At 41.3% G+C, this 60,948-nt stretch overlaps 2 protein-coding genes across 2 annotated transcripts; one reads left to right on the top strand and one right to left on the bottom strand.

The window, feature by feature from the left end:
• Positions 1-1,063: 1,063 nt before the first annotated feature.
• LOC307013505 (NACHT, LRR and PYD domains-containing protein 3-like) lies at positions 1,064-38,373 on the top strand (the record flags this gene model as incomplete). The annotated part of the gene is made up of 14 exons (XM_079640905.1): positions 1,064-1,112; positions 1,220-3,029; positions 3,282-3,455; positions 3,972-4,145; positions 4,910-5,068; positions 15,382-15,555; positions 16,173-16,203; positions 17,437-17,600; positions 18,171-18,344; positions 18,913-19,086; positions 20,575-20,748; positions 29,750-29,790; positions 30,762-30,802; positions 37,593-38,373. 13 exons carry the CDS (start codon positions 1,064-1,066, stop codon positions 30,776-30,778), a joined length of 3,315 nt encoding a protein of 1,104 aa, XP_079497031.1. The 3' UTR covers positions 30,779-30,802; positions 37,593-38,373.
• Positions 38,374-40,447: 2,074 nt separating this feature from the next.
• On the bottom strand, positions 40,448-58,249 carry ctsk (cathepsin K). The gene is made up of 8 exons (XM_079640003.1): positions 58,105-58,249; positions 56,000-56,123; positions 52,257-52,379; positions 48,858-49,013; positions 45,193-45,411; positions 43,391-43,556; positions 41,365-41,473; positions 40,448-41,155 (listed from the first exon to the last, which is right to left on the bottom strand). The coding sequence occupies exons 2-8, from the start codon at positions 56,120-56,122 to the stop codon at positions 41,056-41,058; spliced, it is 996 nt and encodes a 331-aa protein (XP_079496129.1). The 5' UTR covers position 56,123; positions 58,105-58,249; the 3' UTR covers positions 40,448-41,055.
• Between the last annotated feature and the right edge of the window lie 2,699 nt (positions 58,250-60,948).

Below are 60,948 nucleotides of genomic sequence, written 5' to 3'. Positions count from 1 at the left end.
CTTTGATAAGATGATGTTGAAGCATTTAAAGCAAACTTAGCAGGTTTTTCAAATGTAGGACTAAGGTCCTGACTTAGGATAGGTTATTAGCAGATACAAATCTTAGCTGATTCCAGATGCGTTTTGCATTATAGTTTGCCGTGTACCTAAATCATCTGTATCTTTGTTTAATACTGGGTCTTTCTTTCAGGTTGTTTTAAATGTTAATTACATAACATGTTATCAGCCATTTAGGTGTTTATCACAACACTGTTTATGTTTGCTGAATAATGTTACCTACTTTAACTTTTCAAATGAGATGCACATAGTGCTCAATCACTTTAGCTTGCTGAAGAATAATACATGCTGAAAAGAATGTTCTTAATGCAGTAGTTTGACTTGGCTGGTACTGTTATTTCTGTATACTGTATTTCACATATGGACATACTTAATTGATGTTCTGGGTTTTAGACTGAAAATAAAACAATGAAATTCATTTGGTCGTTATCTGTTTTAATATGTTAAGAGATGAAAAAGGATAGGATGCTTGCAATAAGATATTCTGACTTTGAAAAAACTGTTGTCTACTTATCAGTGTTGATCTAATACCTTTAGAATTATGGTATTTCTCAATTTAAACATTCATTTACTCAGAATCAGTATTAAAATCTCGAAAATAAGTAATAACACTTCATTAAGATAATGAAGTAAAAAAACACTTAAAGGAAGTGAAATTCACTACCGCAAAAACTTCTTTGTAGGAGAAAATATCTTGGAAGACAAAATATAAGCACATTTTGCCTTGATTTAAGATATTTCATCTTAGTAAGATTTCAGTTTCAGTTTGCAGTAGTAGAACTATCGATAGGCTTTATTGCAATTCGGGTTGGGTAAAAGTAGCAGCCGTTGCTGGGGAATGGGCAGGCGGGAAAAACAGGAAACAGACCTGAGGGGGAGCCAGGACACAAAACACAGAAGAAAGACAGGGAAATAGTACTGTGGATCCTCACAGTAGAAACACTCAACAGATCTCAAGCCCGGGGAACGTTAGGCCTGCAAAGACATTTGACAGAAGATAGTAAAGATGTTTGATGGCTATCCGTCTTGTCTTCATATCCAGGATTCTTCCTGGGGTATTTGCTTTCAATTAATTATACTGTTGTGTATTTGTGTTTGATTTATTGCTATAATTAGATTCTCAGAAGCATTTTCATTGTTCTCACGTTTCCTTCTCTTTCAGCAGATAGTGGTCTGCAGGAGGTTCTAGATGAACACAGGCTCAGTCTGAAGAGGAGATGTGAACGTGTGACTGAAGGAACTGATCAAAGTGAAACCCTCCTCAACAGCATCTTCACTGAGCTCTACATCACACAAGGCCTGAGTGAAGAGGTTAATACCCAACATGAGGTGAGGCAGCTGGAGACAGCTTCCAAGAAGGAGACCCTCCATGACACTCCAATCAAGTGCCAGGACATCTTTAAAGCCTCACCTGACCAACAGACTCTCATCAGAGCGGTCCTGACCAACGGAGTCGCTGGAGTTGGAAAAACCTTCTCAGTGCAGAAGTTCACTCTGGACTGGGCCGAGGGTTTGGGAAACCAAGATGTCAGTCTGGTGATCCCGCTCTCCTTCAGGGAGCTGAACCTGATCAAAGGTGAGCAGTACAGTCTTCTCAGGCTGCTCCATGTTTTCCATCCAACCTTACAGAAGGTCACAGCAGAGCAGCTGGCTGTCTGCAAAGTGCTGCTCATCTTTGACGGCCTGGATGAAAGCAGACTTTCTCTGGACTTCAGAAACAATGAGGTTGTGTCTGATGTCTCTCAGCAGTCCTCAGTCAACGTGCTGCTGACAAACCTCATCAGGGGGGAGCTGCTTCCCTCGGCTCTCGTCTGGATAACTTCCAGACCTGCAGCGGCCAATCAGATCCCTCCTGAGTGTGTGGACAGGGTAACAGAAGTACGAGGCTTCACTGACGCCCAGAAGGAGGAGTACTTCAGGAGGAGATGGAGTGATGAAGACCTGTCCAGCAGAATCATCTCTCACATCAAGAGCTCCAGGAGCCTCCACATCATGTGTCTGATCCCAGTCTTCTGCTGGATCACTGCTGCAGTTCTGGACCACATGTTGACTACAGACCAGAGAGGAGAGCTGCCCAAGACCCTCACTGACATGTACTCACACTTCCTGCTGGTCCAGACACAGAGGAAGAAGCAGAAGTTTGAAGAGGGACATGAGACGAGTCCACACCAGCTGACGGAGGCTGACAGGGAGCTTCTTCTGAAGCTGGGGAGGCTGGCGTTTGAACATCTGGAGAAAGGAGACATCATGTTCTACCAAGAAGACCTGCAGCGCTGTGGTCTTGACGTCACCGAGGCCTTGGTGCACTCAGGAGTTTGTAAAGAGATCTTCAAAAGAGAGAGTGTGATTTTCCAGAAAACAGTCTACTGCTTTGTTCATCTGAGCGTCCAGGAGTTTCTGGCTGCAGTCTACATGTTGCACTGTTACACCAACAGAGACACAAAGGTTGTCAAGGACTTCCTAAAGAGAGGCTATATCAAGAGGTTTAGCAGTGATGATGATTACCCATCCCTGGATGTCTTCCTAAAGGGAGCCATGGATAAATCCCTCAAAAGTGAAAATGGCCATCTGGACCTGTTTGTCCGCTTTCTCCACGGCCTCTCTCTGGACTCCAACCAGAGACTCTTAGGAGGCCTGCTGGGTCGCACAGACAACAGTCCAGAAGTAATTCAGAGAGCCATCAACAACCTGAAGGAGCAAAGAAATCCTAAAATCTCTCCAGACAGAATCATCAACATCTTCCACTGTCTGACAGAGATGAACGGCCACTCAGTAACCCAGGAGATCACAGAGTTCCTGAAGACAGAGAACAGATCAGAGGAGGAACTCTCTGTTATCCATTGCTCAGCTCTGGCCTACATGCTGCAGATGTCAGAGGAGGTTCTGGATGAGTTTGACCTGAAGAAGTACAGAACATCATTAGAGGGAAAACGCAGACTGATTCCAGCTGTGAGGAACTGCAGGAAGGCTCTGTGAGTCCAGATGTGATTAACTTTATAAATTAATGTAGATCAGAAGTTTAATTAAGTTGGGTTGCATTGTGCAGAAAAAAGGTCAAAAACATTAAAAAGTCAAACATTGAAACAAAACGATACAAATGCAGAGTTTAAGAGGAGCTTGTGACAGGGAAGCTATCCACGGCGCCACATTTTCCCAAAATGTTTAGGCCTGAGGTTAATATAATGTTTTCTCTAACAAATGTTGTAATATATCTGTTGTTGCAGACTATGTGATTTTAGAATCTCAGAGACTCAGTGTGAAGTCGTGGCCTCAGCTCTGAAGTCTGACCCCTCCCATCTGAGAGAGCTGGACCTGAGTCGCAACAGTCTGCAGGATTCAGGAGTGGAGCTGCTGAGTTCTGGACTAAAGAGTCCAAACTGTAGACTGGAGACTCTGAGGTCAGATCACTTGCTGTAGTTCATATTGATTAGTTTGTATTTATGATTTTCTGAATTTGTCAAATGGCTTAATATTTAGCAAAATAACAGAAAGCAGAAAAAATAAATGTGTGACGGGTCAGTGTTTCATCTTCCACAGACTCTCACTGTGCTCCAAGAGTCAGTGAAGATGATCTGAGCTGTGTGAGGGATATGAATGAGTTGTTAAAGATCTGAGAGGAACTGCTGCAATCATGTAATCATGTGGGAGGCTGTAGCTCAGTGGATCGTGCGCTGAACTTCTAATCAGGGGGTAGCAAGTTTGAGTCCCACTGCAGTCAGCATGTCGTTGTGTTTCTGGGCAAGACACTTCACCCCAAAGTCACTTTGGATAAAAGGGATACAATACAATACAAGTGAAATGTAATGTAATCAATCTTGTATCTACATCATCGTTGACAATAAAACCTTCTTCAGCTCTAAACATTTAAGCAGGAACGTTGTTTTCTAAACTTACATCATGTATTCTTTATTCAGACTGAACAGATGCAGGTTGTCAGAGATCAGCTGGGCTGCTCTGATCTCAGCTCTGAAGTCCAACCCCTCCCATCTGAGAGAGCTGGACCTGAGTAATAACAAGCTGAAGGATTCAGGAGTGAAGCTGCTGAGTGATCTTCTGGAGAGTCCAGACTGCAGACTGGAGACTCTCAAGTCAGTTCTCCATCTTTAACTTCTGTGCTGAGATTAATATGTGAGAGTTGTGTTGACTCTGAGCTGCAGACATCAGGCTGATATTATCCTGATCTTCACTGAGTATCTTAATGCTAAAGTATTTTTCTTCTTCTGTGGTTTAGTTCACTGAGTGTGGCAGAGCAATGTTAAGCTTTAAATGTAAATATAACAAGACGATTATACACCTGGAATTCATCTTATATTCTCAATCAAGATGTATTATTTGATCAATTAAATAAAAATCACATTAACACAATGAATACATATACGACGAATGAAACTATCAAACACTAAGAAATACATTCAGTATTTACATTTTTGAACATTTGTATGTAGTTACATGATGCTCATACTGAGTGAATATTTTAAACTAAAGATGCTTGGATTGTATGACTCCACTATTCCTAAAATAAACCTTTAGGATGTTTTCTTTCAAATTCCTTCAAAATTCATGAAGACACATTTGCCATCTTTGTAAACTCTGTGATCTTGAGTTGAATCAGTTTCTGTGGGTTTGTATTTGTCTGGCTGCACATCATGAGTTAGTGTAGATGGAGCAGAGTTTTAGCCATTTTCTCTTTCTGTATCTTGCAGTTTTTAACCTGTTTTGAGTGTCCACTTCATACACTTCTAGATTCTCTACTTCTGCTAAAATATAATTATTACACCTTTAATATTTAAAGCAGGAACATTGTTTTCTAAACTTGCATCATGTTTTCTTTATTCAGACTGAGTGAATGCAGTTTGTCAGAGATCAGCTGTGCTGCTTTGATCGCAGCTCTGAAGTCCAACCCCTCCCACTTGAGAGATCTGAACCTGAGTTACAACAAGCTGCAGGATTCAGGAGTGAAGCTGCTGAGTGGTCTTCTGGAGAGTCCAGACTGCAGACTGGAGAAACTCACGTCAGTTCTCCCTCTTTTACTTCTGTGATGAGATTAATATGTGAGAGTTGTGTTGACTCTGAGTTGCAGACATCAGGCTGATATTATCCTGATCCTCACTGAGTATCTTAATGCTAAAGTCTATTTTCTTCTTCTGTGGTTTAGTTCTTTGACTGTGGCAGAGCAATGTTAAGGAAAAATCAAACTGCGTAATTCACTCTGAACCTCTTAGAAACCTGAAATTCACCTTTCTTTTTCATGATTTATATTAATAAATGATATAAAGAACACATTTATAAAAGTAATACATATTTCTATTAAAACGATGAAACACTTAACATTAGATTCAGTTTTCGCCTTTTCCAATCCAATCCAACTTTATTTATATAGCACTTTAAAACCTCCAGAGCAAAGTGTTGTACAGAGAGATACATACAATATAAAATCACACCGCTCAACTCACAAAACATAAAAATAAGTATACAATCACATAAAAGATACGAACAAAAAACAAACAAGAATAAACGTAACAATTAAAAAATAAAATAAAAACATAAAAACAACCATATAATAAAAACAATAGACTACTGAAAGCAAATAAAAGCAACAATCTACTTGTTTATGAATGCTAAGCAGAAAAGGTGGGTTTTAATATGGGATTTAAAAACAGACAGTGTGGGAGCCTGTCTGATTAGCAAGGGCAGATCATTCCACAGTTTAGGGGCGGCAGCAGAGAAAGCACGGTCCCCTCTGCGCTTCAACATGTTTTTTGCAACATTTGTATGAAGCTCTTTGAAGCTTATACTGACCAAATAGTCTAACAATATGTTTGACTCCATTATACCTACAGTGGGGCAAAAAAGTATTTAGTCAGCTACCAATTGTGCAAGTTCTCCCACTTAAAAAGATGAGAGAGGCCTGTCATTTTCATCCAAGGTACACTTCAACTATGAGAGACAGAATGGGGGGAAAGAATCCAGGAAATCACATTGTAGGATTTTTAATGAATTAATTGGTAAATTCCTCGGTAAAATAAGTATTTGGTCACCTACAAACAAACAAGATTTCTGGCTCTCACAGACCTGTAACTTCTTCTTTAAGAACCTCCTCTGTCCTCCACTTGTTAACTGTATTAATGGCACCTGTTTGAACTCGTTATCAGTATAAAAGACACCTGTCCACAACCTCAAACAGTCACACTCCAAACTCCACTATGGCCAAGACCAAAGAGCTGTCAAAGGACAGCAGAAACAAAATTGTAGACCTGCACCAGGCTGGGAAGACTGAATCTGCAATAGGTAAGCAGCTTGGTGGGAAGAAATCAACTGTGGGAGCAATTATTAGAAAATGGAAGACATACAAGACCACTGATAATCTCCCTCGATCTGGGGCTCCACGCAAGATCTCACCCCGTGGGGTCAAAATGAGAAACAAGAACGGTGAGCAAAAATCCCAGAACCCCACGGGGGGACCTAGTCAATGAGCTGCAGAGAGCTGGGACCAAAGTAACAAAGGCTACCATCAGTAACACACTACGCCGCCAGGGACTCAAATCCTGCAGTGCCAGACGTGTCCCCCTGCTTAAGCCAGCACATGTCCAGGCCCGTCTGAAGTTTGCTAGAGAGCATTTAGATGATCCAGAAGAGGATTGGGAGAATGTCATATGGTCAGATGAAACCAAAATAGAACTTTTTGGTAAAAACTCAACTAGACGTGTTTGGAGGAGAAAGAATGCTGAGTTGCATCCAAAGAACACCTACTGTGAAACATGGGGGTGGAAACATCATGCTTTGGGGCTGTTTTTCTGCAAAGGGAGCAGGACGACTGATCCGTGTAAAGGAAGGAATGAATGGGGCCATGTATCGTGAGATTTTGAGTGACAACCTCCTTCCATCAGCAAGGGCATTGAAGATTAAACGTGGATGGGTCTTTCAGCTTGACAATGATCCCAAACACACCGCCCGGGCAACGAAGGAGTGGCTTCGTAAGAAGCATTTCAAGGTCCTGGAGTGGCCTAGCCAGTCTCCAGATCTCAACCCCATAGAAAATCTTTGGAGGGAGTTGAAAGTCCATGTTGCCCAGCAACAGCCCCAAAACATCACTGCTCTAGAGGAGATCTGCATGGAGGAATGGGCCAAAATACCAGCAACAGTGTGTGAAAACCGTGTGGAGACTTACAGAAAACGTTTGACCTCTGTCATTGCCAACAAAGGGTATATAACAAAGTATTGAGATTAACTTTTGTTATTGACCAAATACTTATTTTCCACCATCATTTGCAAATAAATTCTTTAAAAATCAGACAATGTGATTTTCTGGATTTTTTTTTTTCTCATTTTGTCTCTCATAGTTGAGGTATACACATCCGATCACTTCTTCATTTCATTCTCTCTTCCCCTTTCCAAACATAACAACCTAATCTCTTCTAATTCTGCACCTCCGTTCCCTCTCCCCCTCTACCTTTGCCTCATCGGTGCTCTCAGCCCTCCCTTCCTCTGACTCGTTCCAACTCCTGCCTCCAAACTCTGCTGCAGAAACTCTCCTCTCTACTCTCTCATCCTCTCTGGACTCTCTCTCTCCTCTCTCCTCTCTCATCCTCTCTGGACTCTCTCTCTCCTCTCTCCTCTCTCATCCTCTCTGGACTCTCTCTCTCCTCTCACATCTCGGCAGGCTCGTCAGTCCCCTCCTGCTCCCTGGCTAAATGACGCACTGCGTGCTAATAGAACCATCCTTCGGGCAGCAGAGCGGAAATGGTGGAAATCCAAACATCATAACGACCTCCTAACCTATCAGGCTCTCCTCTCCTCTTTCTCTGCTTCCATCTCTCAGGCAAAAAGCACTTTCTTTCAAGATAAGATCCAATCTTCCTATTCCAATCCCCAAAAAACTATTTTCCATCTTCTCCACCCTCTTGGACCCCCCCAAAGCCCCTCCCCCTCCTCCCTTCAGTCAAGCGACTTTGTTAACCATTTTGAAAAAAAGGTTGATGATATTCGCTCTTCTTTTTCTGACTCGCCTTTACTCACCGCTGGGTTACCAGACCCTCCCTTCACCCACACACTGACCTCCTTCTCCCCTTTCTCTCCAAGTGAGGTTCTTAACCTTGTTACCTCTGCCCGTCCTACCACCTGTCCTCTGGACCCTATCCCCTCAAACCTCCTTCAGACTATCGCTCCTGATATTCCAGTGTTTCTCACCCATTTCATCAACACTTCTCTAACTTCTGGTCACTTTCCAAACAGTCTCAAGGAGGCAAGAGTAAACCCTCTCCTAAAGAAACCCACTCTCAACCCGTCTGATGTTATTTACTACAGGCCCGTCTCTCTCCTCCCGTTCCTGTCTAAAACACTTGAACGCGCTGTCTTTAAACAACTCTCCTGTTATCTCCATCAGAACAACCTTCTGGATCCGCACCAGTCTGGTTTCAAGGCAGGTCACTCAACAGAAACTGCCCTCCTTGCTGTCTCTGACAAACTGCACACGGCTAAAGCAGCCTCCCTCTCCTCTGTCATCATCCTTCTGGACCTGTCTGCTGCATTCAACACGGTGAACCATCAGATCTTCCTTTGCACTCTCCAAGAACTTGGAGTTTCAGGCTCTGCACTTTCCCTTCTCACCTCATACCTCAACGACCGCACCTACAGGGTTACTTGGAGAGGGTCCGAGTCCGACCCTTGTCAATTAACTACAGGGTCCCTCAGGGCTCTGTTCTTGGTCCCCTCCTCTTCTCTCTGTACACAAACTCTCTCGGATCTGTCTTTAGCCCGCATGGTTTTTCATACCACTGCTACGCTGACGACACCCAATTAATTCTGTCCTTTCCCCGCTCAGAGACCCAGGTCGTCGCACGCATCTCTGCTTGTCTAGCTGACATCTCTCAGTGGATGTCTGCTCATCACCTCAAGCTCAACCTTGACAAACTACTTTTCCTTCCGGGAAAAGATTGTCCCACTCTTGACCTAACAATCAACATCGGCACCTCTGTTGTTTCCCAGACTCAGACTGCAAGGAATCTGGGTGTGATCCTAGATAACAAACTGTCCTTCACTGCAAACATCGCTGCTACAACCCGCTGCTGCAGATACACGCTTTACAACATCAGGAGGATACGTCCCCAGCTGACCCAGAAAACAACGCAGGTTCTGGTCCAGGCTCTCGTCATCTCACGCCTAGACTACTGCAACTCCCTCCTGGCTGGTCTACCTGCATGTGCCATCCGACCTCTGCAGCTCATCCAGAATGCAGCGGCTCGTCTGGTCTTCAACCTTCCTAAATTCTCACACACCACGCCGCTCCTCCGCTCCCTTCACTGGCTTCCAGTAACTGCTAGAATGCACTTCAAGACCCTGGTACTTGCGTACCATGCTGTGAATGGATCTGGCCCTTCCTAAATCCAGGACATGGTTAAACCGTACACCCCAGCAGGTGCACTCCGCTCTGCATCAGCCAATCAGCTTGCTGCACCCGCACTGCGAGGGGGACCCAAGTTACCATCAGCAGAAACACGTGGGTTTGATATCCTGGCTCCAAAATGGTGGAATGAGCTCCCCATTGAAATCAGGACAGCAGAAAGCTTACACATCTTCCGGTGCAGACTGAAAACTAATCTCTTTCGACTCCACTTCGAGCGATAGAATTACTAACAAAGCACTTATATACTAATAAAGGACTGGCTTTCTAAAGCCAGTTGAGTAGCACTTGAAATGTTTGGCTCTACAGATGGAGCGATTCATTTCGGACAGTTTGAAACGCGAGGGCCGTGATTGGTACGTGATCTGCCCTCGCTCAAGGGAAAACCTCCAGCTTGACTTGAGACCGCCCCTGTGATAGATAAATGTATTTATAATGAAGCCAGCTGCAATGGATCATTGATCCACCAGGAGGTGCAGTGGGGTTCCACACTGGAGCTCATGTGAAATAAAGTCAGATACAGTACGCTGGATGTACAGCGGAACTTTGTTAAGATCCATATGTCACGGATATCATACTACTGTGCTAAATAAGAGACATGTAATCATTTACAAAACATCAACATGTTGTTATTTAACAAAATAATTGTGTTATTCGAAAAAAACGAACGGGAGGAAATGCAGCCCGGCTCTCGATTTTTAATCCTAATTTAATCATCATCTTCACCACGATCATTTATGTTTATGTTTGCCGAATTGACATGAAATCACTGACACGTATGAATATACTGTATTCAACTTCATTAAAACGTTATTAACGTGCCTAAACTCAGTAATTCACCAAAAATATGTATATTTTAATGGAGCTTCGTCGGTCGATCAGGATCCCAAAGTGTAGCGGAGGGATCCTCATCTGGATGAAGGGTGTTATTTTCCCCATAAAGAACAAGTCGCTGCAAATTATCCCGCTTATTACATGGCCACATTCTCAACAAAGTAACGACATGACTCCCAATATTAATTGAAATGCTTTTATGGATTTAGAAAATGTTTTTATTGATTTAAAAAATAGTTGTATGTATTGATTTAAATTCACATGCATCCGCTAAGAAAAATAGTCCGTTGTTACCGTCTTTTAAACAGTGTGAATGAAACGGCAGCTCTCAGCTGTGTATTTACACAACTAATGGCCCATCAACCACAGCTCTCTCCCCCCCTCCCCCCCTGATCTTTCTTCTCCAGCAGCTAAATGAACAGTAGGTTCCTATGAGTGACCATAGACTGTATGTGACAAGCTTACAGTTAGTGACGTAACAACACCATAAAAGCTGGTGGGTTGAAAGCAATACGGGAGGTACAAATAACTACAATAATTGTGATTTATTTATTGTGGCTTTTATGTTTTTAGTTATAACATTTTATGTAATTCAGGCTTATAGTTCACCCTTCTCTAAAAGCCTTCAACAATGACAATATTCATTGTAATTTAATAAATCCTTCCAACACACATTGTAAAAAATAGCCTACTGTAAGTTAAGAAATCATTTCAATATGTACATCTTCTGATGTAACAACAATAACATTATAAATAGTAACAGAGCTGAACATGGTATTGCACATTTAGCTTTGAGTGTTACTGACCTGAGATGTTTTTATTACATGAATTAAGGTGACTGAGGCTTTTTAACATACAGGGATGCAAACTCATCAGGTATGAAAAAGGTGACAAGGATCCGAGCCCCCGGCTCCCCCACCCCACGGAATGACAGAGGATGTTAGCAGTCAGAACAACTAAAGCAGCAGTGTTAATAATAACAAACGCCATAGAGTCACATCTAATAGAAATATATAAAAAGCATTTATTTTAATTGTGTAGCAGTCAGTTTATAATTTTGGCAGCACTGTTGAGCATTTTGAAAATGTATTTTCATGCCTCTGTGCAAGGCTTAAGTCTTTCTATCTTTATAGCCACATGGTGTAAAGTAACTAAGTTCATAAACTCAACAAGTACTATACTTGGGCACAATTTTGAGATACTTGTACTTTATTTAAGTATTTCAATGTTTTGCTACTTTGTTCTTCTACTCCACTACAGTTCAGAGGTACATGGTGTACTTTGACTCCACTACATGTATTTAATACCTTTAGTTACTTCACAGATCTGGATTAATTAAGTGAAATATAATCAAATGTTAAATCAGACTTTAGTTCCACCTGGAGTAAATCAACAAGCTACCCTGCAGTATACAAAGTCATTCAAACTAGCTGCACCTTTACCAGCTTTGAGAACACTTTCATGATCAATCATTATAAAACATATCATATCTATTATTCTGAAATGGACCAATCTGCACAATGACTACTTTTACTGTCGCTACTTTCACTATATTTTGATGAGAATACTTTTCTACTTTTACTTGAGGAATATTTTGAATGCAGGACTTTTACTGTAACAGAGTATTCCTACACTCTGGGACTATTACTTTTACTCAAGTACAAGATCTGAGTACTTCTACTTTTACTCAAGTACAATATATATACTTATACCACCTCTGTTTATAGCCTATGAAAAAAACTATTAGAAATAGAAGGCTAAAGCTAACGTTAGCAGATAGTGACAATGTATGCTAGCTAGCTAGCTCAACGATTCCTTAAATAATATTGCCACAGAAAAACTTTTCAGTTCACATCACGCTCTGCCGTTCCGACAGGGAGCTCTGCTCTGAACACCTGAACGGCCCGTTCTAACAGCTGTTCACCAGCGGTCCAGTCTGTGCCACAGTGACTCCGGACGCACAGTTAATATTAACGAACGCACCGTAGGTAATGTAGCTGCTGAAGCTAGACCATCATCTCGGAGCAGCAGAGCCTTATTATACATCCATGAGCAGAGCCGAAAGGCAGGAAGACTCGTGCACACAGCTCGTACTTCATTATAATATATAAAAAAAGAACACCATGCGTGTCATTATGGCACATAACAGCTCACGGCCGCAGATTACTCCGGGTCCCAGCCCCCCCCATACCCCAAAAATATTTGTATTGCAGATCTACATGAATCACACACGACTTATTTTGGATTCAAAACGGCGAATTTCGCCGAAAGGTGACAAGTTTGCATCACTGAACATAGACAGAGAACAACTGAAACATAACATCTGAAACGATGTAACAACATAATACACTTGTGGGGATGCTTGGGATGTGAGGAGTGAGGGACACGGCTTAGAACGGGCGTGTCGCCTGGCAGGACAGGAGAGTGTGTGCACCAGTCTGCCTTGATCTATGAATTCATGTCCGTGACACTCACTGCTGCCCACAGCTGTTTTATAGAAGGAAATTCCTTCACTTCATGAAAGTGTTTTAACCACACACACCTCTACTACACACACATGACGGGTGTTATTTTCCCCATAAGGAACAAGTCGCTGCAAATTATCCCGCTTATTACACGGCCAAATTCTCAACAAATTAACGACATGACTCCCAATATTAATTGAAATGCTTTTATGGATTTAGAATTTTTTTTTATTGATTTAAAAAATAGTTGTATGTATTGATTTAAAAAATAGTTGTATGTATTGATTTAAATTGACATGCATCCGCTAAGAAAAATAGTCCGTTGTTACAGTTTTTTAAACAGTCTGAATGAAACGGCAGCTCTCAGCTGTGTATTTACACAACTAATGGCCCATCAACCACAGCTCTCTCCCCCCCTCCCCCCTTGATCTTTCTTCTCCAGCAGCTAAATTAACGGTAGGTTACTCTGAGTGACAAGCTTACAGTTAGACACAACACTGTCATTGCAAGTGACCCTCAGTTAGTTGACTTTTATGTTCAACTGCTAAATTCGTTACTGATAAAAAAGGGCTTCTACTGTACCTAATTACCTTAACACTAGAACCGCCAGAGGTTTTTGTATAGGCCTACCTAAACCCGTCAAATCCCGCTATTAGAATGCAATTTTTAACAACATAGGGTGCTACATAACACACTTTCAGGAAAAGTCAGGGACTGGGAGACTTTAATATTTTATTGAAAAAAAGTTACATTGCACACACACAACAACACATCACACAAAATGACCCGATTGGCGGTTCTAGTATTAAATAAACTCACTAATTAATGAAACCAGTTCAATACGCATTATTCTTATTCTTATCATTCTTTATGAGCGCAGAAATAGTCTTAAAATCAGATCTGTTTTTTAAATGAAATCTGACGGCAGGCAGTTAGCTCTGATCACCTATGACAAATGCGCCGCACTTAATCGCTGGCCATTCAGCCTCAGACATTGTTCGAAATGGGGGGGAGCTAGGAGGAGCTTGGCTCCCCCGAAGAGGGAGGGAGCTCCCCTGAAGGCTGACTTTGAGATAAATAGGGGGAGCCCAAAACAGTCGTGCATATTTGTGTCACACAGATTAGAAATGTTGAGTTTCTGTAAATAACAGTTCTTGAAATAAATAATAGTTATTGTTCATTACAGTTTCTGAATATTTGTTTTGTGAATATGTCTGGGTGTTGCCATCTGTATGTGGCGGCGCTGCATTCTTACTTACGTTGCTATGATTATGGCGGTGATGCCGGCGCGGTATTTGAAATGTTCATATTGATATTTGTTTAACTTTGGCTGTGTAATAAAAAAATATGGCAAAAAGGAAAACAGCCAAGTGTCACAGCTTTTGGATTCACAAGCAAAGAAGCGAAGGAGTCTAAAAATGAGAACGTGAACGGAAACAGCTCCACACCGAGGGAGAGGCTTGCCGATGCGGAGCCTGAAGAGAGGCTTCAACAACGGCCACATCCGCCGGCATAGTGACACCGTCTGTATTAGTAGAAGAGTGTTTTTATAGCAATTGATCGCATCCGCGCTGCTGCGCCAGTCAACAGAGCGTGCGTGTGACATATTTAGTAGCAGGATGTGCTCTGAAAAATAGGGCTCCCCGAAAGCAAATGGGTAATTCGAAAACTGACAGAGCTCCCTCTATACAAATCAAACTGTAGAAGGTGTGAAAGCACCTATTGTTTTAAATAATGGTCGGAATGTGACCTGTGAGCCTTCTGAATCACCGTGCACATTCTAAACTAAAATGTTCAATCAATAAAGTAACATCTTATCTTATCTTAATAATATCTTCATATTAATAATAATAATAAATCATACAGTATGTGTCCGAAAGGGAGCAGGAGGAAGCAAACACAAAAATATACTGCATATTAAAGCAAACGATTGTAAAGGTTAAAGTATGAGCATAACAAATAAAGAAGTGTAATGTAAACATTTACATTATAATTATGATTATTTAATATATAAAGACTATATATTATTGAATTACAAGATTATATATACTTTAGTTGATCTAAAATATTGATGTGTTAAAATGCTCTTCAAAACACAACTGAAAGTCCATGAAACTTGTCTTTCTGTATTTGTGAATGAAGCGCCATCTCCTGGTTAAAACCTGAAATTGAAAATCTGGCAACGCCCTCTTGGAAAATAGTGGGAGGGCTTACTATACTGGTCTTTGGCTGGTGGTAGGCTGGAAGCTTAAAGCTGGAGTCCGAAATTCAGTGCTCCATTTGTATGAAACCTGATGTACTTATATGATTCTGTTTTCTTCAAGGTTGTATCTTCCTGGTCGAATGCACTGATTGTAAGTCGCTTTGGATAAAAGCGTCAGCTCAATGTAATGATGAAAATTACAGGCCTCTCATCTTTTTAAGTGGGACAACTTGCACAATTGGTGGCTGACTAAATACTTTTTTGCCCCACTGTATGTTTTGTATTTTACAGTTTTAAACCTGTTTTGAATTTCCACTTTTTTAACTTTTATATTCTCTATTTCTCCAGTTCTGAACAGATTATTAAAACTTTTATAACAGGAACATTGTTTTCTAAAGTTACATCTTGTGTTCTTTATTCAGTCTGGAGCGTTGCAGGTTGTCAGAGATCAGCTGTGCTGCTCTGGCCTCAGCTCTGAAGTCCAACCCCTCCCACCTGAGAGATCTGAACCTGAGTCTCAACAACCTGAAGGATTCAGGAGTGAAGCTGCTGAGTGATCTTCTGGAGAGTCCAGACTGCAGACTGGAGAAACTCAAGTCAGTTCTCCATCTTTAACTTTTGTGCTGAGATTAATATGTGAGAGTTGTGTTGACTCTGAGCTGCAGACATCAGGCTGATATTATCCTGATCCTCACGGAGTATCTTAATGCTAAAGTCTATTTTCTTCTTCTCCGGTTTAATTAATTGACTGTGGTAGAGAAATGTTGAGCTATACATTTAAATATGAAAAAAAAAACTAGGCTGCATAATTCACTCTGAACCTATAACACCTGAAATGCATCCTTCTTTATCATGATTTATTTTAATAAATGATATAAAGAAATGCACTCACAAAACCTTATTATTTATCTTTGGTGCACATCCAACACATCTTTTCACATCGTGAGGTGACACAGAATCAAGGGGTACTCTTCATTATCACTCAATTATACGAACTCTCGGAGATAATAACAAGAACAGACATCAAAACATATGGTGCTAGGTAGCTAAAAACGCTAACATGGCTCACCTGTGTCGTTGTCTGATCAAAAGTGGTCTTCAATGGCATTAAAACGATGCTGAAGTTAATCCGTAGGTTAATACAATGTGTCTGTGTCCCTTTGAAATGATTTCTGATAATCCATGAGCAATAAATCTGCTTTTCGGTTTCCAGATGTCAGAGCGGTTCACACTGGTGCAAAACTGTGTGCGCGAAGCCCCCACCTTTTTGTTTTACCATATGTGTGAGTGGGGAGATTCCCCTTCAATTCTATTGGCTCTAATGGTCAGAAAGAGATGTCAATCACCAAAATCGACCAATGGGTTCCAGAGAAACGGTAAAACACCCATTTCCACCCAAATCACCTCAGAGGTGAAGTAAAAAATATTTTGGGGACGGACACTATAATTTACAGTTTTTCACTATGTTCAATCTGAATTTTCTTTAAAATAAAAAACATCTATATTGATTCTGACTTTTGTACATCCAACTCACAGCTTTATCATTACTTTGAGAAAAAAGATTATTAATTTAACCCTTTTAGAAGTGAAGTTATGGTCATTTGTTCTGGGAATGTCATTTTCGAGCCTGAGACCGGAAAAACAGGCTCAGGGCTAAACAGGTTAAAATTATTTTCAGTATTCGCCTTTTCCAACATTTTTATGAATCAACTTGATGCTTATACTGACTGAGTAGTCTAAACATATTTTTGACTCCATTATACCTATGTTTTGTATCTTACAGTTTTAAACCTGTTTGGAATTTTAACTTTTTTAACTTTTACATTCTCTATTTCTCCAGCTCTAAACAGATTATTAAAGGTCCCATGTCATGGCCATTTCTACTGACCACAATTCCATTGTTGAGGTCTACTAGAATAGATTTACATTTTCAATGTTTCAAAATCACATTGATTTCTCAAACAGCATCTCTGTATAGTATGTGTATTCACTCTCTGTCCTGCCCCGCCCTCCCTATGACCCCACTGTGCTCTGATTGGTCAGCTCGCCCACTCTGTTCTGATGAGTCCACTACTGTTACAGCTGAACATCAGTCACTGGTGTCGCTTCCTGGGAGCTGTGTGGGGTCTGACCGTGGGGCCTGAGCTCCGCGTAGCTCAGGCTGAGTGAGTGTGTGTGTGCGGAGCACCGCGAATTGGTCGATTTGGACGTAGGGATGTCAACCTGCCCCGGAAGAAAAAATGGAAAAAGGAAAATCTCCAACGAGGCGTTCTGGGGCAGCATAGACACGTTTTTTCTGTGTTAGAGTTGTATTCCCTACAGGGTGTACTTTGAGGGTTTGTGACTTTGCAGACCGTTTACATGCAGAAAAAGCTACATAACACACAAGGGGACGGGTAATAACCAAAACAACATATGATGGGACCCTTAAACCTTTTATAACAGGAACATTGTTTTCTTTATTCAGACTGAGTGAATGCAGTTTGTCAGAGATCAGCTGTGCTGCTCTGATCTCAGCTCTGAAGTCAAACCACTCCCACCTGAGAGATCTGGACCTGAGTTACAACAAGCTGCAGGATTCAGGAGTGAAGCTGCTGAGTGATCTTCTGGAGAGTCCAGACTGCAGACTGGAGAAACTCAGGTCAGTTCTCCATCTTTTACTTCTGTGCTGAGATTAATATGTGAGAGTTGTGTTGACTCTGAGCTGCAGACATCAGGCTGATATTATCCTGATCCTCACTGAGTATCTTAATGCTGAAGTCTATTTTCTTCTTCTGTGGTTTAGTTATTTGACTGTGACAGAGCAATGTTAAGGAAAAATCAAACTCTGCCTAATTCACTCTGAACCTCTTAGAAACCTGAAATGCATCTTTATTTATCATGATTTATTTTTAATAAATGACATAAATAACAAATTAATCAAAGTAATACATATTTCTAATACAACTCTGAAACACTTTACATTTGATTCAGTATTCACCTTTTCCAAACATGTGTATGAAGCAACTTGATGCTTATACTGACTGAATAGTCTAAACATATGTTTGACTCCATTATACCTATGTTTTGTATCTTATAGTTTTAAACCTGTTTGGAACTTCCACTTTTTTAACATTTACATTCTCTATTTCTCCAGCTCTGAACAGATTATTAAACCTTTTATAACAGGAACATTGTTTTTCTAAACGTACATCATGTGTTCTTTATTCAGACTGAGTGGCTGCAGTTTGTCAGAGATCAGCTGGGCTGCTTTGATCTCAGCTCTGAAGTCCAACCCCTCCCATCTGAGAGATCTGGACCTGAGTAATAACAATCTTCAGGATTCAGGAGTGAAGCTGCTGAGTGATCTTCTGAAGAGTCCAGACTGCAGACTGGAGAAACTCACGTCAGTTCTCCATCTTTTACTTCTGTGCTGAGATTAATATGTGAGAGTTGTGTTGACTCTGAGCTGCAGACATCAGGCTGATATTATCCTGATCCCCACTGAGTATCTTAATGCTAAAGTCTGTTTTCTTCTTCTGTGGTTTAGTTAATTGACTGTGACAGAGCAATGTTAAGGAAAAATCAAACTCTGCGTAATTCACTCTGAACCTCTTAGAAACCTGAAATTCATATTTCTTTATCATGATTTATTTTAATAAATGATATAAAGAACAAATTAATCAAAGTAATACATATTTCTAATACAACTCTGAAACACTTTACATTTGATTCAGTATTCACCTTTTCCAAACATTTGTATGAAGCAACTTGATGCTTATACTGACTGAATAGTCTAAACATATGTTTGACTCCATTATACCTATGTTTTGTATCTTATAGTTTTAAACCTGTTAGGAACTTCCACTTTTTTAACATTTACATTCTCTATTTCTCCAGCTCTGAACAGATTATTAAACCTTTTATAACAGGAACATTGTTTTCTAAACGTACATCATGTGTTCTTTATTCAGACTGATTGGCTGCAGGTTGTCAGAGATCAGCTGTGCTGCTCTGATCTCAGCTCTGAAATCCAACCCCTCCCATCTGAGAGATCTGGACCTGGGTCACAACAATCTTCAGGATTCAGGAGTGAAGCTGCTGAGTGATCTTCTGGAGAGTCCAGACTGCAGACTGAAGACTCTCAGGTCAGTTCTCCATCTTCTACTTCTGTGCTGAGATTAATATGTGAGAGTTGTGTTGACTCTGAGCTGCAGACATCAGGCTGATATTATCCTGATCCTCACGGAGTATCTTAATGCTAAAGTCTATTTTCTTCTTCTGTGGTTTAGTTCTTTGACTGTGGCAGAGCAATGTTGATCTTTACATTTAAATATTACAAATAAATCCTACACTGCATAATTCACTGGAACCTATAACACCTGAAATTCATCTTTCTTTATCATGACTTATTTTAATAAATGATCTAAAGCAGGGGTTCCCAAAGTGTGGGAAGGTGAGCCTCCCCTCAGAGAACATAATCACAGCCGCGCCCCCCCTCCCAATTATTATTGCTATTATTATTATTATTATTATTATTGTTGTTGTTGTTGCTATAATGCAGGGGTATTCAAATGCATTTCAAAGAGGTCCAGTCAGAGAAAATGTCATAAAATGCTCTGTTTTCGCTACCTTTCTCTTTTTTGATTGGCTGAGCGTCACCTCCTTAAAACATTGAACAATAGCTTTTTTAAACCTCTTTATCTTTATGTTTTAAACATGTTGAGGTTAAGGATGGCAGCTTCCTCATACGTTGCACTCGGAGAGAAATAGTTGAGACGGAGATGTCTTTAGCAGCAGGGAGGAGTAACGTTCCACCTATGTTGTGAGTGGTACCTGCCTTAGCTATCCGTAACGCCACTCGGTATGATGCTTCGGTTGCCTTTGTATTCACAGTGCTAAATGAGTCAATGACATTTTTCTGTGACTGCAATTTCTTGAGCTTCCGGTCAAAAAACTCCTGTGGCTTGGTCACAAAACATGGGTGTTTCGTCTCAACATGACGCCAGAGTTGACATGGTCTCATACTGTCATTAGCTAGCACCTCGTTGCAGATAACACACTGTGGCTGTGGAGTGTCATCAGGACCGGTCCATGAAAATCCTAGCTTCAAATAATCATTGTCATACTTCCTCCGTTTTCTGACAGACCTCTCCTCTCTCACTTTAGATAACTTCACTAAAAATCTATCCTTATTTTGCCGCTCGCATCCATTTAGCTGAAGTTAACTAGCTACATTTCACTGTTTCTCTTCTTTTTTTTTTGGCGGCTGCACCTCCCATGAAGCTCTCTGGCGCCCCCCAGGGGAGGCGCACCTCACACTTTGGGAACCCCTGATCTAAAGAACAAATGAATACATATTTCTATTAAAACTCTGAAACCCTTTAAATTAGATTCAGTATTCACCTTTTCCAACATGTGTATGAAGCAACTTGATGCTTATACTGACTGAAAAGTCTAAACATATGTTTGACTCCATTATACCTATGTTTTGTATCTTACCGTTTTAAACCTGTTTGGAACTTCCACCTTTTTTTACTTTTACGTTCTCTATTTCTCCAGCTCTGAACAGATTATCAAACCTTTTATAACAGGAACATTGTTTTCTAAACTAACATCATGTTTTCTTTATTCAGACTGAGTAACTGCAGGTTGTCAGAGATCAGCTGTGCTGCTCTGGCCTCAGCTCTGAAGTCCAACCCCTCCCATCTGAGAGAGCTGGACCTGAGTGACAACAAGCTGAATGATTCAGGAGTGAAGCTGCTGAGTGATCTTCTGGAGAGTCCAGACTGCAGATTGGAGACTCTCGGGTCAGTAAGGGTTCACTCAGTCTCTGCTGGTTCAGCAGGATTGTATTAAACACAGGGAGGTGGATGTGTTTCTCACACCGAGTAACCACAAGCAAACATTGATGTTACCCACTGCAGTTTCCTTCTTATTTGAATTATTTTATAAACTATATAAGGCAAGCTCAAAATGCAAATCTAAACTTTAGTAAGTAATAGACAGACATGAATTTTACGGAAGAATGGAAAAGGTAGTCAGTTTTTTCATGTTAGGTTTTTCCATTCTAATCTCATTCCTAGTTAACTCTCAAATGCAGCTGAGAGCTGTTTGTCAGGTTGGGGGAAAATAGGACCCAAATGCAGTAAAAGGACTAAAAAGGTCAGGTAACAGAAGGCGAGCTTTATTAAAAAAAAAGCCGATGACAAAAGAATAAAGGAACAACTTAACATTACCAAAACCAGGGAGCACGAGGAAGGATCAGGACAAGAAAAAACCTCAGGAACAACCAAGCGTGACAGGAATTGGACGGACAGGTAGCATGGACATCAAGAGACGGGCAGGTAACATAGACGAGGAGAGACGACGAACAGCCATAGAGCACAGGGGGAGAAAAGACTAAATACACAAAAGGGTAATCACAGGACAAGACACAGCTGGGAAGGGGATGCAGAAACACAAGGGCAACAGGTGAACACAATCAGACACATCAGTGAAACTAAAGACAGGAAGGCAAACACAGGAAGTAGGACAAGACAAGACACAAGAAAGGTTTCTAATTTCGTTAATTTCCCAAGGAGAGAGGAGGGGAAGCAGCAGGCGGTTAGAGAAATGAGAACTCCTCTCCTCTGAGCGGTCATTTTAAAGAGACGTCCATTAATGATGACAGGAGGCACAGCAGCACTCTGTCTGATGGACAGATGTGTTCATGACGACTTGTATATTTACTTTTAATTCATTCATGGTGTGGTATAATGAGACAATAACACGCTACAGATGTATGGCATATATATATACACACACACACACACACACATATATTTATATATATATTTATATAAATACATACAATTTCAGATTCAAACAAATATGAGAGCACTCTCATAATAACGTAATTATTTAATTACGTATTAAAAGTAAGCATAGGACACCAAACCAACTGAGACCTGTCTGTCCACCCAACCCACTCTCTTCAGTCTGCGTACAAATCACACGACTTTACACATTGGAAATGCGTGCAATAGATACGCAGAAGTCCGATTTTTGCATGCATATGATACGCTAATCATTCCCATTGAGATCTGATGCCGAGTTTTGCGTGCATATGATGTGCCACGTTTTATCCATCGGGTCTTGGTAGACCGGAAGCTGTGCGGTTCATAAAAACATGTTCTTACTCATTCTTACTCAATAACAAGCCACAATTATTGTTTTTATTTTAAATTGTATAATGTCTGAAAGAAATTGGGCTCGGAGCCTCAGAATAATGAAATCTGGATTTCTTTAAATATTTTTTTCCTTCTAATTTGTTATTCTTTTCTGAATAACACACTGTTACTGTTTACTCAACAATAACACAAAATCATCCTTGTTTTTATTTATTAGTTTAATTCTATCATCTCGGGCTTTTTAGCCGTTTCTCAGGAACTGAATTTCAAAATAAAGTCACCGGAAACAGACGTAGGCCTATAAGGGACATTTCGAGCACCATCGCAATACACAACACAAACCCACTGAACTGATTACCCAAGATCCTCAGCTAGAAGCTCGGTGATTGGATTGTTTAGCCGCAATGCATGTTGGGATATGGTGTTATATGAAATCCGAAAAACATTTAAAAAAAGAAAATAATACTTTATTCCGAGGGTTCTTGCTTTTCTCTTTGAAAGTCTTCACATAACGACATTGTAATACACGGTTCGGCTGCATTAATTATTACACATCTGCCGTAGTTCTTTATTTATAGAGCCCTGATGAGAAGACTTCTGGACAAACATGAGGAACTGCCGCCAACACTGAATATGTGACGTGAACCATAAATATATCAGCAATTAAACAACATCTTCCATTTATTTTCGCACAATACGTCTCCTTGCAGTATCAACCTTAAATCGGCTGACTTTTATATTTGATCCAATTGGTAGATAGGTTATATTTACACCATAACGGTAAACAGCTGATAGAAAATGACTTGTAGTTTTTAAAGATATTACTGATTTTCTTTGAATATAAGAATGTAAATACTGAGTTGAAAGAATAGTCAGGGGTTTTGGGTGATGGGAGACACATCTATGGAATCACAATTTCAATAGCTTACCATTAAATGACGGATATACCTTTCTGTCTGTGATGTTTTATAAATCAGATATTAATGTGTAGAAGTAAAACATGTGAAATAGTATAGCAATATCCTGTAAAAGGATGTACAAACATGAATAAAACTACCCATCTTCAGATGTTATACATACATAAGTGTCCTACACTAATAATACAAAGTTATTATTAGTATGTTGTGTGTACCTTGTGTGCACCCCCTAGTGGTTAAAGCACGTTATTGAATTATATGTGTCGAATAATGTTATTTTTGTTGGATAATGTTATTTGATGAAAAAAATATTAAGAGTACATACTTTCATAGGGGGAAAGTAGAAGGTCAATGATAGAAATATAGAATATACAAAATCAAGAAGATACTGTAAGTGATCTCTACAATAAAACAGTTTAGTGCTGGATGTACAAAGATATTAATATGAGGATGTGCAAAACAGACAAACTAATTAACCTTTATTAACACATTAAATAATACTTTAGATTAAGGTCTTCTTTCAAATAAGAAAAAAGCTTCGGGGGTATCTACAGATAAATATTAAGCCTGACAAAGTACTTAACGTCTAATATATTGCTTTCCTGCAATGTTAACTATGTTGAAGCACTTATTTTAACTGATATTACACATATGTATTATACTCTTATGTATGTAGATAATATAAGAAATGTGCAGAATGACAGTTTAATGGTGGAGGTATACACACATATTGATAGATGTCTTGTAATGCAATGTTCAGGAACCTGTGACCCAAGTTTTTCATTCATTGCATAACTACATCGTAGTTGTTTATATGATATGTCAATAAACCTTTGAAAATCTTGAAATCTTGAAAGGGATGTGCAAAATAGCAATTATATACAGTCTTTAATTAACTATTAGTAGAGAATAACGAGTTATTAATATACTTTATAGAGATCTGCATATAAATGTTTAGTCTTCTCAAGCACCAACTATCAAATATCTCTCCGGATTGTTGGCACTTGACAATCACCTTTCCCTGAATTTTACTCAGGTGTAACTAAAGTCTGCTTTAAGGGTTGTTTATATTTCACATCATTAATTAGAATCTGCAAAGTAACTAAAATAAATGTAGTGGAGTAAAAATACCAGGTTAACCTCTGAATTGTAGTGGAGTAGTATTACAAAGTAACAATGAGCTGTCATGTGGGTATATATTAATGCTGCCCATTATGGATACAAGCGATTTTCACCCATTTAGTAATTACATGTTTTAAATTTGTACACACCAATTTGTTTGCTATCGCCTAAACCTCCAGGGCTGTACACAGTTTAATACTGTCAACTTCTAATTTTGGGAACAACGAAAACGTCTTTTAAAACTACAATTCCCAGTAGAGACGTGCCATAGAGAACATGTTGCGAAACACAATATGTATGTGCATGTGTAGTTCTGGGGGGGCGTTCGAGTCCAGTTTTGAACAGTCTGCCGTGGTTTCGTTCCATTTCAAAGAGTTTGACGCTCGGCATAACCTTGGCGCACTGCCACTCGAACATCCAATCCCAGAGCTAGAAGATTAATCACGGGGTTTGTCAACGGGACTGTAGTCCCAAACGATAGCTGGGGATTATGGGTAGTGTAGTGTCTTCGGCCATCCTAAACTCGGGTTGCGTTCCGATAATCCAAAAATCAGCTCCTAAATTCTAACCCTATCTCCTATTCCTTGACCTCTGAGTGAAACATCACGGGGTTAAGGGATAGTGGATAGGAGAATTCAAAAGGACTTAGGAGAAGAGACTGCTGCACTTTAGAGAATCCGAATGCACTCTCACTATCTGACGTGTTTATGATGCGCCAGCGGACGTCATGAATGTGCGTCTGCTGCTGTGGGGAAACTATGGAAACTACAGTGTTCTATACAACGGACTACAACATGGATGTTTAATAAGAACGAGGGACTCATCTAGAGACTCTGCACCGTGCTCCGATGCTGTTGCTTTATGCTTTATGAACAACAGAGAAACATATTCTTCATGACCAAAGTTGGAATTGAAATAAAAAAGGAAAGTGAAATGTATGCTCGTCACCCTCTCCCTCCGGTCCACATTAATACAAATGATCCCAATACGTATGATTGTATGAAAATATCTTAAAATCAATACAAATGTATTTATTATAAACGTTAGTCCTTAACACCTATCACTGTGTATATCACTATTCAAACATCTTTTAAAAGTTGAACAAACCCCACACAGCTCAGTGAAATGTTGACTTTATTTGATCATTTCAGTAAAAACTAACGTTCATATTTCTCTTTTTGATTATAATACTGATGAACGTTCAAAACAAAGCACTTTGGCAACTTACCACATACGTTTTAAAATGCTTAATAAGCACCGTAACTTTCATGATATAACTTTTCCGTCATAATCGGTTGTTTCCGTGAACGGCCGACTGTTGTGTGACGTCAAATGCTGCGGCTGCAAGGCATTGTGGGGCAGCATTTTCTCCTCTCCTTTGGGTAAGGGAGGTCCAGTGGTTCCTAAGCTAAAGGAGGTTATAAAGGAAGTTTGAAACCTCCTTTCCTTTCATTTAGAGAATTGGAACGGCACTTATCATGGCTACCACTGAGGGACTTCCGGGTCATTTCACTTGGTTAGGAAGGTTCCTAAACTAAAGGGACTATTGGAACGCAACCTCTGATTTTTTTCCGGATATCATATCGCATTAACACCATATCCCAACGTGCATTGCGGCTAAAACATCCCAAGCTTCAAGCTAAGGATCTTGGGTAACCAGTTTACCGTCTACGTCTGTTTCCGGTGACTTCATTTACGGCTAAAAAGCCCAAGATTGTAGAATTAAACTAATAAATAAAAACAAGGATAATTGTGTATTATTGTTGAGTAAATAACTGAGCTGACTTCATCTCTGGCTACGCTTCCCTGCAGTCTCTGGATTTCCTTGCTCTCACGGAGACCTGGATCACTCCATCCAACACATCCACCCCAGCAGCTCTCTCCACAGCATATCCCTTCTCCCATACACCCAGACCCTCTGGCAGAGGAGGTGGCACTGGTCTCCTGCTCTCTCCCAAATGGAGCTTTTCCCTCTTCAAGCTACCTAATTTCACTCCTTCAACCTTTGAATTCCATGCCGTCACAGTAACCCATCCTATACAATTAACCATTGTTGTTCTCTACCGTCCACCAGGCGCCTTGGGGGACTTCTTGGAGGAGTTAGATAATCTCCTCTCACACATCCCTGAAACTGGCCCTCCCGCTGTACTTCTCGGAGATTTCAACCTCCAGACAGGGAAGATATCTGAACTAACATCTCTGTTAACCACCTTTGCTTTCTCACTGTCTCCATCCCCACCAACTCATAAAGCTGGCAATGTCCTTGATCTCATATTCTCAAGGAACTGCTCTACTTCTAACCTCTCTGTAAACCCGCTCCACACATCCGATCACTTCTTCATTTCATTCTCTCTACCCCTTTCCAAACATAACAACCTAATCTCTTCTAACTCTGCTCCTGTCCGCCGTAACCTCCGTTCCCTCTCCCCCTCTACCTTTGCCTCATCGGTGCTCTCAGCCCTCCCTTCCTCTGACTCGTTCCAACTCCTGCCTCCAAACACTGCTGCAAAAACTCTCCTCTCGACTCTCTCATCCTCTCTGGACTCTCTCTGTCCTCTCTACTCTCTCATCCTCTCTGGACTCTCTCTGTCCTCTCACATCGCGGCCGGCTCGTCAGTCCCCTCCTGCTCCCTGGCTAAATGATGCACTGCGTGCTAATAGAACCATCCTTCGGGCAGCAGAGCGGAAATGGTGGAAATCCAAACATCATAACGACCTCCTAACCTATCAGGCTCTCCTCTCCTCTTTCTCTGCTTCCATCTCTCAGGCAAAAAGCACTTTCTTTCAAGATAAGATCCAATCTTCCTATTCCAATCCCAAAAAACTATTTTCTATCTTCTCCACCCTCTTGGACCCCCCCAAAGCACCTCCCCCCTCCTCCCTTCTGTCAAGCGACTTTGTTAACCACTTTGAAAAAAAGGTTGATGATATTCGCTCTTCTTTTTCTGACTCACCTTTACTCACCGCTGGGTCACCAGACCCTCCCTTCACCCACACACTGACCTCCTTCTCCCCTCTCTCTCCAAGTGAGGTTCTTACCCTCGTTACCTCTGCCCGTCCTACCACCTGTTCTCTGGACCCTATCCCCTCAAACCTCCTTCAGACTATCGCTCCTGATATTCTACCATTTCTCACCCATTTCATCAACACTTCTCTAACTTCTGGTCACTTTCCAAACAGTCTCAAGGAGGCAAGAGTAAACCCTCTCCTTAAGAAACCCACTCTCAATCCGTCTGATGTTATTAACTACAGGCCCGTCTCTCTCCTCCCGTTCCTGTCTAAAACACTTGAACGCGCTGTCTTTAAACAACTCTCCTGTTATCTCCATCAGAACAACCTTCTGGATCCGCACCAGTCTGGTTTCAAGGCAGGTCACTCAACAGAAACTGCTCTCCTTGCTGTCTCTGACAAACTGCACACTGCTAAAGCAGCCTCCCTCTCCTCTGTCATCATCCTTCTGGACCTGTCTGCTGCATTCGACACGGTGAACCATCGGATCCTCCTTCGCACTGTCCAAGAACTTGGAGTTTCAGGCACTGCACTTTCCCTCCTCACCTCATACCTCAACGACCGCACCTACAGGGTTACTTGGAGAGGGTCCGAGTCCGACCCTTGTCAATTAACTACAGGGGTCCCTCAGGGCTCGGTTCTTGGTCCCCTCCTCTTCTCCCTGTACACAAACTCGCTCGGGTCTGTCATTAGCCCGCATGGTTTTTCATACCACTGCTACGCTGACGACACCCAACTAATTCTGTCCTTTCCCCGCTCAGAGACCCAGGTCGTCGCACGCATCTCTGCTTGCCTAGCAGACATCTCTCGGTGGATGTCTGCTCATCACCTCAAGCTCAACCTTGACAAGACTGAACTGCTCTTCCTTCCGGGAAAAGATTGTCCCACTCTTGACCTAACAATCAACATCGGCACCTCTGTTGTTTCCCCGACTCAGACTGCAAGGAATCTGGGTGTGGTCCTAGATAACAAACTGTCCTTCACTGCAAACATCGCTGCTACAACCCGCTGCTGCAGATACACGCTTTACAACATCAGGAGGATACGTCCCCAGCTGACCCAGACATCAGCGCAGATTCTGGTCCAGGCTCACGCCTAGACTACTGCAACTCCCTCCTGGCTGGTCTACCTGCATGTGCCATCCGACCTCTGCAGCTCATCCAGAATGCAGCGGCTCGTCTGGTCTTCAACCTTCCCAAATTCTTCCACACCACGCCGCTCCTCCGCTCCCTTCACTGGCTTCCAGTAACTGCTAGAATCCACTTCAAGACACTGGTACTTGTGTACCATGCTGCGAATGGATCTGGCCCTTCCTACATCCAGGACATGGTTAAACCGTACACCCCAGCACGTGCACTCCGCTCTGCATCAGCCAAACAGCTCGCTGCACCCGCACTGCGAGGGGGACCCAAGTTCCCGTCAGCAAAAACACGTGGGTTTGCTATCCTGGCTCCAAAATGGTGGAATGAGCTCCCCATTGAAATCAGGACAGCAGATAGCTTACACATCTTCCGACGCAAACTGAAAACTCATCTCTTTAGACTCCACTTCGAGCGATAGAATTACTAACAAAGCACTTATATACTAATAAAGGGCTGGCTTTCTAAATGCCAGTTGAGTAGCACTTGAAATGTTTTGGCTCTATGAAACCTGATGTACTTATATGATTCTGTTTTCTTAAAGGTTGTATCTTCCTGGTCGAATGCACTTATTGTAAGTCGCTTTGGATAAAAGCGTCAGCTAAATGCAATGTAATGTAATGTAATGTAATGTAATGTAATGTAATGAGTAAATAACAGTTTGTTATTTAGAAAAGAATAACAAATTAGAAGGAAGAAAAGATTTTTAAAAAATACAGATTTCATTATTCTGAAGCTCTGAGCCCTATTTCTTTTCCTCACAGACGGCAAAAAAAGTACAACATTATACGATTTAAAATAAAAACACTAATCGTGGCTTGTTATTGAGTAAGAACATGTTTTTATGAACCACACAGCTTCCGGTCTACCAAGACCCGATGGACAAAACGTGGCGTATCATATGCACGCAAAACTCAGCATCAGATCTCAATGGGAATGGTTAGCGTGTCATATGCACGCAAAATCGGACTTCTGGGTATCTATTGCACGCATTTCCAATGTGTAAAGTCGTGTCATTTGTACACAGACTGAAGAGAGTGGGTTGGTCCACCGCATCTACGAACACACACACACCAGAGCCTCCTCGATGCTCGATCCTCGGTCCTCGATGTGCATTTAGAGAAATGAGATGTCCTTCAACATGGCGCGCTGAAATCCATTTCCGGGTCACTACCGGAGGACCGAGGATTCAAGGAGTCGAGGAGGGGAAATTAGAGAAATGAGAAACCTTCAAGGAGGAAAACATTTCAAAATAAAATGAAAACACAAATCCAAAACCATGATGCTGTGGGCAGTCAGTCAGTCAGTCGTAGTGTTTACAGAGAAGATGTGATGTGATGTAAAGCATTAGATGAGTTGGCTCTTGTCAGTAATATGAAGCTGACTAACTCAAACAACAAACACTTATTTTAAACCTGGTCCAAAACTGTTGGATTGTGTTTATCCCTACAGGATCAAAGGCAAGCCGACCACAGCCAAAATACAAAAGAAATGTGAGTATTGAAACCATATTAAACTCTGATCTTTAAAGGAGCATGTCCTCATAGTAAAACAAAAACTTTTTAAATTCAATTTATGTTTTATTATTATTATTATTATTGTGTGCACACATACTTTTATCCTGCATAACTAATCATCTTATTCTTCATTTTCCTCATAAAATTCCCCAAAATCGGGAATTGTGAACATTGGCCCATCCATTTTTATGTACATTTTGATAAACTAAGCACTATTTTAACATAAGTGTGTCGCGTTGAATGCTTTGATCTTAAAACAGAGAGAAGGACAGCTCGTAATGTGGCTAAAATATATTTTTAGACCTACCATAATTCCCAAAACGTAAAAAATATGTGGTTAGGTTTACCTTTTTAAATATGCCTATTAAGCACTCTCAAGTGACCAAAACTTCTGAAGGCAGAGGTACTTTCTTTGTAACAAAATTGAGATTTGTCTGCCCCTTACTGTTAATTGGAATCTCTTTAGAATTGCTTATTATCATCAGATTATGGTGTAGTGGTTAGTGCATGTGCCTTGAAATCTGCAAACCTATATTAAAATCCTGATGAGGGAAAAATGTCACCATGTTTGCGTTTTACTACTAATTTGAACCAAATGACATGTGCATGCTGATGGTCCAGCCCTGAATACATCTAAAGGCCAATCATGTGGTTTTCCCCACGCCACTTATCACCCTTTAAGTATTTATCGTTTCACTCAAATGGACGTGGACACGGCCACTGATAACCTCCCTCCAGCGCAACGGCCCGTTTAACACTGCTCACAGCTTTATATTTTCATTTAATAACACACTATCTTAACCAATTGCATACATTCATTCAGAGATAGTAACAGTATCACTATCGGTACCTGCTTATCTATTGTATCAGCGGCAATGTTTGCTTCAGTGCCAATCAGTCACTCAAAATGTTATAGTTATTCCTGCTCTCTCACCTTCTCCTCTCAGGTGACTCCGATGTGTAACAGGATGTGGAGACCAACTGAGAGGTGAGAAAGAGAGGTGTTTGGGGGACCAGGATATGGCCAAGGCGGTGCCATTTCACGTTTGCCATTCCTTCCGAGTCCGGCGTCCATGGAAGTCCACCGCCCAGGGCTGTACTCTCCCTGGATGATGATCATGGCGGCGGGTGTGTGGGCTACTCGCTCATTGCTAGAGATGCCCCCGCCTCGCCAGGTCAGCGCGATTATTGGGCCACAAGGCCGAATAAGTAGCTTGGTCCACGGGCCTTTCCCCGGGGACCGGTACTCAGTGGCTTCACATGATATAGGGTCGACCCTACTTCATCACAGGACGCCACCGCTGCCTGCCATGTGATGTCCCTGGGATATCACGTCGCATGGCATTTTTCCAAAGAGGACCGTGTTGATCTACTGGGAGCCGGGCTCTATGGATCGATCTCTTTGCTCAAGAGATAAGGAGTAATCGCAGCGTGGCTGATTCTTGCCCATCCCCGGCGGAAGAAACACTGTCATACACTTCCCGCCCCCGCTTTAAACCCCAGTATAGGGAGTTAGCAGGTGGGCGTGTGCCCCTGAGTGGAATAAAACGTGTGCTGTTAAAGCACTGTGCGGGTTCAAGAGACGCTATTGCCGGCGTGCTGTTGTCAGAAAACGCACCTTGCCTGGTATAGTAGCTCAGATTACTGCATTTCACCGTTGATTGGGAACAGTGGCTGGGGTAGGCTACAGCCATACCAAGAAATCGCTTAGCCCCATCTTAGCCCCACCATAAAAATTATGTTAAAGTAAGCAAATTAAATTAAATAATAAGCAAAATGCTAAATGTTGAGAACACGGCTTGCGAACATATACGGGTCGTGTCCACAACACATAAACTGATCCTGCTGTAACAACAAGTGCACGTTACTGATGCAATATGGTTGAGACCATTCAGGTTATGCTAGAAGAGGGTAAATTCTCTGGCGTTATAATATCAGCTTGGTCGGATCAAAATGCCTCCGAATGCAATTTGAATAGACCTGCAGCCAATCAAAGCAACGTCATACATTACTGATTGAGATCGATCGGAACCGCCATTCAGTATCCCTATTGGATCTTCAACTTGTACTATCATACGTCACGTTCACAGTGATCCCTTTTTATTTACTACAGGAAAAATGTGCCGTTTTATTTCATACAGTTCCATTCTGATTGAGACAGGGAAATAATATAAACCTCACACGTGGCGTTTCACTATCAAGGGGGGCGATGTAGCGTGTATGTAATTACATTGCAAATACTGACTTGAGCCCCACCACTGCATGGGTTAGCCCTACCATAGATTACCCAACAAGAATACTCTGGCGCCGCCACTGAAATACAGCGTTAATACGTGGGCGCGCAGCCTTCGTGAGAGTAGCCGCGGTGCGTTCAGGGACCTCCGCAGTGGAACGGTGGTTTACGTTTGTAAACTCTAGTTCTGGAGTGATGTGTGTGTGAAAAATGCATTCAGTGAGAACGAGTGCATTTATCCCAGAGTAAGAGTAATCTCTCTCCACAATTCAACTTTTTCCCATAATGTCCGTTTCGAAGACACAGCATTTTTACGGCGCGCGCGGCCCCCCTCCCCTGAGGACGGGCCGCGGTGCGTTCAAAGACCTCAGTAGAGAGAAGAGTCACCGCAGTGCGCGCTCCTCCACAGGCTTTTCTGCAGACGAGGGAGTGCGGGGCGACGGTGAGACGAAGGGAGAGGTGCCGACACGGAGATCTCGTGCCCGCGGCAGAACACACACACACTCCGCCTATAAAGACTCCAATTAAATGTTGTTTACCGTAGTGGTAAAGGCTGCATTATGGTGGAGCGCGCGCTCACACAAGAGCGCACGGCGGTGCGTTCAGGCACCTTAGTAAATAATCGACCCTTTCTGCATCGACCCCACATGGGCAAATCTTCCCTTCACGGGGAGTTTTGCGGCGGAACGGGTCACCACAGAGTATCACAGCTTCATAGCTGCGGACCCACAGCTGAGGGCTTGTCCATTAACACAATATTATGGGGAATGGAAACTCAGCTGTGTACTAACAAAGTGGATGGACAGGACGCTGAAACGGGGCTATTCACTCCAGTTTTGCAGCCCGAATCACTACATTTCATGCAGAAAATTATGCATGTTAACTATAAAACAGTTAATGGGGCTAGTGCAAACCGGGCGATTGGTTGACCACCATCGACCTGAAAGACGCATACTTTCATGTGGAAATTGCTCCGGAGCACAGAAAGTATCTGCGTTTTGCCTTCCAGGGAATAGCCTACGAGTACAACAGATTACCGTTCGGCTACTCCCTATCCCCATGCACGTTCAGTAAATGTGTGGCCACTGCGCTGCAACCGCTGCGCGCCCACGGCATGAGAGTTTTTCTTTTACCTAGACGACCTCATAGTCATGGCCGGGTCCAGGGAACAGGCAATGCTTTGCACAGCACAATTGATCACACACCTAACCAAATTAGGCTTTGCGATCAATTGAAAAAAGAGCATCCCCATACCTCACCAACAGGCGTTGTAGTTGGGAGTGGGGTTCGAAGCAGGTGCGCTAAGCGCCACCCTGTCAGGGAGCAGAAGTGCGTCCTTTCTAAGGACGGTGCACAGGCTGCGACAGGGGGCGACAGTGACAGCTTTAACTGTCATGCAGACTTTGAGTTTCATGACGGCTGCTCACATTGTGGTCCCGCAGGGGTTACTGCATATGTGCCGCCTGCAGAGGTGGTTCTCCAGCCTGCGTTTGGATCCCAAGAGGCGGAGTGGAGGGCAACCTCCGATTCTGGGGGTCTCCCGGGCGCCTCCGGAGGGGGTCTCCACTGGGACGGGTAACCTCCTACATCACAGTGTTCACGGGAACAGGATGGGGAGGGGGCGCTGGTCTCTAACAGAAACACGACACAGCAACCTCCTAGAGCTACAGGCGGTAGTGTTAGTCCTCCAGCATTTCATGCCCCTAATTTAAGGAAGACATGTATTGGTCAGGAGCGACAACAGCGCCACAGTGGCTTAGATCAACAGGCAAGGTGGAGTCCGCTCCGCTAACCTAGTTGGCCACAGCGGAGAGGCTGTGGTTGTGGGCTTCAGAGGTGGTGTTATCTCTGATAGCCCCCCATATACCGGGACTGGAGAACAGGGGAGCCGACGGTGAAGCAGATCTGGGCCCAGTTCGGGAGAGCGGAAGTGGATCTGTTCGCCCGCCGGTGCAACAGCCACTGTGCCCTGTGGTTCGCCATGGCCCTGACCGACGACCCGCCTTTAGGGGTGGACGCGTTTGCACACGAGCCATGGCCAAGGAAGCTGCTATACACCTTTCCACCGCTGCATCTCATTCTCCCTCTCCTGGGGAGAGTGAGGCGAGAACGTCTGGCAGTCATTCTGGTAGCGCCGGATCGCGTCGGGGCGCCGTGGTACTCAGAGATGACACAGATGAAGGTGGGCCAGCCCTGGGCGATTCCCCAGTTCTGGGGGGCGATGTCTCAAGAGGCAGGTGCAATCGGGGCGTTACCCACTCTGGGCCGTCCTCTCCAGGCCTGGCTCCTGAGAGGGACAGGCTGAGACAGGGTGGATTGTCTGACAGCGTTATTCAGTCTATCCAGGCAGCTAGAGCGCGATCCACCACAGCCTGTTACAGGCCAAAGTGGCTGGGATTCCAGCGATGGTGTGAGGAGCGGAAAATAGAGCCCCTATATTGTGAGTTGGGCTCTATTTTGTCCTTTTCACAGTTATTGGTGGACAGAGGACTTGCTCATTCTACTATAGAGTGTATGCAGCAGCCATCTCGTCCTGTCATGAGGGATTCAACGGCAGGTCAGCTTTTCTCATCCACTGATGTTGCGGTTTTACCAGGGGGTCAGGAGGCTGCGCCCAGTAGTGCACGCCTCCACCCCGCAGTGGGACCTGCCGCTGGTGCTCGAGGCTCTGGTCACAGAGCCATTTGAGCCTCTAGAGCTCTCCTCCCTGAAAGCACTGTCGTGGAAGACAGCGTTGCTACTTGCCTTAACATCAGCCAAAAGAGTGTCCGAGTTAACCGCTCTGTCGGTCAGTGGTTGCGTTTTACATTTTTCCGTTGTCCGTCATTTTGACGGACAGGATCGTAGAATTTCCGTCATAATCCATTATTACCCATCATTTTATTTTTCATGTTTTAATAATGAGATGAGACATATTTATTATAAATAATAAATATGTTTGGGTACTGAGCAGCAAATGTTCATTCATTCATTTTGTTTTAATGATTCATACAGAACTTTTACGGGCATGGAGAAAAAAAAAGATGAACAGAGACACCGAACGTGTGGTCACTTTTCATGTCAACACGAACATGAATGATTTATTTGTTCTTGCACTGACAGCACAGCAGAGGGGGGCAGAGGCTGCTAAAAACACCGTGACCATTGTGCCTAAACAGGCAAATATGAACAATGCCATCGTTTTAAATGAGACAATTTCAATCAAAATATGAACAAAACATTTACAAGAACAACTCAATTGATCTGCTGTAGCCTAGCCTGAACGCTGATCTCTGCATCGTCATGCACCCTCGGACAAATACGTTACTCGTCTTAGCTTTTCTACAGATGTTGCAGAACATTTTGCCTTCTTCCCTCCTCAGCCACTAAAACTCTTGCTCCCACTGAACCCGGTACTACCGCTTGAACTCCTTGCCACTTGCTTGCCCCTCTGCCGCTGGCTGAACGTTGTCAGTTTTAGTCTTACTGGCTTGTCCTTCATCTTCCACCGCATCAATCCCTCTTTTTTCACCTCGTTTATCCACACCATCACAATTACTGGGCTTATTAAAAAAGCTTCGGACGATCAGCTGCCGTGACATTTTGTGATTGCTAAAGCCGGTTAAACAACGAGGTAATCAACGAGGTCAAAAACAAGACCACACAATAGCTACTTAATATACACACACTCGCCACCAACTGGACAGGGGTGTGAATGACTGCATAATAGTTACAGACTACAGTAGAGTAGATCGCCCTCAGTCTACCTGGCCACTAAGGATTGGACATGTTTGCGCTGTTCCGAGTTGTGTTCTAATCTGTCAAAATGACGGACTGCTTTCAGATTTTTCCGTCATTGTTAGAAAAAATCCGTCATTGACGAAAAATATTCGGTTAGCGCGACCTCTGCTGTCGGTGCACCCAAGCTGTTTACTGATTCGGGGCCTAAGGAGTGCATTCAGGTCGAGGGCTATTCAGTTGGGGGGATTTAGTCTTCCACCCCATGGTGGGGCCAGGGAAGCTAAATTACACCTCCTCTGCCCGGTACGTGCGTTAGCATGTTATGTAGAACGCACAGCTACCCTGAGACGCACTGAACAGCTGTTTGTGTGCTTCGGGGGCAGGGTGAAAAGCTCTGTCCAAGAAACGCCTGGCAGGCTGGCTTTGCGGAGGCATTGCACACGCGCACAAGCCTGTCCCACGGGGGCCCGTGCGCACTCCACACGAGCTGTGGCTGCATCAACAGCTTTATTCAACAGTGTGAGTGTGGAGGATATATGCACAGCGGCGTCTTGGTCAACGCCAGGTCCCTTCATAAAGTTTTATCTCTTGGATATGTCTGGCTCTTTCTCAGAGTCTGTGCTTGCTGGGGCAACACAGGACTGGTGAGGAGGGGGGGGTCTGTGGGTCAGTTGGCATCTGACCCCCTCCCCGGGCGTAAATGCGCTTACGTTTCTCCGGACTCCTGGAGGGTCGCGGGGTGACGTAATACGCTTTGGGCCCTTTCAGGGCTAAAGTGCTCCCCTCGCCTGCCTGGGGGCAGGAGGGGGAGAGCCCTCCATACTATAGTCCGTACACACTCTGCACGGGGTCAGTGTCTGAGTGTGGGGACATAGGGGGCACTTGCGCTCTCCCTGTGCTCTTTAGGTACTCAGGAGAGAGGGTGCATAGTGAACCCATACAGCTGCGGACTTTCCCTGTCTGCCTATAAGCGGATGCAGGGGAGCCCTCAGCACTGTTTTCGAGCACACTTTTTTGCGAGGCAAGTGCGTCAGGGTGTGCTCTATCGGCCGCAGCCTGGACTTCTCCACGGTTACAACCGAGGGAAAGGTGAGTGAGGCGCAGCGGCTGCTAAAGCCGGTCAGGGACAGTGAGGTGTAACGGTGTGCTGGACGACAGTGCATGCATACATTGGGGCTCCGCCCACTGTACCGATAGAGTCCAGTAGAGGGCGGAGCCTGTGAGAGATATAACGCCGGGTTACGTATTGTAACCCTTGTTATATTAGCACAGGCGGAGCCCTCTACCCTGGGGCACTGTCTGTCCTATACCGCTCGCTGAAGAGTGGTAAAGGATGATGGTCAGGAGGCGGGGCCTCCTTTTATATGGAAGTGAGATGCGCACGCAATCAGGTAAGCCCGCCCCGGGGCCGGCGACATCTATATAAATCTCAGTAGGTGAATGCTTGCATGATAAGGTAGTACCCATAGAGTCCAGTAGAGGGCTCCGCCTGTGCTAATATAACAAGGCTTACAATACGTAACCCGGCGTTATTGGTCAGCGTTTTTCCGGAAAAATCTGCAAGCTCAGGTTTTATTTGTTGTCAGTCTATTTATTACAGGGTGTGTTTGAGACGTAAAGAGGAGCGTGGAGGCATTTCCGAAAATTATCAAGATGGCTGCAGCTGATTAGGAACTTTCTGTTAAAGTAGCTATCAATATGAAATGAACTGACGGTATATCATGCATACAAAAACAATCAATTGTACTTCAAACTTTTCTTAAAATGAAAGATTTGTAACCATAATTGTTATATAACAAAACTATTTTCCCTGTTTATCTTTCAGGTCCAAGAGGCTTAACTGTTGACCCGTGTCCATCTCAACAAGTGTCCATCTCAACAAGTGTCCATCTCAGCAAGTGTCCATCTCGACAAGTGTCCATCTCGACAAGTGTCCATCTCGACAAGTGTCCATCTCGACAAGTGTCCATCTCAATAAGTGTCCATCTCGACAAGTGTCCATTTTTATAAGTGTCCATCTCAACAAGTGTGAAGGTTTTTGGTAGAACGTTACTTTATGACAGAGATGTTATTTAATACTTAAGTTTCATATAAGCATGTCTGCTTATTAATCTGTCATCCCACCCAGAACATACAATATACAATGCAGCCAAACAATACTGTAATATAAAGCGTCTTTGAGAACTCGGATAAGCGCTGTGTAAAATAAATGCAGGATTACCTTAATACTGGGATGAGCGGAAGCAAGCATGCATCCAAATCCTCGTTTCCCTCGTTTGTCACGCTGTGTTTCTGTTCACCTGGTTTGCAACTTTTTCTCTTTTACTCCATTTATCCATTTTCTCTCTACAAACACTTGCTAACTAACATTAAATGGAGAAGCTATTCGTTCGTAGCCAAGCAACCAAAAGTAAAAAGTGCCAGGTTGGTCGTAGTATCCTCCAATTGAAATGCTCCAATTTAGCGATTATAAATAATTTTTAAAGTAGAAGTCCATATTCATGAGCATGCACATGATAACATATTTTTAATGACCTTAATTTTATTTTTTCTATACTATCCCACCATGTATCTACCCGTCCAAGAACACATTCGCCATGGATAGACCGCCAGAACTGGCAACTCGGCAGTTAGCCAGTGTCGGTGGGGGGGGGGGTGGGGGGGGCAAGTTTAAATATCTTGTTTCTTGTCTTTTTTTGCATCTTTTATGAACTATTATTGTGTATTATTTGTAGGCTAGTAGAGCGAACACGTTCAGTGTTTTAATGGGTTATATGTAAAATCCCAGATTGTTTTGAATGTTTTTATGTTTATGCACATAATCATATATATCACCCCTTTATTTAGCCTACTGCCATGCGAGCCACCAATTAAAGCTTGGCGAGCCGCGCAATAGAGTGGTGCAGTGACGAGCCCTAAAACCCGGAAGTGAGTTCGCATTTTTCCACTTCCTGTTCCCTCGTCTCAGAGCCAATGGGATTTCTCCATAGGATTCTGAAAAATAGCTGGAAATAAGGTCTGTGGTTGACACAAATTTAAGAGACGGGTCACATTTTGTTGTACGAGATTAAATCCATCAGCAGTGACCACACTGGTGATTTCTGAAGAGTTGACGTGTCTGAAAAACGATGGTTGTTACCAAGTGGCTGAATAGGACTACAGAAGTTGTCGAGGACGTTGTACGTCTTTACACCGAACACGTAAACACTCCGCTAAGTTTGTTTGCCCTGTTCTGCTGAAAGCAAGTCCCTGCCTCCTGCAGACTGTTCAAACAAACGCTTCAACTCGTACCATTTAGAATCTGTATTTCTGAATATCGATCTTAAATTGGCGTGGCGTTGAAGTCATGCTGATATACTTGGCTGTAGTTCCTTTATAGCATACCATCAATATTTTGCTTCTGGCGACTAGATTTATGATTAGAAAATTATAAAAGTAGGGTAGACATGTGGATATTATCAAAACATGCATTTATCAAACAGGTTCGTTTTCCACAGACCTTATTTCCAGCTATTTTCCAAAATCCTATGGAGAAATCCCTTTGCTTTTTTGCTGCACCACTCTATGAGGAACCCTGATTTACAGGATAACATGTTGAGCACCAAACATTTCTCAGTAATAGTCAACAGAGTGAGAATATATGATGTCCTGAGTGCAAAGTTGATATTTGTCCTTAAGGTTTGAAAATGGAAATGTACATCCTTCCAATGGGTATAATGAATAGCCCATGTTTAAATGTATATTATATACGGCATACATATATATATATATATATTTAAAGCCTATATATGATTGAATATGTATGATATTGTCCAGTATCGAAGTGAGATTTTTAATAAGAAGGTGGTTGAAATAGCAAAGGTCAGAGAGGTCAGTAAACATGTTAGGCTTTATTGTCAGGACAGTGTGTGTGTGTGTGAGCTGCAGAAATGTTTTAATGCAGCCGCTGGTTGCAGGAAGTGTATCTGTAGCAGAGAGGAGGTCAAGAGGTGGGTTGGATGAAAGGTCAGCACGCTGCGTGGCAGACTGCCAGACGTTGTTCACGTTTCTGGACCAAAGTGTTGAACTGACTAAACGGATGAACCACTTCTGCTATGAAAGGCGATTTAATCTACAAAAAGTAATGTAAAATGTTTAAATAAATTGCTTTGAATTCAAATCAACATCCAGTGTCATCCTATTATTTGTATAATGGCTATTTCCCCTGACATTTGTTACAAATTCTTTATTTTATTATATTGTATTATAATTTGTACTGCATATTTATACTTCACATTATTTGAAACAACTCTTGCTACTGTAGTGAACATACGTTCATACACCAATTTAGGGTCTGTAATCATTTGAGACAAACCTAATATTATTCTTAATACAACCTACAGTATGATATGATTTTTTTTGTTGGACCAGATATCTGATTTTTATTCAAAAGCTTTCAAAATGTGTATGTCATCACTTATCACAGGGGGTGATTTCTGTTATTAGAGAGGTCTCAGTGTATTATAAATATGTTATCTATCTGCTGAATCGATTAGCAACATACTGTCATATTACAAAAAAGAAATGAAGCTCCCTTAAAATAATGTTAAGCTACTGTAAATTGCTATCTAGCTTTTCTAAACTTGCAGTGTTTGTCTTTTTCAGTCTCTTAGTATCAGCTTAAAGAATCCAAACAATGCATTGAACTTCAAAATGAAACCTTTATTCATAGAAAACATCAGTTTGATCTTTAGAAAGGTGCTGAACAGAACAACAACAAAAACAAAAGTAAAGTTTGTAACGATTATAAAGGAACCGACTCCCATCGCCCAGCAATGTTTGGTCTCTATTTAGTTCTCACATGAACTGTAATTAAAATGTAAGGACTAAGACTGTCAAATACTCCCAGACTGCCTCTGTGTTGGAAGTGCCTGGTGTGTTTGAAGATTTAATTTGGAAGAAAACCAACATGTGTTAGGGTTCCTAACACGATGCCCTGAGGTACTAATTGTGATTGGAGGTCTGCTGGTTTGAAGATAAAACTAAAGGGGGTTCAAAGTGCTTTAAATGAGATAACCATATCTCCTCAATAAATGATTTTAAGGACATTTGGATCCAAGACTTCACACAACATTTAGCCCTTTTTATCACTGGAAGTCAACATTTTGTATAAATCGAAAGTATTTTTAAAAACCCACATAAACATGGACATCTTCTGTTATTTGTTTGTAGTGGTTGTGGACATGTTGGGCTAATCTCCTGCTTACATTTTAAAGTGTGTTTGTGTAGTGGTCTCCGATTCGTCCTCTTCACATGACGGGGTAGCTGGCGAGGTTGGCGATGCCACAGAGGTTATCGCGGTTTCGTGCCATCAAGATGTAGCCCTGCTTTCCCCAGGTATCGCTCCAGCTGTCAGGATAAAAAAAGAAAAGAAAGAAAATATGACGTTTAGAAGTGGAAGGAAAGACATATGAGAGTCGTAAACATCGCCAGTAGTCATTTCAGATCATCAGTTTGTCACCGACTCGGACGGACGACAGGAGGAATCAAATCAGCGCTAAGGAAAAATGGTTTCATTTTGGCGCCTTTCTGAGCCACCTGATGCCGTTGTGTCCCACCTGTTCTTCACGATCCAGAATTTCTTCCCATTGCTGTTCACTCCGAAGCCCACTGCCAGCACGGCGTGATTGACGTCGTCTTTGTTACAGTTGCGGTCGTAGTAAATTCCTGGGAACATGTCGGAGAGGAAGAGCAAAGAGGGATGAGAGGTGAGCTGGAAGGGCATCGGTGAAAATACATACATACATTAATCTCAAGTCGTAATGTTTCAAATGTCATGAAAGGGAATGCTGCTTAAGATCTGCATTCTTTTTCTGAAAAAGCCATTTAATGTATGTTTACTGTATACTAAGAAGTTAGTTATCTCGTAAATACAAATCTTTATTGGCAGTATCCACAATTTTCACTCTGGTTTAATATTTGTCGAGCCATCGTCTATCAAAAATACGTCTATCAATCAACACAACAGTCATGTTAGTCTTTTTTGGTCTCTGAATTGCATCATTTTGAAACCTGTCAGGGAGTGATGGAGGAAGAAGGAGCTGCTGCAGCGATCTGTTAGAGGACGAGCTGCAGGCGACCAGCTGCACACCTCCTCCATCCATCATCCATAACCCCATTTTCTAAAAACACACTTATTTAAAACAACACAAGGTAAAGCATTGTGATTCTTACACCATAACCTCTACATGTATAAAACACCATAACCTCTATATGTATACAGCACCATAACCTCTATGTGTATACAGCACCATAACCTCTATATGTATACGGCACCATAACCTCTATGTGTATACAGCACCATAACCTCTATGTGTATACAGCACCATAACCTCTATATGTATACAGCACCATAACCTCTATGTGTATACAGCACCATAACCTCTATGTGTATACGGCACCATAACCTCTATGTGTATACAGCACCATAACCTCTATGTGTATACGGCACCATAACCTCTATGTGTATACAGCACCATAACCTCTGTGTGTATACAGCACCATAACCTCTACATGTATACAGCACCATAACCTCTATGTGTATACAGCACCATAACCTCTATGTGTATACAGCACCATAACCTCTATATGTATACAGCACCATAACCTCTATGTGTATACAGCACCATAACCTCTATATGTATACAGCACCATAACCTCTATATGTATACAGCACCATAACCTCTATATGTATACAGCACCATAACCTCTGTGTGTATACAGCACCATAACCTCTATATGTATACAGCACCATAACCTCTGTGTGTATACAGCACCATAACCTCTATATGTATACAGCACCATAACCTCTGTGTGTATACAGCACCATAACCTCTATATGTATACAGCACCATAACCTCTGTGTGTATACAGCACCATAACCTCTATGTGTATACAGCACCATAACCTCTATATGTATACAGCACCATAACCTCTATGTGTATACAGCACCATAACCTCTATGTGTATAAAACACCATAACCTCTATGTGTATACAGCACCATGCCCCAGGGATGTCCAAACTTTTTTCACCGAGGGCCACATACAGAAAAACATGAAGACTTGGGGTCTTGAGGTACATTGCCTCATAAGTCAGCAAAATTAATCAAATGTATGTAAATTATGCTTAATACTTGAGCCTACACCCCAGCTCTCAACAGGGCTTCATTTATCTTGTTAGCAGCTGATTCCTTAAAACAAAAGCCTCAGATTGCTGGTCATAAGAGGAAATATGAATGGTTTATTTCAAGCGTGTTATGAAAATAAGTTATTGGGCTTTTTCCTTATCAACTTAGATTTTATAGAAAAAAATTTCAACTTTAATTGACTGAATTTCTTTGAGCTTCTTAACACATGAATATACTGTGTAACATCTGTTTTCGTCTATGTTTAATACAAGACAATCACAAGTTTCCTCTGTGGGCCATACTCCATTGTACTTTTTGAATTTGCTGAGGGCCGATTCAAAATGGCGGGCCGTAGTTTGGACGCCCCTGCCATAACCTCTATGTTTATAAAACAAAACAATGGTTGGATAATTGAAGGTCTGTTGACAGAAAATAGCTGTCAGAGCCGCTTACTGACCTCTCTGGTAGAACTGGAAGGTGCCGAGCCCGGCGTCGATGCCCACAGAGATGGGTCCGGCTTTAAAGAGAGCCACAGCCAGCGCCCGCTCATCGCCCACAGGAATCTCCTTATAACCTTTGATCTCAGCGACCATACCGGAGGAATTGTAGCGGCAAGGCTGGTCCTAAAGGCAAGACAAGGAGGAGGAAAAACCCAGAACATATTAGATTTAGATATCTGTGTTCTCGTTGGAAAAACATCAGTCAAATATAAATGTATTTTGGACTTTTGCAAGGTCAAATCAAGACATTTGATGGTAAAAAAATGTGGGAATCGTCCTCTGTTTTGTTGTGGAGAAGGAAGTACCGTAAATGTCGGACTGTAAGGCGTACCTGAATATAAGCCGCAGCAGCTAAATTGAATGATGTGTACATATATAAGCCGCACTGGACTATAAGCCGCAGGTGTTTTAATGTTTCATTACCATATGTAAGGGTTCGTGCACAGAGGGGATTGTCGGGAAAGAGATGGCTGTTTGAGGAAGCTCCCATTTATTAACATTTCAACAAACAAGTTGCATATTTGCATAACGTATTCAAGTGTTAGCATTTAGTGCAATAGTAGCTACAGAACATGTGCTGTGTAAACTGTACTGTATCACAAAGCGTTTCAGACACACAAACTTTTCAACTTTCAAACTTAAACGGTGCGCTCCCAGCGCACGTACCGGCAGTGATCTACAGCAGCGGTTTTCAACCAGCGGTACGGGGACAAACTGTCTCGCTCTCGTAATGTCTGTCTGTCTTGCTCTCGTTCTGTCTCTCGTACCACTCTCGGTTCCACTTTTACTTTTGCGCGCTACCTGTCTCACTCTTTTCCGGCCTCCAGCTTTTCCTGCTGGAGCCCGCCGCTTAAAGGTGGGGGGCGCGGAGCGGCCATAGAGCCCATAGAGTTAAAGGGGGTGGACTGTAACCTGTAAAATCCATAGATTTAGGAGGTCCCCTAGTGGCCGTTAGCTGTAAAAATCCATAGATTAGCCGCACCGTTATATAAGCCGCAGGGTCGAAAAATGGGAAAAAAGGCGCGGCTTATAGTCCGAAAATTACGGTAATTCGTTTTTTGGCAGCGTGTGCATCGTACCTTGTGACTGTACGGTCACATGCACACTTCACATGATGTGCCAGATCACAGGTCCATCGTTCAGTGGCCAAACAATGAGGAACCAGTTGTCTTTAATCATCAACAAGCCGCTGAACTTCCATATAGAAACAATAAGTGACTTAAGAGGAAACTATGTTTGCTCAGTGAGACAAAGGGAGAGTTTTGCTCTCATCATGTGGTGCATAGAGGTCAAAATGAAAAAGGGAATGATGGTTTTTGTTTTGTTCCTTGATTGCTAAACCAGCAGAGGAACTGTTGACCAGTTTGGTTTCAGTTTGTCTGGAGGATTTCCAAAAGTGGTCGTCATATAAAACCAGCATGCTGAAGGTAAACTTCAACCTTTGAGAAAATGAAGCTAGATTATCCCAAACTGTTTATTTGAAAGCACACAAATTATAAAGTACATCCGATTCATATAAATGTTGTTAAGCTGACTTGTTTAGCTAATTAATGTGTCTTTTACCAATTGAAGTAATTCACTTAAGTTGGTCCAGCTATTTCATTTTCATTTTTCTCGGTAAGATACAAAAATAAATACCATTCTCATGTGTGCACATTAAATACAAAGGTGTATAAAAACATGTATATATCTATATATACACAATCAGCAGACACCTCTCTTATTATTATTATTATTATTATTATTATAATTGTCTTACCTCTCCGACATACGGGTAGGCCTCCTCAGAGTCGATGCCTCCGTTATCCTCCACGTACGTGAAGGCGTTGGTCATGTATCCTCCTCCACAGCCAGAGTTCTCTTTGACGCAGTCCACCAGGTTTTGGGGACTCAGGTCTATCAGCTTCCCTGTGGTTTTGGCCAGCTGACCCTCGATGGCCCCGGCCGAGCTGAAGGCCCAGCAGGATCCACAGGAACCCTGTCCGGAGAGAATAGGAGAGGAGGGTTTGTTTTTGTTTGAATTGATCATTACAATATGCACAAAGTCCCCTGTTAGAGGTCACCTACAATATTAAGCAAAATCCACTTGTTCATGTCTTTCCTAATGAACACAGCATTTTAAAACGGTGTTAATATCTCATTAGCCTGAGGGGAAATCAGACTTAAATGACATGAAAATCAAACGCTTGTTTTCTGCAGTCCGTCCACTAGGGGGCAGACTGTGACAACTTTAATTCAAACAATGTTTCTGTTCTGGCAGCTCGAGTGATACATAACATTGTGTTTAATTTACTCAGCCCTTAATAGCGCTATGGAACTGCTGTCTCACTCTTTATCTCATGAAGTAGACACTCTTAAAATCACTATCTGACTATAAACTCTTGCCTGCATCATGGCTTCCAGTTTGAACACCTCTGCGTTTGACACCTCAAGGAAAACAAAAAGCTGTAATTAAAAACCTTGTGAATGTGTTTCCACATAATTTTACTGGAGGATGTTCTGAAAAGCTGCTTTTTGAAATGTGCTTGGAACAAACAGAACATCCAAACACAATGCAGTCATCTCGAGAGGAAGGGAGGAGGAAGCAGCAGAGGTGTTAGTATGCAGAGAGTGAAGCCAGTGTGCTGAATTATTCATGAAGGAGAGAAGAAGAGGAGCATCTCAATAAATCCTGTGTATAGCTGCAGTGTCACCTCCAACCACCAGAGGGCGACGACATCATAGACATTGTATTTACGCAGGTTATAATAATAATAATAATAATTTAAAAAAAGCCACGGTTAATTTATTTTGGCTATGAAACCAATAGTGTTTTTCAAATGCCTGAATTTGTGATTTATTATTATTATTTTTTATATTATTTGTGTATTTTTATAATTTAGATAAGATATTATTTATTGTTCCCAATTTGGGACATCTATCTTGTCCCATCAATATGTAGAAAATTAACAACAGTAAATGTATACATCTCAACAGTGTATCTAATAACTACTATATTCATATTATTATTGTTATTATTGTATTGATATTATAATAATTAATTTATATTTTTATTTATAATTAATTATACGGAACTGCTACCTCCGCGACCCGACCACAGATAAGCGGGAGAAGATGGATTAATTATATATTTTTAATTTCTCATATTTATTTATTTTTGAAGGATGATAATATTAATAATTTCCAGACGTATTGGTCCTTATTTGAATGAACTAAATATATTTCAATAACCAAGAACTTAAAACACTAAAACTAGGCCTCAAAGTCAATAAATCCAAATCAAAACAACATTATGAGGGTAAGAACAAAGTGAAAAATAAAATGAAATATTAACCCGGTGCTTCAGTTCACGGCTTCCTTAGATCACATCGCTCCGCTGCTAATCTGCCGCTAGCACAAAGAGCAGATGTACGCTATATTGTCAATCCATCCACTTCCTGTTCTGCTCACCCCTTGTTTACATAAATAATATCCGGCTGTCCCATCCACTCATAATGACTAATTACATGTAATAAGCCATTCTTGTGTTTGTGTGTCCATTAGCAGTAAGAACAGGCTGCAGGTCATGTGATCGCACACTAACCAAGATGGATTGCTTTGTTTACTTTTCACCAGGTTCTTTTCTGAGAGTCTCTATGGAGGAAGATTTGTTTTCACCACATACTAAACATCTCATTGTTTTTGAGGTCACAGGAGAGCCTCTGGAGAGTGCCTCTGCTCCAGATGTTGGAGGAGGTTTTTGTATCTTATTAGAGCTAAATAAAATGGGGTTTCACTGAACTCATCTGAAAGGTTTGTGTAAGCCAGAAGAATAAAAACACTGAAGATGAAGGCAGAACGTGTGGAGCTCCAATGTCCAACATATTTATAGATCTTTAACAATTTTGCATAATTGTTTTAACATGTTCTCCAATTGACATGCAGATGTGTCATATGTTGAGGTACATACTTGCTTAAAATGCGCACTGTATACTTTTATAATATATCACTAGCTGCCTTTGTTATTATTGCTTCTGTCTGCAACAACAGCCACATCTCCCCTCAGAAATCAACGAAGTCTTGTGTTTCTCCTGTTGCCTTAAAACAGCCTGAGGAAATCCGTCTTCTTGGTTTCCCACAAGTCCACAAAAAAACAACATCACTCAACTTCTATCTGTAGATTTCTATCTTGCTATTAATGAACTACTGAAGCAGTAATAAAACATATGTTCAATGACTTCCTCCACGGTTGGAAACGGGCTGATTCTCACAAACTATGACACTTTAATTAAAAGTTGAATCTGCTGTCATGTCCCGGTTTGTTTTCTGTGCTTACTGAGGTGTAACATTTTGATAATAGGATATCAGCTCTGGATCATGTTGGATGTTTTAGTTATGTACATCGCCATTGTTCCTGAAAGTTACATTTCTCAATAAACCAGGCGTGGCGGGTTTCTCCCACTTCTTTGGAAACGTATTAACTTTACCTTCACTTTTACAATGTGTTTAGGATTCAACAGAGCAAGAGTCAACATTTGCAACGTCATCGTAATCAAACTGCATCCATTGGTGAAGGCACTTCTGTTTCTGAATATTACGGCTCATGCTCACCCATTTCTCCTATTTAATGACTTTCTAAAAGCTACTTGAGGGAATGACACGGATGCGCATTTACCGAATCAACCCGTTTTCCTTCCTCCTTGAGCTCTAAAAAAACCAAAAGTATGGTTTATTAGAAAGGATTTCAAATGGTATGTTTAGTTTTTACTGTTCGAACGAAGGATTTAAAAATCCTAAAAGACAAAAAACGATAATGTTCCTTGCAGAGATGGGGTCGTTACTCAAAAAAAAAAAGTAATAATTACTTTACTTCGTTACTCTCTATGCGTTACTTTACTCGTTACTTTACTCGCAGGGCCGCCCCTCCCTCCCAGGCAGATCACGCAGACTGCGGAGGGTGCTTCACTCTGGATTCGGAGGTCCTCCTTAGCTATTAGCTTCAAGTTAGCATGTTGTCTTTGCAGGTGCTTGTTGAGGTTTGATGTTGTGTTTGCAGCAGTGGATAACAGCTTCTGGTCTGGACACAGTTTGAACCTCACCGTCACATTCCTGTCCTTCCTTCGGACGAACTCAAAATAATGGGCATGACTCAGCCATGTTTATGCACTGCATGTGGCAAGTCGCGCAAATGTAACGTAGAAATCCCACTTCTCTGTCAAAGGGAGAATCTAGTAATTCTGTATGTTAGTAGGCTAACTGTAGTGTGATTACTGATTTTATAAAAGTAACGAAGTAACGCATGTCGGGCAATGTTAGTAACTGTAGTGTGATTACTGAATTCTGTCCTTGTGGGTTTTTCTTTCTTTAACTTTTAAGCTTTAATGAACTGGATATTTGATAAGATGAGTCATTATTGAAACAGTTTGTGCAGCTGTAACTCCTGACCTGGTTCTTTACTGGAGTCACCATGCCCTTCTTGCGGTAGTCCAGAGATTTGGGGAGTTTTGGCAGCTTGTCGTCGAAAGCCATGGTGAAGCTGCGCTGGCCGTTGGTTGGAGGCGGCATCAGGCCGGTCATCTTCTCGTTCACTTCCTCTGACGTCTGCACACAGAGACACACAGTTTAGATTGTACATGAGGTTTCAGGGATCTATTTCACACTGTCATTCAGGAAAAAGTGCAACAGCAGGTAGATGTTCATATTGAAACACATAACAGGAAACAAAGAGTGCAAACTAGGAGTTACAGGTTGCACAACTCTTACAGTACATGCTATGAAACTTCCCTTAGTTCCAGAAATAGTCACGTGAGAAAGAAATGTTGTTGGAAAGGAAGAAGTTAAGAGAAGCAGAGACAATTTACTTTTAGGCTTTAGACAAGTGAAAGAAAAATAAATACATCAGGGAGCGGATTTGATTCGGCAGGGTGACGGAGGATGAAGTGTTTTTGCTCTTTCCGGATGTCCTCATTTGACACCAGAGGGGCAAAAAGTGCAATGAACAAAGCTACAAAAAAAAGTTAAAGAAGAAGCAGATGGATGCTAAGAAGAGGAAAAGAGGATTTAAAACAAGTGACAAAGAAACTACTGGATGTCTTTATGCTACTGTATACTACACCACTACATTTTAGAGGCACTTATCATACTTTTTTACAAAGGAGACCGGAGGAAACTTTGTGATTTTAGCTTTTGCAGAACATTTACATGCACCGAAACCTACATGACACACTACAGGAAAGGTAACACCCAAAAAGCATAATAGGGCCTCTTTAAGAAACATTTTAAAGTGGACCTATCATGCTATATTTGAATAATATATTGTAGGGCCATACCTATATAAAACATGTCTGTGAAGCTTTTTTTTCAAAATACCAAACAGATCATGCATTTTAGCCATGCCTCATTTCGCTCTATTTGCTGTATTCCAGCCCTGTTTTTGCAAAGGCTGATTCTGTGGCAAATGAGCTGCAGCTGACCACGCCCCCCTGCAAAGGAGGGGGCGTGGCACAAGCGTTATGTTACCATGCTGTTACCATGCTGTTACCATGCTGTTACCATGCCACGGCAACCTCTCATTCCCCTGATAGGTGGAGAGTTGCCCATATAGGCGGAGCTCCCTGTTTCTGACGTCAGAGATATTTCAAATCTGGATCAGTCTGTATCAGAGCCGTTACAGCCCCGTTTTTAGAGATTTGGGTATGGAGGAAAATAGAGGGGGTTGTGTTGTCTGACACTTGGTGAGTTCCCTGACACACGTACAAAAGTGCATTTTGCATGATAGGTCCCCTTTAAGTTCAGGAATTGTAGTTGTAATGGAGTAAAAGTTTCAACATTTGACACCAGAGGGGCGTAACTGTGCACAAAGCTTCACGGTTTTACAAAACAATGAAGTAAAAGAAGAAGCAGGGAAGGAAGGTGGGAAGAGCGACTCTGAAACTGATGCTTATATTTTACAATCTCATCATTTATGATGATCAGAATGCTCTCATCGCAGCTCAGTCTGCAGGCGGAGAGATCATTAACAGAACGAGTGAAAGCCATCTGGTATTTTCTTTCTTTTCACTTCCAGTCAGAAAGAAAATGCCTTTATACACACGGCCACCTGTTTCTGCACCAACGTGAATGGGCCATTCATCCAGAATCTGGGTGTGTAGTACATGTTCCTGTCTCTAATAAAAGAGCTCAAGCGCTGTCGGGTTTCATTCTGCTTTTCCCGCTGATGCATTGCTTGTTAAAGCCGGCATCTTGATGCAAACACAGCCATCAGTCATGACCCGCGCTGACACACACGTCACTGAAGACAGCTGATTTAAGGACAGCAAATCTCGTTTAGTTTCAGCTCGACGCTCTGCTGTATGCATCAGTGACGACAGCCTATAAAACCAAGGTGAGGGAAATATGAAGCTCTGACACTGCTTTCCCATGACTTTCACTACAAACAGGATTCTCACTATTGAATGCACTCAGTGAGATCGATTTTCACTTTACTACAGTTGCGGCTATAACTCAGACTGTGGGTCAACGCTGATTGATTTCTACAGCAGCAATGATTGGAGCATTGACAGGAAATGAATTGCCAACTATTTTTTAGAATGAAGTCATTTCTTCATTGAGTTCTTCTTCCAGCAAAACATGTGCTCGTTACAGACTTTTAAAAAGGGAGAGAAAACTCTTATCTCTTTAGTTAGCGGTGAAACAAATAAAGAAATAGATATGTGTGAGTGTCACTATGGGGTTAGCAAACTTAAAAATTCACTGTAAATTAACTAATCAATTGGTAATAAGAACAATTGTTTGATGAAGCCTTAAATGGTAAATGGACTGTACTTATATAGCGCTTTATCCAGTCTTTAAGACCCCTCAAAGCGCTTTACATATTACATGTCATTCACCCATTCACACCCATTCATACAGAGCAGTGTACCTTACTCTAGGAACCAACATTCACACACATTCACACACCGTTGGCCATGCCATCGTGAGCAACTCAGGGTTAAGTATCTTGCCCAAGGATACATCGACATGTTGACTGCATGGGCTGGGATCGAACCCACAACCTTCTGGTTGAAAGACGACCACACTCCCTCACAGCCACAGTCGCCCTTGTTGTTTTTTTCTGTCCAATAAGATCAGATCCTGAGGCATTTAAATGGCACAGTTGATATTTCTTTACTTCATTAACCTGAAATAACTGGCTGTTGTTGAAATCACAGCAGCTGAGCAGAGCCAGTGATATCACGGTGATGTTAAACGTAATAAATGAGTGGCTTGAATGGGAGAAATATGCTAGGGTTAGGGTTAGGGTAACTGAAACGGGATGAAAACTAGTTTGATAGAATGTGCAGTCATTTTATTCTTGTGTGCCATGCTATATCATTTGAATATCATGACATTCACTTTGTCAAATAATATATATACATATATATAGGGCCGCTCGATTATGGCAAAAATCATAATCTCGATTATTTGGGTCAATAAATGATATCACGATTATTAAAAACGATTATTCATTTACTTTGAAAACATAAATGTATTGAAAAAAAAAGTTTAACAGTATGTTTTTGACAGTTGATTACCCTGAACTTTAAGTATAATTAAACTGAAAAACCAATAAAATAAAAAAATAAATAAAAAATTAATGATTAATTAAACGATTAATTGAGCAGCCCTACCGTCTATGGTCAAAACCCGACAGAGAAGTGGCTATTAAATGTAAACACGGATTAAAACACCACAATGGCTTTGATGAAAAAGATTATTCATATACTCGTTTAGAAGTGAAGATATATTCATTCATTCTGAGCATGTCATTTTCGAGGCCTGAGGCTCAGGGCTGTTAAGACTCACCATGTCTCCCAGGTGGTTCATCCCCAGCTCGAAGGAGTGGATTCCCAGCGCTGCCTCCTGGTTATGGGCTTCGATCATCAGCATGTTCTTCTCCCAGATGGCCCGGCGGATCCCCTCCTCGCCCTGAGACAAACTGTGTCAGCTGTGTTCTCCAATTTCAGACAATTCAAGTTTTAATTTCTCGCCTACATTTGAGGAGAGCGTTAAAACTTTTAAATGCACTTTAATACAGGGGCATCTTCTCTTGCACTGTATGTATCGATGCTGCTATATTGTATTACCATGTTATAAATACTTGGGTATTCTACTCTTACTCTTGCACTTTTCTTGCATTTTATGTTTGCTGTGTTTGTAACTTTCATTCTCTTAATGTTTTATGTGAGGGACTGCGGATGGAAAGTAGCTCAAGGATAAATCCGGCATATTTACACTTGGCATATTTCATGTTTTAAGTGTTCATTTATGTGCAATGTCCCTGCCAAATAAACAAATACAATAACATATAAGTGGTGGAAAGTCCATGAACTCAAATAGACTTAATAATAATATTTGAAGTATAAATTTACTTGAGTTTTTTCTCTCTGTGCTACTTTATACTTCCACTCCCTTATATTTCAAATGGAAATATTGTGCTTTGTGTATGTATTTGACTGCTCAATGACATTCTGTAGGATTTTTCTTTGTAATGAACATTTTCAAAAATAAAGTGTTAAAAAAATAAAATAAACGTAGATTTTAAATGTATAAAAAAACGTTTAAAATATGATGTATTGATATAGATTAAATTAATGAACATTATATCTAATTACCTCAAACAATAAGCGGGTTGACAGATATTTATTTTTGCATAAATCTACAGATTTTTTGTATTTTTTGTGTACATGCTGTGATCCAGTTTCTCAATTGATTTAATAGTTGTTTATATACTTTTACCCCAAATACTTTAAATACATTTTCCTGATGACACTTAAACACTTACTTATTAAGTACCATTCTCAGTGCATCACTTTTAATGTATGGAGTATTTTAACAGTGTATTAGTACTGGTAACTTAAGGATTTAAATACTTCTTCCACCACTGATTATGACCTGAAATATGAAGTCACCAGTCATTATTTCTACCTGATGGTCTTCATAATGAGGTCAGATTCTTGAGTCACCTTCCCCATTCCTATAAGCTGCTTCCCTCCCTTTCTTCCTGCGTTAACTCCTGACAGCTCAAAGAATGTAATCACGGTAAATAGGGCAAATTTACAATTTAATTAGCAGTGAAAGGAGGCTTGTCTGTGTTACAGCCCCATTTCATTAATTAGCCCAATTAAAGCAGCGCACACTCACAGTGCCATCTCCCATGTAACAGTAAATGCAGCAACATATCTGTCCAGGTGAGTGGTCATTTCTGTTAAAATATTGCTTTAACCTTTACTTGTTATAAACATGTACATCTCACCAGCACTCTAAGTGTCCATTATGTGCTGTAAAAGAAAGTCATTTGCATTTCGTCCATCACAAAAAGGGAATAAGGTGCAGCTAAGTGCTATGGTGGCTAACTGAAAACACATGCTCTCCTTCGTATTCATGGTCATAACAACCATTAGCATAACTGTGATCATTATTTCTATCTCGATATATGTTCCGGTAATGAAAAATGCAAATGTTGCCGGGACACTTTGATTCTCTAACAGCTCGAGGAGGGCGAGAGGAACTGTTGGAGAAACACTTCGGTGTAATCGCCACAAAGAGAGGGTCTCTTCAGCTGACTACACAAGAATGTAAATAAAACATCATATAATGAACACACACACCAACACATGAATGCATGCATGAACACACAGATACACAACATACAACACACTTAGCTACTGTGCATGAAGCTAAGCACACACTGTACACACACCCACACACACACCCACACACACACACACACACACACACACCCACACACACACACTTAGCTACTGTGCATGAACCTAAGCACACACTGCACACACTGCACACACTGCACACACAGACACACACACTTAGCTACTGTGCATGAACCTAAGCACACACTGCACACACACACACACTGCACACACACACACACACACACACACACACACACACACACACACACACACACACACACACACACACACACACACACACACACACACACACACACACACACACACACACACACACACACACACACACACACACACACACACACACACACACACACACACACACACACACACACACACTCTGCAGCTGTGTGATGACCTATAGCCAGAGGTGAATAGCAGAGGGAAAGCAGATGCCCGTTGAGCGCTCAGGAAGTACATCTAGTCTGCTCTGGTCTAACACCGACTAACCTACGTTCTCTTACTTCCTTACGGCCAGAAGCTAGATTTGATCTTAGTTAATTATCAAGGTTTAACCAGGTAAATAAAGGCCTGGTTAAAGCTATTTTTAAGAAGCAAAGGTTTTGTTCTCATGTGTAAAAGCTACACTGAGTCCTTCTCCAGCATTGTAACATACACTATACTTATATCTGAAGAAGAATACATAAATAGTGCAAGTGACAACTGAAAGGCAGGAATACGCACACACGCATGTACACAATAGTATGAGATGAACATAAAGTAAAGTAGGAAGTCCTAAATCAAACCACGAGAAGCTGTGAGAAGTGAGTCGACACACTTTTAAAATATATTTTTCTTAATCACTTGCTGTGTATGAGGAAGATAAAGCCACTGTAAATGATCATCGTGCACATGCTTTACTTTTGCTTCTCTGTTTTATAACTCAATCTTTCTGGCCAGAACGAGGAAGTAGAGCAAGCAGCAAACTCACATTTCTGGTTTGATTTTCAGCAGAACTCAGCCTGTTGTGTTTTCAAGTCATCAGAGTTATTTAAAGAGACACATCTGTCAGCATTTAGTCTTGTTTGGACGGAGAGGATGCTTCTCTTGCATTCTCAGAAGTTATTGATGAAGGAATCTTTTCTTAATCACCATACTCGTCATTTTATTTTAATTCGGCATTTTTAAAAAGCCAATAGTTCTAGCAGAGCATAACACATCAAATAACCATTAACATAATAACAACAGGTTTAAGTAACATCTGTTCCACACTATTGATCAACTCTCATGTGACAGATTTGCACAACTTTACACAACGATATTTCTATCAAACTGAAGACGTATAAAAACTATTTGATGGTTACTTTTAGTGACAAAACCATTAGGATAAGAGAACGAGAAAGCAGCTGACACTTACAAAATAAACATTCTGGTAAACATGAAAAGAATTTCCCAGAATCTAAACTGTGTTGTACTTTTTGTCTCGAAAATATCCTAATATAAGCGTGACATCCTTTTTACTGTAACGCTAGTCTGAAGTTCCCCCTGTCCGTCCATGACTAAGCATTTCTTTATCAAACAAAAACAGCTTGATGCGATCGCTGAGGAATTTGCAGCTCTGAAGTTCTGATTTGTTTCTCAGCATTTTAACTTTTATGCTTTCAAGCTTTAAGGACAATTTAGTTTGGGCTGTTAATAAAGGACGAAGCTTCACCACGAAAGAACGCAGAGTCATTGAAGTATGCAGCTCATAAATAAACGCATGTCTCTGACCTTCCTTTTCTCTAACAAGCATGAAGTTGAGGCAAACCCAAGTCATGAGACTGTCCTCACCAGAAGAGATCATTGTGCATTTTCAGTGTTACACCGTACACAGTACCAACGAAGGACACTCACCAGGCCGTTGTATTCCCTCCTGTGTGTGCTCCTCCAGTCTTCCCATTGGCTGTCCAGAGAGGCTTCATCCAGGTGGCTCAGAGCGGAGGCCGCCAGCAGCAACACACACACACACTGCAACATCCTGCAACAACAGCACACACACAATGTTTTAAGACACATCACATCTGGGCTTGAATAAACACGAGACACTTTCTTTGTGAGAGTGGAAGGCGCGACAGGATTAAAAATGTACTTTGTGTGTGTATTTGGGCTCATTAGTAATAAGAGTAGTTCATCAACTTACAAGGAATCGGTTAATACATGATAATCAATTTAACTCTAAATGAAAGAAGTGATTTAAGGGAATGAAATGTAATGGAAAAAAACTACATGAGAGTTAGAATCATATCTGTGTGGGTGAGGTATACAACACAAAACATGACAATTAATGTACTCATGATAAGTAGACTATAACTATACACTATAAGTTGATGTTCTTGTTCTTCTGATGTTTTTACTGTTTTATAGTCTTAACTGTATTTTTATTTTTGACGTATGCCCTGTGACAATATCATTTCTTGAGAATAAAAAAAACTGCATGGGTTTCTGCACTGATGTCAATGTCACATGCCTAATGTACTATCTAGGAATAGAAACCTGTTCCTTTTTATTTTCTAGGAAACCCTCGAGCAGCTGACATTAGAGATAAAACCTGCTTCCTGTCCAGAGGTCAGAGGTAGAAAAACAGAAATCTGCTGATGTGAGAGCTTTTTCTAGTCTGGGGATAACCGCTGAATATTTGTGCTTTGTAGGCAAATTGTGTTGAAAAATGGTTTGGGGTATGAGGACTCGTTCAACATACGTTTTAGGAAATGTAAAAGGTGTGTTTACTTAATTACGGACGGTCTGGAAAACATGCATAACATCAACGGCTATTATTAAGTCGAAAATATTGTCATTTACACAATTAACGGTCACCCATATGCATAATTAAAATATGACTTTTGTGTGATTGGATAATCGGGAGCCCAGGGTTTCCTTTTGTCTTTTCGAGCTTACTTTGTTAGACAACGACAATTGTTTCTTCAATATTGACATTGTCTGCTGTCTAATTGTCAAATCAGCTATTTAAAAAAGTGGTGGGGAGATGTCCTCAGTGTAAATTACATCATATGTTTAAAGACAATGTGTGTCAGGAGCTGCATACCAATGAGTACCAGCCACTACGTAAAGAATAAAACTAAATACGTAAAGTTCTTCTTGTTAAAAAAGTTTGCTTCCTGTCTCTTTAAGGATTTTCTCAATGCATTTTAAATCACCGCAGTCTGAATTTCCGTCACCTAGCTTTGCTTCCCTCTTTTTTCTTCCCATCTGTGATTTATCAGTGTCTCTTTTGTTCTTGTTTTATCACCTCCTGCTTCTAGTCTGCATTTGAGTTCACCGCTTCCATCGACCTGTCGAGGTTAACCAAACTAAAGGCAGAAAGTAAACATTATGTCTTTAACGCTCAGGCTGCTGTGCGCTGTCTGCTTCCTACACACATTGATTGTGTCTGCAGTCTGACTTCCCCCCGTGTGGTCTGATGGGATGCCAGGATTTAAATAGTAAGGTTTCATGATCTATGCAAATCATTTACAGTTAATCTTAAAGCAAACATGCACTCTGTTGATGTATTAGTCATTAGAGTTATCTTAACGGCTTCACAAATGAATTCATATACTTCACACAAAGAATCACTTGTTTTAAATGGTGACATAACAGCTCGCAGTTAAGGCTGCAGCTCTGATTCACACTATGAGTTTTTTAAGGAGTAACTGGGTCAGACATCATTCTCTAATCCTAATCCTATTAACACTGATTACTTTCTTATAGCTGGCAAACATACTTATGAATTTATACGAGCAGAAAGGAAGGCATCTAAGAGTCTTTAGTGGGAAATTAGTTCCTGTAATAAAGATTATTCTCTAATTCAGTTCAGTTCAGTTACACAAAAGTTCGTTTAGTTTAGCGCAAAACATTCCTCAGTTTGAATGCCTTTGAAAATTGTTTTTACAAACCTTAAAACTAATCCTGCACAAGAGAAAGATAGCAGGAAACTGAAAGCATTACTTAAGAAACTTTACCTTAAGTCCAAAAGTCAGAGAGTTTGTCGAAGTTCAGTGAGTGTGAGCCCGTCTTCTTCTACTGCTAAAGTGTCAGTGTGTGAGTTTATATCGGCTGGGTTTTGGGGAACTTCAACGGGAGCTCCAGATCTGGGGAGGAGTTTCTTTTGTTTTCCAGGAAGGAGACTACATCTGGTTTCATTCAAATATGCAAAATATCCCTAAAACAGATGATGTCAGGTGTCGAATTACACACTCGTGCCTGAACAACTTCACAGAGGCGCACTGCTGCATTCTGGGACACTGCTTTAACAATGAAGAAGGCTCTTGGATTTTTTACAAAGATGAACTTTTATTCTTTTCCTTACCTCAAACATAACGTGTATTATTTACCTAAGAGGCAGTCATTTACTAAAATATCAAAAATCTGAGGTGCTTAGTTCTTGGCTTTGATGGAGAAGAATCATTATGATATAAAAGCAAGGACTTTTAACTTTTAGTAATAATTCAATCTGCTTTAAGTTGATCTGAAATCCCTTTAGAGAATATATTTCTGTGGTTGATATAAAGGAATGGATGAACCTTGCAAACCCTTTTATCAAGCGAGCATTTTTCACATACCTAATGTTGAAGTAAAAACGTGTAAAGGCTTGTTTTTTTGGGAGCTGCACATGTGTTCAACTAGAGGAAATATAAAAATATATTGAAGGCACTTGAGAGGTGCAATGTTGTGGAAAGGCTAGCTGTTTATTGTCATATTCAAAAGGTCCCAAAGCCATGTTAATTATAATTCTGCAGGGTTTAAATAGTTGATTTCCAACTCTTACTCCTTACCTGGCTACATGTTTGGGTAAGATAGCATAAAATGGCACAGACAACAACATTAACCACAAGAAATCATACAATGAATTCACTTATTTGTCAATACTGTATATTCGAAATAAATGTGCACAATACCAACTGATACATTTATAATTCTTATTAAGAGCTCTGTATTAGGTCTTTTTGAAGGCCATTTGCAGTGAGGGGAACACAGCTTACAATATTGACTTTCTTTTTACAACCTGACAAATCAGCAGACGTAACACATTTTATATTTTTCAAATCCTGAGTCTTAAACACGATACATGGAAAAACTAGGATTGTGCACCTTCAAACTAGAGACACATCCCTTTAAATATCATGATATAGGCCAAGGTTTAAAGGACATCTAAAAACAAAGCACTATGTGATAGTTTTTGCATATTGAGATATTTGAGCAAACACAAGGACATTTCAATACAATGCAGACTAGAGAAGTTGGAGTGGAAAAGCTGGAAAAGGAACATCAGTGTCCGACCTCGATGAGTCAGACCTCGATGTGTCAGACGCTGATCGTAAAAAAAGCAGTAAGGTAGTCTTCAAGCACACAGGAGAAGCATATATCAATATCTAAGGCAGTGGTTCCCAACCTGAGGGGGGGCGCAGGGGGGGCGCCAGGCCTCTGATGATTTGAAGCCAAATATCATATCTAGACTTTCTTTTTTTTCTTTTTTTTTTTACATATAATTGTAATGCAATACATGATTGTCACTAAAAGCCTTGTCTCTACATTACAATCAAATACAAAAAATAATTGATTAATTAATTTGAATACAAATTCAAGTTAGTAGCTAATAAAGGCATAAAAAGACAGAAATGTATAATTCTTTCTTTAATAGAAATGTTTCTTCTGCCCGTAAAGTGCCCAAACCGGGCTTTTCTGGATAAGCGCATTTTTAAAACACAGTCATTGTCCATGCCGGTTTCAGTTGGATTATTTGTCTCGGTTGCTCCGATCAGATCGGTCTCCTCCATTTCGTAGATTATTTACGACTTTTGAATCCACATAAACACATCGGTCTACTTTGAGCATGTGTTTTAAACAGTTTAATCCCTTTGTGAATTGTTTCCACTTGCGCCGTCCTTTAATTTCTTCATACAGCGGGAATCCAAATGAATGAATCCTGAGTCCAATAACCATCTAAGTCACTCCAATAGTGCTCCTTAATTACACTTTCATCCTCCTTTAACAAAATACTTCACATTCATCCAGTTTGTGACAGTAGTCTTTGAGACTTTTAAACTTTAATTACCGCTGTTGCGCCCCCCAACAGGAGTCATTTGGGGGGGCTCTTGGGAAAAAAGGTATGGAACCCCTGATCTAAGGGATTATGCAAACATTAATTCATTTTTGAGAATATTTCTACGAAGTCTTGTTTAGTCTTCTCTAACACACGCACATTTATACTGATTGTGTTTCTGATTGAAAGCAATGGGAGGCTGACATTCAAACATGTTGCAGAGAAGAGTTTATCATTAATAGTGCATGACATATTAAACCGGATCACAAGCCCTAACTTATTCAAAATGTTCTTCCCACGAAAGAGCCAAAATAGACCCTTAAAATATTGATTCATTCAGCTGTGTCGTCTAGTTTTTGGAAATGTACTTCCTCATGGTGTTAGTCAGCAGTCGTGTGTCTGTGTGTATATATGAACATGTTGTGTGACTCCTATTGTCACACAGCAGTCTAGCAGATGTGGTCACCATCTAAATATAAGAACATCCCGTGTACCTCATATGTCCAATGAGACATGGCTGTGTTGCAAGGGGTTAATCATACATGCAATAATGTCTGAATGAGCAGAATCAGCAGTTTGTATGGAAAAGGTTAAGTTGTACTAAAGAGCGTTGTAGTACTGGTTATACTTTTACAAGAGCCACTACAACACTGCGCATAATCTAATCAGTAGATGCTTGTATGTGAAGTGCTGAGCATAGACTGTATATTTAAAAATGTATGTAGTAGAGAAGTCAACCATTGGTTTGTGTCCTGCGGTTTTG

Source organism: Notothenia rossii (genome assembly GCF_949606895.1).
Source record: "Notothenia rossii genome assembly, chromosome: 7".
NCBI lineage: Eukaryota > Metazoa > Chordata > Actinopteri > Perciformes > Nototheniidae > Notothenia > Notothenia rossii.
The sequence above is the reverse complement of the archived record's forward strand: the minus strand, read 5'-3'. Positions and strand labels throughout refer to the sequence as shown.

Coding starts and splice junctions, on each gene's coding strand:
- ctsk (XM_079640003.1), bottom strand. CDS start 56,122: ATGTTGCAGTGTGTGTGTGTGTTGCTGCTGGCGGCCTCCGCTCTGAGC. Junction 49,014..52,256: donor TGAACCACCTGGGAGACATG/GTGAGTCTTAAC, acceptor CTCTGTGTGCAG/ACGTCAGAGGAAGTGAACGA. Junction 45,412..48,857: donor TGACTCCAGTAAAGAACCAG/GTCAGGAGTTAC, acceptor CTCTCCGGACAG/GGTTCCTGTGGATCCTGCTG.